This window comes from Lagenorhynchus albirostris, chromosome 2 (genome assembly GCF_949774975.1).
Source record: "Lagenorhynchus albirostris chromosome 2, mLagAlb1.1, whole genome shotgun sequence".
In the NCBI taxonomy this organism is placed as follows: Eukaryota; Metazoa; Chordata; class Mammalia; order Artiodactyla; family Delphinidae; genus Lagenorhynchus; species Lagenorhynchus albirostris.
In genome coordinates, this window is record NC_083096.1 from 35,846,123 (window position 1) to 35,908,799 (window position 62,677).

Consider the following 62,677-nt stretch of genomic DNA (forward strand, 5'->3'; position numbering starts at 1 on the left):
TTAAACTATTTCAAACATAGACTAGAATAGAAAATAGAATAATGAATAACTGTGAATCCAAAACCAAACTTTCTCAAATCTAACAATTTTGTACATTTGTTTCAGATATTTTGTAAAATTACAGATACGAATTTTAGTCCCCTATACACTCTTGTCCAATCCAATTTTCCTCCTTCTCTGCTTAGAGGTAACCATGATCGTTAAAGTGGTATTCATTATTTCTAAGCATATCCTTTTACCAAAAATGGATGCCTTTTTAAACGGATGCAAAAAACCAGAACTGCTTTGTGTACTTGTAATTTTTATATAAATGACATCATCCTTCATGTAGCCTGCAATTTTCAATATCGATTAAGAGTATGTTTTGGAGAATTATTTATTTTAATACATTTAACTTCATTTCAACCATTTTCACTGATGTATAAACTATATGAATTTATATAAATGTAGCTTCCATGCTAGAGTTTCTCTTGGGTATATATCTAGAAGTGGAATTACTGGGTCAATATATATATATATGCATATTTAACTTTCCTTGATGTAACTAAATTATTCTCCAAAGAAGTTCTAATTTAGTCACCCACCAGCAGGGTATGAAAGTTCCATTTGCGTCACAGCCTTATCAATGCTAGACATTGTTGCCAATACGAACTTTAAAATTTTGCCAGTCTAATGAGTGTAAAATAATATGGGTTTTAATTTGTAATTCCTTTATTACTAGTGAGATTGAGCATCTTTTCATATGTATTGGCTATACAGTTTTCCTTTGCTAGGAAACAAGAGTCAAATATTTTTATCCAGCATAGAAAAACTTAATGATCTTTTTTTTATTTGTTCTATATACAATGGAACTTGAAATGACTACTAATTACCAGTTAAAATTATATGTTAACTGGCAAGAATTTATAGACTTTCTGGGAGATTTACAGTTTGGGGGATGACAGATTGTCTAAGTTTCCTATTTGCTGTCACTGCTGATTTTGTGGATCTTTGCTCAATAAAAACCAGAATCAAAAGTGAGATTGTATACGTTGTGTGCTTTAGTATATTGACTCTATTGTCTTGTGATTACAAGTTGTAGACCCTTTATGAACTTTGACTTTTTCATCTACTTGCTATATGTGCAGATGTCAGCTATCTATTTCTACCAAATATGTATAAAAATACCATAATCCCAAATTGTTTTGTATTACCCAATGATCTAAGAACTTTAAAAAGGGATTTTTCATAATCTCTAGGTCCATGCCAATCACATTATTTCATTCTTTTTTATGGCTGAGTAATATTCCATTGATATACGTACCACATCTTCATTATACATTCCTCTGTTTATGGACATTTATGTTGCTTTCATGTCTCGGTTATTATAAATAGTGCTTCAGTGAACATTGGGATGCATGTATCTTTTTGAAATATGTTTTTTTTCTGGATATATGCCTAGTAGTGGGATTTCTGGATCATATGGTAGTTCTGTTTTTAGTTTTTTAAGGAACCTCCATACTGTTCTCCATAGTGGCTGTATCAAATTACATTCACCAACGGTGCAAGAAAGTTCCCTTTTCTCCACACCCTCTTCAGCATTTATTGTTTGTAGACTTTTTGATGATGACCATTCTGACTGGTGTGTGGTAATACCTCATTGTAGTTTTGATTTGCATTTCTCTAATAATTAGCAATGTTGAACATATTTTCATGTGCTTTTTGGCCATCTGTATGTCTTCCTTGGAAAAATGTCTATTTAGGTCTTCTGCCAATTTTCTAATTGGGTTGTTTGTTTTTTGATACTGAGCTGTATGAGCTGTTTGTATATTTTGGAGATTAATCTCTTGTCAGTTGCTTCATTTGCAAATGTTTTCTCCCATTCTGTGGGTTATCTTTCCATTTTGTTTATGGCTTCCTTTTCTATACAAAAGCTTTTAAGTTTAATTTGGTCCCATTTCTTTATTTTTCTTTTTATTTTCATTACTCTAGATGGTGGATCCAAAAAGATATTTCTGCAATTTTTGTCAAAGAGTATTCTGCCTATGTTTTCCTCTAAGAGTTTTATAGTATCCAGTCTTACATTTAGGTCTTTAATCTATATTGAGTTTATTTTTGTGTGTGGTGTTAGAGGATGTTTTAGTTTCATCCTTTTACATGTAGCTGTCTAGTTTTCCCAGCACCACTTATTGAAGGGACTGTCTTTTCTCCATTGTATATTCTTGCCTCCTTTGTTGTAGATTAATTGACCATAGGTGCAAAGGTTTATTTTTGGGCTTTCTATTCTGTTCCATTGATCTATATTTCTGTTTTTGTACCAGAACCATACTGTTTTGATTACTGTAGCTTTGCCATTTACAGCAACATGGATGGACCTAGAGATTATCATGCTAAGTGAAGTAAGTCAGACAGAGAAAGACAAATATCACATGATATCACTTATATGTGAAACCTAAAGAAATGATGCAAATGAACTTGTTTACAAAACAGAAACAGACTCACAGACTTCAAAAACAAACTTATGGTTACCAAAGGGGAAAGGTGGGAGGAGGGATAAATTAGGAGTTTTGGATTAACACATACACAGTACTACATATAAAATAGATAATCAACAAGGGCCTACTGTATAACACAGGGAACTCTACTCAATAATCTGTAATAACCTATATGGGAAATGAATCTGAAAAAGAATGGATATATGCATATGTATAACTGAATCACTTTGCTGTATACCTGAAACTAACACAACATTGTAAATCAAATTTACTCCAAAATAAAATAAAAATTAAATTAAAAAGGAGATCTTTCAAACTGTTTATAAAATTAAGGTTTTACCATGTTTTTTGCTGCTACTGCTTTTTATTGTTTTTGAGTTTAGAGGCATTGCTTTTATTTTAATTTTCAGATCCTATGAACTCAAGTGAACATACTGATTTAGAGCTTTTACAGAGGTGTTAAAATTGCTGTAATAAGCTTATCAACTTTTTATGTATATAAGTATTCTTGTCATGAACAAATTAAAATTTTCACTGGGTTAGTTATACTATTTGTCATATTAATTACTAATTTTACAGATTATAGATTTTGACAGAAATTCAAAACTACTTCACTTGATTACTCTTTGTCTTATTTCCGATGTTGAGAATAATTCTTTCTAATTCCTCTTAATACACAAACTGAACTCCATCTTATAAAAATTTGCTTCCTGTTAGAATACCAAATACTCTTGGGCTTATAAAGATGCCTTTATAAACTCATACTTTGTTCTTTGTAAGCTTGTATATATATTTCAACTAACTACTGATAAACTGTATAATTTGGCACTGTCTTTCCTCAATCTTCAAATCTTCAGCGAAAAGTTTTAAAAATATACGTGATTGCTGAGTGAATTAGGGAAAGTGATTTTTTGAAAAATAAAATTATGTCTTAAGTGTTTGGAATTTAAATTAGTGTTATCAGTAAATTAGTCTGTTAAAGTTATTTTTAAAGTGAACTCTCTGCAAGGAACATCAAATGAGGATTTCTTCACATGTCAGGCAGAAATGCAAGACAATGAGCTGTGAGAGTCCTTTGTCTTCTTGACACCAAAGATCTTTGTTTAAATGAAAATTTGGATAAACCCCAAGTAAGAGAAACAAAGGAACCATTAAGAAGATTGGAGAAGTCTGGAAGGAGTGTGAAAGGACACTTTCCTCCACTACTTATTGTCCCCTCACTGCTTTTCTTAATCAGGCCTCCTCAGGAGGCAAGATGGGATGACAAAAAGGACAGCAGTCAGTCTCCTTTCCCAGGGCCTTCACGAGGAACATTCAGGGGTTCTGCACTTCTGAAAACTGTAATTGGTCAAGCCTTTGCTTCAGTAACCTATAAACACAGGATCACAGGATATAAGTTAAATATAGAAAAATATGATATGTAAATTCATGAGTTTTGCAGGTAGGTAGATCCAAATGGTAGCAAATCTCTTCTGCCTTGACTTTAAAGGAATGAAAACAGAAATGGCGATGAAATGAATGTCTATAAAGAGTTAGGCAACCTGCAAAGCCCCTGTAAATGTCCCTGTCCCCTAGTCTCCTGACCACCCCACACCATTATCACCACTAGCACCACCACCTGGACTCAAGGCTCTGAATTAGAAATTGATGTTTCACCACTTTCGTGGACATTTCATTCATTGATTAACATTATGTGATAGAAGTATTCTAAGGCAACTTAGTATAGGAGGCGCTTGTTTTAAACTGGCCACTCACTGAAATAATCAAGCAGCTTGGGAGGGGGAAGGAATTGTCCTAGCCAGAATCTAGACACTGATTCTACTCAGTCTGAAACTACATTAAATCTGCTTTCCAAAAGAGAAAGAACATTCTTCCTTAGGTGACTCCTGTATGAACTTTTTAACTATTGAGGTCCAGCATTCCACACCCCCAAGCCAGTGTGGAAACTCCCCAAAGGAGCAGTTCCTCTTCTGCTTTTTAAATGAATTGACCATATCTTTTTTCCCCAAGAAATCCCTAGGGATTCTTTCCTTCTTTCTTTCACACACATTACTTTTGTTGTATTCAAGAGACCACATTCCAAGTAATGTTAATGTTAATTAATTAGATGGTAAAAATATTGCAGTTCTTTTAAAACTCCACATCAATGTCATGATAGGATTAGTGTCATGATAGATTTTTTTTAACACTATTTATTTTAAGTTGCGAAAAATTAAATTTCATGGAGAATGATTTTCCTCTCTTGTAGCTATCTGGGTGCTCTCTACCATGCCTATACACCCCCTATACATATGTGTTCTTGGCAATACCCCAGGAGGTTTGCGTCCCAGATCCTGTCACCACTGAACATCACACTATGCAGATGTGGTAGCCCCACTCTTATAATGGCAATTGCTCCATGCTGGAGCCATGTGCCCACCCACAACCTATGGTAACCTAAGCGTAAATATAATTTTGTCGTAGGAAAGGGGGACTGGGGATTATTTATGATGACTTGAAATCAATCTCCTTTATAATTCACCAGAAGTTTGGAAGTTCCAAAACTGCTCATAGTCATAGATAAATATCTTTGGGTAAATCATAGACTGGGAGGCATTTTGCGAGGGAGTTCTGGGTTGATTCATTCAACAAACTTAGCATGACTTTTTTTTTTTTTTTTTTTTTGTGGTACACGGGCCTCTCACTGTTGTGGCCTCTCCCGTTGCGGAGCACAGGCTCCGGACGCACAGGCTCAGCGGCCATGACTCACGGGCCCAGCCGCTCCGCGGCATGTGGAATCTTCCCGGACTGGGGCACAAACCCGTGTCCCCTGCATTGGCAGGCGGACTCTCAACCACTGCGCCACCAGGGAAGCCCTAGCATGACTTCTTGATCCATCTGCAGTAATGACCCTATAGATTTCCCTATTGTGGATTTTCATATGAATGGATCATATAATGTGTGAAATTTTGTGACTGGCTTCTTTTGCTTAGCATGTTTTCAAGGTTCATCCAACTGTAACATGTATCAGTACTTCATTCTTTTTATTGAAGAATAATATTCCATTGTATGGTTGCTTATCCTTTCATCAGTTGATTGACATTTGGATTATTCCCACCTTTTGGCTATTAAGAACAATGCTACTATAAACATTCGTTTACAAGTTTTATTATGAACACGTTTTTCATTCTCTAGGGTATTTACCAAGGAGTGGAATTGCTGGGCTTAATCATTTGAGAAATTCCCAAACTGTTTTCCAAATAACCTGCACAATTTTATATTCCCACCAGCAGTGTAAGAGAGTTCTGATTTCTCCATATTTTTAAAGCACTTTTGTTATCTGATTTTGTTATTTTAGTCATCCTTGTGAGCCTTGATTTCTGTTCTCCGTGGCTCAAGAAACTTTTAGAATCAAAGCTCAAATTCTCCCACACCCCCCAAAATACCTAACTGGCTTCCCTCTTTCTCTTTTATTTTGCCCTGATAATTTCACTTACATATTCTGGTTACATATACTTATATGGATATCTAAATAGATAAATAGATCCATACACACACACACACACACACACACACACACACACACACACACACACACTAGCACTTAGAATTGTTTTCAGTAGAATGATTTGTCTAATTTACCTAGGACATAATATAACTGAAAGTAGAAATTTGTTCTTTTGTCCATTTTTTATTGGGACCTTTTTATGATTGATAGTAGGAGTTCTTTACATATTCTGCATAATAATCTTAATTTTAGTTATATGTGTTGTAAATGTCTTATGTAGTTTATATTATTTTACTCTTTTTTTTTTAAATTTTTTTTTAAACATCTTTATTGGAGTATAATTGCTTTACAATGGTATGTTAGCTTCAGCTTCACAACAAAATGAATCAGTTATATACATACATATATTCCCATATCTCTTCCCGCTTGCGTCTCCCTCCCTCCCACCCTCCCTATATTTTACTCTTAATACTGTCTTTTAATGAACAAAATTCTTAATTTTAATATAGTTGAATTCATCAATCTTTTCCTTTAGGGTTTTCATTTGTATGTCTATTATAAGAAATATTTCTTTACCCCAAGGTCATAAAAATACTGCCATGTATTTTCTTTTAAATATTTTAATGTCTTTCACATTTAAGACTTTATCCATTCGGAATAGATTTAGTCTGTGAGGTTGGGATCCAATTTCATTATTTCATTATGTGTAACTGACTGTCCTAACAGTGTTTATTGAACAGTCCCATCTTTCACCAGTGATATACAGTGCCACCTGTGTCATGTAGCTCTCTTCTATATATGACGTCTTTTTCTTTTTTTCTCATTAATTTGTCTGTGTATTTATAAATACCACACTGTCCTAAATATTAAGAATTTATGTCTTGATACCTAATAGAACAAGTTTCACCAAGTGCCACATTAACTGTTTCTGTCATTTTGCTTTTCTTGTATATTTTAGAATTATATTACCAAATTCCTTGAAAGCTGTTATTAAATTTTGACTATAATTGCATTTAATCTATAGATCAGTTTGTAGAGAGCTGATATATTTTCTTTGTCAAGTTTTCCTACCCATGGGTGAGCTTACTTATCCACTTATTTAGGGCATATTCAACTTCTCTGAATAATATTCTATAATTTTCTTCATAAAGATTCTTCACATATTTTGCTAAATGTAGTAAGCGTCTTGTCTTCTTTGGATTTAAAATGGGATGCTTCTAATAGTTCACCATAAAAAATGGTATTAACTGTAGGGTTTTTTTTGCAAATACCTTTATCAGGCTAAGGGAGTTCCTCTAAATTCTGATTTATTTGAGAGGGTTTTTTTTTTAAAAAAAATGACTTAAATTTTATTAAATACTTTGATTGTGAGTTTATATTTGGTTGATATTAATCTCTGAAAAATCTGATAGCCTCCATCAAGTATGCTTCCTCTGAAGGAATGTGTTTCCTTCAGTCAGAAGCTGGAGAATCATAATAGCCCCCTTTTAGGTTACTCAGCTTAATTCAAGAATTTTAGATGGGGACTTCCCTGGTGGTCCAGTGGTTAAGAATCGACCTTCCAATGCAGGGGACATGGGTTGGATCCCTGGTCGGGGAAATAAGATCCCACATGCTGCGGGGCAACTAAGCTTGTGCACTGCAACCACTGAGCTCACACTCTCTGGAGCCCGTGTGCCACAACTAGAGAGGAAAGCATGCCACAACAAAAGATCCGGCATGCCACAGTGAAAATCCTTCATGCCACAACTAAGACCCATTGCAGCCAAATAAATAAATAAACATTAAAAAAAAGAATATTAGATCAAATTATCTACCTTTTGCAAATCCCTACATGCAAACCTTAGTCCCTTGATTGCAGTAAAACTTGACACTTGCTCTCAGGGAACCTGCCTTTTGTGAATACCTATAATTCACTGTTACAGTTTCAGTTCCATTTAGATTTTTTAAATTGGCCCCACAGGCAAAAACATATGTATTCTGGATTTTGTTTATTAATAATAATTAGAAAATCCTCCCAATGCATACCTAGTGTCTTAAGTGCAATAGAGGAAGAAAACCCTGTGCAGCATCCTCATTCCTCCATTGGATTTATATATTTTTTAAATTCAACAAATTTCTATTGAGAGTCCACTATGTACCAGACAATATTCTTGGAACTAGGGAGTTTGGTCATGGATAAACAAAGAGACAAAAAAAAAATTCTGCCTTCATGAGTCTTACATTATAAACACAGATAAACAAGATCATTGTAAAATATATAAAGCATTCAATAGGGTTAAGTACTAAGGAGAAAAAATAAATAAATCAAAGGGAATATGAATGGAAAAGTAGGTAAAAAAGTGAGATAGGCTATCCAGGGAAGACCAGACTGAGAAGGTGTCATAGAGTAAGACTAGAAAGAAATGAAAGAGCTGGACATTGGGATATTCAGGAGAAGAGTCTTCTGGGCAGAGCACACAAGAGCCTCTGTGGTCAAAGGAGCTTAGTTAGAGCATGAAGGGTCTACTCTAGAGCAGCAGAAGTCTTTGCGATCAGAGGGGGGAAAGAAAGGGAAGTTAGCAGAAGATATACTCAAAGAGGTTAAAGGGAACCAGATCATATAGGGCCATATAGTTCTTACTTTGAATGAGACAGGAAATTATTGGAGAGTTTGGAGCAGGAAGAAGTAATTATTTTTCTGCCAAAGGTTTAAATAGAATCACTGCAAAACACTAGACACTCAGCACACTTACCTGCTGAGAACTTGGGTTTTGGTGTTGGTGAGAGGTGTTTATTTGCAAAAGAATATACTTTGGAAATCCAGGAATGAGCACAGGAGTAAACACCAAATGTATCATGGATTTACCTGTAAAATCAAGAAAATGATACAAGTGCAAGAACACATGGATGAATTACTTTATAACCTGGGTGTATTGTACATAAAGCTTTCTCACTATGGCTCATAATCCAGATACAATAAAAGAAAAGATTGATCAACTTTTGATAAAAGTAAAAGAAAATGTTTACAAGGCAAAATCAACATAAATACACATCACTTGCATACCCCTCAGAAGGGCAAAAATTAGGAAGCTGGATAATGTCTAAGACTGGCAGGGATATGGAGGCAGAAGAAGCCTGATTCAGCTGTTGGTAGGACTGCAGACCGATGCAGGGGGGCCAATAGTAGCAGTGTGTATGGTCGAATAGTACAGGCACTCTGTAACCCAGTAACACTGCCCCAAAGTAAATTTCCCAATGAAATTCTTTTATAATTCCATATGGTACATATATAAGGATGTTCCTAATAGCATTGTAATAGCAGAGAGTTAAAGGCAATCTAGGTGCCCAACATCACAGGGAGTAGGTAAGTGAAATGTGGTACATGTAGCAGTCAGAAGTAACAGATTAGATGTACATTTAGCAAAATAGATGGATATTAAAAACATAGTGTTGATTGAAGAAAAGAAATAGAACAAGGCCTATATGATGATAGCATCTATGTAAATTAAAAGCAGATACCCATAAAACTATATATTTTGCAAGAACATATGCAAATAAAGGGATACACATCAAACACATTAGAATGGTTATTTATGGAGAGGAAGAAGAAGCATGAGAGTGAAGAAGGAAAATAAAAGTAAATGTCACAGAGTCTTCTGAGGCTCACCTATAGGTAATTCTCTTTTCCTCCTAAATGTATGAGAGGATAGCACTTCCCTTCCCCCCTCCACCCTTTACTTGGGCAATGTCATGGGGTTAGTTCTGTCTTAAGAGTTGTAGGTAGAATTCATGTGTGCCAGTTCTAGACCAGAGCATTTAATTTCTGGTGGGAGATCATCCAGTGCTCTAGTCCCCTACTGCAAATAATCATGAAAGCACACATTGAGAAGAAACTTCCATCAGCCTGGATCTCTGAGCGAATACAAGGAGCTGAGCACTCCTCCAGCTTCTAACCCACTAACAGTCATTGGACAGGTAGTTTTAGTGAAAGATATACTTTTGCTGTTTTAAAATTCTGGGATTTGGGGGTGTTTGTTAATACAGCATAGTCCTAGCCTATTCTGATTAATACAGGGAATAATCAGTTAAATAAAACCAGAGGGGGGTCTTTCAGGGACCAGTGATGCTGAAGAGAATGACTAACTCAAATGTATACACCTGAGCTTTCCCCTACCCCACCCCAAGTGAGATGGAGAAAGAAGACAAGGTAATTGCCTAAGATCACACTGCCTTGAATTAGGGCATGATAAAAACCCTCAAAAGAATGAACAAGAATAAATGCTTCACCAGCCTAGAATTCAATGAAGTTTTCACAGAGTTCCCTGTGCCATTTCCAGAGATAGGATGGAGACTTGTAGGCTGAGGAGTATGGCTACTGGTTTTCTCAAGGATGAAAATCCATCTTATCCTACAAGGGCTGAAGAGTGAATCCATGTTAGCCTGAAGTTTCACCCCATTCAACCTTAAAAAAATAAATAAACAAAGTCAAAATATAACTGACTAACTGGGAGAAAATATCTGCAAAAACTGATAGAAAAGTGGACAAAAGCATGAACAGAGAATTCACAAAAGAACAAAAAATTAAAATTGCTATTGAACCTATCAAAATATGTTCATACTCACTCATAATAAGAGAAATACAAATTCAGAGTACACTGAGATACAATTTCTCACCTATTAGTTTGGCTAAAATTAAAAACTATGATGACAACATATTTGTTTAATGAGACTGTGGAGAAATAGAGTGCTCGTATGTAACCCAGGTAGAAATGTAAATTGATACAACTCTTATTGAGAGAATTTGGCAATATCTAGCAAAACAAAATATTTGTTTACTTTTTAAACTAAGAATCCCACTTTGAGGAGTTTGCACTGAAGACAAACTTCCAATAGTAGAAAAATAAATACATACAAAGTTATCTTTTATAGCATTATAGAGAATTGCAAAACATTAACTACAACCTAAATGCCCATATATAGGAAAATGCTTGAATAAACTATGGTTATCTACATGAGGTCCTATAAGCTATAAAAGAATGAGGAATACCTCTGAACTTATGAATTCCAGCATATCTCTTAAGTGGGGGAAAAGTGCCTAAACTATGCTTTTTTTATGTAATAAAGAGAGATAAAAAGACATACGTGGTCTGCTCATTTGGGCAAAATTTAAAAGATATATAAGCCAGAAACTACTGAAATTGGGTACCCATAAAAAGTGGGTGGAAAGGAAGAGGACAGAGTAGAAGTGGTGGGCAAAAGGAACATGTCGCTGATCATATCTTTTTATATAGTTCTGACATTTGAAACTATATTAATGTTTACTGATACAAAAACTAAAAAATAAAAAAGGATGTGTAAAAAAACTAAAATGGAATACAAAGAAAAACAAATACATCTATCAGTATAACATACTCACACTGCAGGGAGGAGGTAATTAATCTAAGCAAATTTTGGACAAAGCAATGTTATTTTTATGCTCTCAGGCTAAAGGCAAAACAAAATAATTTTAAACTAATAGATTTGATTTTCACCATGGTATAAGATTAGCAATTCTAAAACTTCTTTCTGTGTATTCTAGGACTGAGTAAATAAGTTAATAGATTGTGGATAATGGGAACTAGGTATCTCACTGTTGAAAGGGAGTTACAAATAAGGAAAGAGGGAAGGTTAAAATAAAATCCATGGTATTGGCCTTGAGTTTGAAGAACTGATATAAATTCATGACTTATACATAAATATGAATAGAAATAGATTTAAATAGGTATAGGGATATATATACAAACATATATTTCCCAGCTCTGCTTTCTGAGAGAGTCTAGAAGCAATGTTACTCCAATGGCAATGAACACACTTAGTATCCAGATCTTGGTTTTCAAATACCTTTCTCTACTAAAGGAATCAGAATCCTTTGGAGAAATGACAAATTCTAGTGCTGGGTCTGGAAAAACACAAGGTGAGCCTGAGACATCTTGTTTTGCCAGAAAAGAAATGTTCAAAGAATGAGGACAACCAGTCAAAATGACACAGGAGCTACTTTGAGGGCTCCCACCAGCCATATCAAGGGCAATCAAAATAAATAATGATAGTAATAGATTATGACTCATTAAATAAATGAAGTCCATATTGATATAGATATTGAGTCTGTGTTGATATAAATAAATGAATAAACAAATGGGAGAGAAGGGAAATCTTTTCTTTATAGTGGAATATCAATAATAAATATAGAAGTAATGACTGAATGAGAAAAAAATACAGTTTGGCAACCATCATGGTAATAATCGATTTAGGCAAGAATCATAAAAATATTAAAACTAAAATTAGTGGGTAAAAATTTGATGAAAAATGAGATATCTACATAGTTTTAAAGAATCTCTTCATAAAATGCTTATTAATTACAAAAGGAAAATATTAACTTTACACTAGAACAACTGAGCAGACACCACTTTAACTAAGTGATCAAAATTAACACCATCCATAACAAGACAAATAGATAATATATGCCTCCTGATATAATGTACTGAAAAGGACATAATCTCCCTTCTGTGATGTTCCTGAAAAAAATGCATAATCAGAATCTAATCTGATGAAGAAACATCAGACAAAACCAAATTGAGGCAAGTGCTGGCCAGCCTCCAGGATGGCTGTGAGTGATCCCTGCTTCCTGTTATTCTCATCCATGTATAATGCCTTCTCACACTGAAAGGGGCTGATCTGTGTGTCTGTATTAGTCAAGGTTCTCTACAGAGAAAGAGATATAGAGACAGAGACACAGAGACTCATACACAGAGACAGAGAAAGAGAGAGACAGAAAAAGTGACAAAGAAAGAGAGACAGAGGAAGAAACAGAGATTTATAATAAATAACTGGCTCACACAATTATGGAGGCTCATAATCCCCAAGATCTGCAAGGTGAGTTGGCAAGCTAGAGACCCACATGAGCCAACAGTGTAGCTCTAGTCCAAAGGCCAGCAGTCTTGAACCTCTGGAAGAGCTGATCTTCAGTTCGAGTCTGAAGGCAACATAAAAGCCAATGTCCCAATCTGAGGGTAGTCACACAGGAGGAATTCTCTCTTACTCAAGGAATGTTCAGCCTTTTCTTCTATTCAAACCTTTAACTGATTAGATAAGGCACATTAGGCAGGACAATGTGCTTTACATAGTCTACTGATATTACATGTTAATTTCAAGGATTCCCATCCAATATGGTGACCTGGGAGGCTCCTGAACTTACCTCCTCCCATGGACACACCAAAACACCCATTCCCTGTCTTTCTCTGAAAGAGGCCTATTTCCATATCTTAGAAGATATAACCTGAAGGTCAAGCTTCTATTTTAACACATATCTCGAGGTGGATTGCAATCCTCTCCAGAGACCAGGGACACTTGCAGGCACTATCTTCATGTTCTCCCCGTGGCCAGCACAAGGTTGCTGGTGTCGCCCTGGAAAGAGCTTATGTACACATCTGGCATCCTGGCTTTTGCGACTGCCATCCAGGGGATGTACCCCTTGGATAGCCTGGTTCTGATGGCCAGCACTGCTTGAGGTCCAGTTCCACCAGACTGTAATGAACAAAGAAGCACTTCTTAATCAGCTATCCCTACCCCAACCCTCCAGGCTTAGTCCACAGGGAGCAGACAGAAATGGCCATCTCCTAGTCCTTCCCTAAAAGAGATCTATTTGCCTGCTTTAAAAGGTGCTGCCCAAGTGTCAGGCTTCTAATTTAGCAGACACCTAGCAGACTGTGATCCTCCCTGGAGACCAGGGATGTTAGCAAGTGTCATCTCCATGTTCTCCCTCTGGCTTGCTCCAGGTCACCAGTGTCTACCTGGAATGAGTTTGAACACATGTCTGTCACCCTGGCTTTTGTGGCTGTCACCCAGGGGCCTTTTATCACCTGCTTCTGGTGGAAAGCAGGGCTTGTGTTCATGTTACCACAGACTGTAGCAAACAAAGAAACAGTTTTTAACCATCTATCTCCCCAGGGCTCAGTGCAGGGGGAGCAGACAGACATGCTCAGCTCCCAGTCTTTACTTGAAAGAGGTCTACATACACACTTTAACAGCTGCTTCCTGAGGTTCCAGCTTCCAATCAGCATGCTTCTAGGTGATGACTGAGATCCTTCCCTTTGGGACACTGACAGATCTTGACACACCCACATCTATTGGGAGCCTCTGAGAACAAAGAGGTGGCTTGGGCAAAAAAGTTTGAGAAACAACGAAGAGCTAGGGCTGGCCTGAACAACATGATTCATTTTCTACATAAAACCACTCTGTCAAGACTGGAAGAGGTACCTGTTTTCTCTAATGCACAGAAATCAACAGAGAGAATAAAGAAGATGAAGGAACAGGAATATGTTATAAACAAAAGAATAAAATAAAGGTCCAGAAACAGACCTTAATGAAAGGGAGATAAGTGATTTACCGGGAAAAGAGTTAAAAATACTGATCATAAAGATGCTCGCTGAGATCAGGAGAACAATGCATGAACAAAGTGAGAATCTCAACAAGGAAATAGAAAATATATGAAAGAAGAAAACAAAAATCACAGAGCTGAAGAATACAATAACTGATATGAAAAATTCAACAGAGTGGTTCAACATCAGGCTAGATCAAGCAGAAGAAAGAATCAGTGAACTAAAAGCAATTCATGCAATGAGTAAAGAGAAAAAAGAATGGGAAAGAATGAAGGAAATTAAGGGATTTGTGGAACACCATCAAGTGGATCAATATTCACATTATAGGAGTCCCAGAAAGGAAAAAGTCGAGAAAGGGACAGAAAGCTTATTCAAAGAAATGATAGCTGAAAACTTCCCTAACCTGGGGAAGAAAACAGACATCCAGATCCAGGAATCCCAGAGAGTTCCAGTTAGATTAATCCAAAGAGACTTATACCAAAGTACATCATAACTGAATGGTCAAAAGTTAAAGACAAGGAGAAACACTTAAAAGCAGAAAGAGAAAAGCAATGTATTATGTATAAGGGAACCCTCATAAGACTAGCAGCAGATTTTTCAGCAGAAACTATGCAGGCCAAAATAGAGTGGCATGATATATTCAATGGCTGATCAAGAATATTGTAGCCAACAAAATTGTCCTTGAGAATTTAAGGAGAAATGAAAAGTTTTCCAGATAAGTAAAAGTGGAAGAAATTTATCACCACAAGAACAGCCTTATAAGAAATGTTAAAGGGACTTTCTCAACCTGAAATAAAAGGGTGCAAATTAGTAACAGAAAAACATATAAAAGTATCAATCTCACTGGAAAAGATAAATATATAATTAAATTCAGAATACTCTAATGTTGTAATGGTGGTGGATAAATCACTTATAAATCTAGTATGAAGTTTAAAAGATAAAAGTAGTATAAATAACTATAACTACAATAATTTGTTAATGGATATAATAAAGGTGTGAATTGTGATATCAAAAACAAAACATATGGGTGGAAGAGTGTGAAAATATAGAGCCTCAGTATGTGCTCAATCTTAAACTGTTATGAGTTTAAAATAGACTATTATAAGTACAAGATGTTTTATATAAGCCTTGTGATGACCACAGCACAAATACCTATAATAGATGTACAAAAAGTAAAGAGAAAGAAATCAAAGCATAACATTACAGAAAGCCATCAAATCACAAAGGAAGAGATACAGAGAAGAAAGGCACAAAGGAATTACAAAACAGTCAGAAAATAATTAAAATGACAATAGTAAGTCCATACTTAACAATAATTACTTTAAATGTAAATTGCTAAATTCTTCAATCAAAAGACATAGAATGTCTGAATGGGAAAAAAAAAGAGCCAATTCTATGCTGCCTACAAGAGACTCATATCAGCTTTAAGGGCACATACACAGTGAAGGAAATGAATGAAAAAAATATATTCCATGCAAATGGAAACTAAAAGAAAGCAGGGGTAAGTATACTTATATTAGACAAAATATATTTTTAGTCAGAGACTGTAAAAAGAGACAGATGGTCAATATATAATGATAAAGAGGTCAATCCAACAAGAGAACATAATATTTGTAAATATTTATGTCCCTAACATAGGAGCACCAGAATATATAAAGCAAAGATTAACAGAGCTGAATGGAGAAATAAACAATACAGTAATGGTAGGGGATTTCAAAACCGCACTTTCAGCAGTGTATAAATCATCCAGACAGAAAATCAGCAAAGAAACATTATACTTAAATGACGTTAGACCTGATGGTCTCAACGGAAATTTATATGTTCTATGTAACAGCAGCAGAATACACTTTCTTCTCAATATGGAACATCTCCCAGGATAGATCATATGTAAGCCAAGAACAAGTTAATAAATTTAAAAAGATTGAATTGATATCAAACATCTTTTCTGACCACAAAGACATGAAACCAGAAATCAATTACAAGAAGAAAAACTGAAAATTCCATAGGTATGTGGAAATTAAACATACTACTGAACAACCAGTGGGTCAAAGAAAAAAATCAAAATGGAAATTAAAAAATATCTTGAGACAAATGAAAATGGAAATAAAAATACCCAAACTTATAGGATGCAGTAAATGCAGTTCTGAGAGGGAAGTTCATAGTGATAAATGCCTATATCAAGAAGAAAGATCTCAAGTAAACAATCTAACCTACACCTCAACAAATTAGAAAAAGAACAAACACAGCCCAGAGTCAGCAGAAGGAAGGCAATAATAAATATCAGAGAGGAAATAAATAAAAGAGAGACCAAAAAAAAAAAAAGAGAAAAGATCATTGAAACCAATAACTGTTTTTTGAAAAGATAAAAAAAATTGATAAGCCTTTAGCCAGGCTCATAAGGAAAATAGAGAGAGGACCCAAATAAATAAAATAAGAAATGAAAGCAGAGAAATAACAACCAATACCACAGAGATACAAATATCATAAGAGAATACTACAAAGAATTATATGCCAATAAATTGGACAACCTAGAAGTTGACAAATTTTTAGAAACATACAACCTTCCAAAATTGAATCAGGAAGAAACAGACAATCTGAACATGCCAATCACTTGTGGTGAAATTGAATTTGTAATTTAAAATAACTTCCAGCAGACAGTTTCACAGGGGAATGCTACCAAATAGATAAATACCTACCCTCCTCAAACTATTCCAAAAAATTGCAGACTACAGGGCACTCCCAAGTTCATTCTATGAGGTCACCATGACCCTGATAAAAAAACCAGACAAAGACACCACAAAAAAGAAAATTACAGGCAATATATTTGATGAATATAGATGCAAAAGTCTCAGCAAAATATTAGCAAACCAAATTCAACAATATATAAAAAGGATCATACACCATTATCAAGTGGAATTTATTTCAGTGATGCAAGGATGCTTCAATATTCATAAATCAGTCAATTTGATACACCACATTAACACAAGGACGAATAACCACATTATCACCACAATAGATGCAGAAAAAGCATCTGACAAAATTTAACTTCCATTCATGACAAAAACTCTCATTAAAGTTGGTATAGAGGTATATATCTCACATATGTTGGTACATATTTCAACATAATAAAGGCCATTTATGGCAAACCCACAGCTAACTTCATACTCAATTGTGAAATTGAAAGTTTTTCCTCTAAAATCAGGAACAAGACAAGGATGCTCACTCTTGCCCCTTCTATTTAAACATAGTATTTATTTAGCAACAGCTACAGCAATCAGACAAGAAAAAGAAATAAAAGGCATCCAAATTGGAAGGGAAAAAGTAAAACTGTCACTATTTGCAGATGACATGATACTTTATATAGAAAACTCTAATATCTCCACCAAAAACTATTAGTGCTAATAAATGAATTTGGTAGAGTTTCAGAATACAAGATTTATATACAGAAATTTGTTGCTTTTCTATATACTAATAATAACCTATCAGAAAAAATAAGGAAACAATCCCATTTACAATTTTAAGAAAAAGAATAAAATAGCCAGGAATAATCTTAACCAAGGAGGAGGAAGACCCATACTCTAAGAATTATAAAACATTCATGAAGAAATTTGAAAATGATACAAGGAAATGGAAAGATGTCCCATGTTCTTGGATTAAAAGAATTAATATTATTAAAATGTCCATGCTACCCAGAATAATCTACAGATTGAATGTAATCCCTATCAAAATACCCATGATATTTTTCACAGAACTAGAAAAAAAATCTTAAAACAAATTATATGCCAAATCTTGAGAAAAAAGAACAAAGCTGGAGGTCTCATGCTCCCTGACTTCAGACTATACTAAAAATCTACAGTAATCAAAACTTCATGGTACTGGCACTAAAACAGACACATTGGTCAGTGGAACAGAATACAGTGTCCAGAAATAAACCCACACACATATGATCAATTAATCTACAGCAAAGGAAGCAATAATATGCAATGGGGGAAAGACAGTCTTTTCAATAAGTGTGTTGGGAAAATTGGACAGCTACCTATAAAACAATGAGAATAGAACATTTCCTGATCCCATATATGAAATAAACTCAAAGTGGGTTAAAGACCTAAATGTAAGACCTAAAACCATAAAACTAGAAGAAAACATAGGCAGAACACTCTTTGACATAAATTGGAGTGATATTTTTTTTGGATCTGTCTCCTAAGACAAAAGAAATAAAAGCATAAATAAACAAATGAGACCTAATTAAACCTTTTTCACAGCAACAAAATGAAAGGACAGCCTACTGAATGGGATAAAATATTTGCAAATGATATGACCAATAAGAAGTTAATATCCAAAATATATAAACAACTTATACAACACGATATTTAAAAAAAAAATCAAAAAATGGGCAGAAGACCTGAATAGACATTTTGCCAAAGAAGATGTACAGATGGCCAACAGGCACATGATAAGATGCTCAACATCACTAATCATCAGAGAAATGCACGTCAAAACCACAATGAGAAATCACCTCACGCCGTCAAAAAGTCTACAAGTAAAAAAGGTTGGCAATTATGTGGAGAAAAGGGAACCCTAGTAAACTGTTGAGATTGTAAATTGGTGCAGCCACTGTGGAAAACAGTATGGAGAATTCTCAAAAAACTAAAAATAGAATTGCCATATGATCTAGCAATTCCACTGTTGGGTATCAATGTGAGGAAAATGAACACACTAATTCAAAAAGATACATGTGCCCCAATGTTCAGAGCAGCATTATTTACAATAGCTAAGATATGGAAGTGCCCATCAACAGATTAATGGATATCATTTCAAACATTTAATGCCATAAATTTCTCTCTACATGCTGCTCTAGTTCCATCCTACAATTTTTTATATATTATGCTTTTATTATCATTCAGTTTGAAAATTTTAAATTTCTCTTGAGATATTTTTCTTTGACACATGGGTTATTTATAAGTATTTTTTATAGGTATCTAAACATTTGGTGATTTTCTGGGTATCTAATATTTATTGATTTCCAGTTTAATTTCATTGTGATCAGAGAATATATTTTCTAAGGTATCAATTATTTGACTTTTTTGAGACCTACTTTATGGATCAACATGTGGTTTATATTGGCAAGTGATACATGTGTGCTGAAAAAACTAATAGATTCGTTGCAGTTGGGTTATTTAGCAGTCATTTGGTGTTGTGTTCTTTGTTTTCACTTTTGTGCTTTTCATTAAATGCACATTTAGAATGTTTGTTTTCCTGATGATTGTTTCTTTTAATATTATGTATATTCCCTCTTATGCTCTTGTGAAATTCTTTGCCTTGAAGTCTACTTTGTCTGATATTAATGTAGACATGCCAGTTTTCTTGTTGTTACTGTTTGCATGTTATAACTTTTCAATTATTTTACCTATCTTTGTCTTTATAATGCATTTCTTGCAGAAAGCATATGGATTTGCAATAAACTGATTTTCTAAGAAAAAAAACAGATGAATGGATAAAGAAGCTGAGTAATATGCAACGGAATATTACTCAACCATAAAGAAGAATGAAATTCAGTCATTTGCAGCAATGTGGATGGACCTAGAGGGTATTATGCTTAGTGAAATAAGTCACACAGAGAAAGACAATTACTCTATGTTATCACTTATATGTGGAATCTAAAAAAATGAAACTAATGTATATAACAAAACAGAAACAGACTCATACATATACAGAACAAACTAGTGGTTACCAGTGGGGAGAGGGTGGGGGGAGGGGGAGATAAGAGTATGGGATTAAGAGACAAAAACTATCATGTACAAAATAAATAACCTACGAGGATATATTGTATAGCACAGGAAAATGTAGCCATTATTTTGTAATAACTTTAAATGGAATATAATCTATAAAAACATTGAATCACTATGTCATACACCTGAAACTAATATAATATTGTAAATCAACTATTCTTCAATAAAAATAAAATAGAATAAAGTAAAATGAAAAATAACTGTACAAGACACACATAAATGCAAAGATATTCTGTGCTTATGAATTAGAAGACTAAATGTAAGACCTAAAACCATAAAACCATTGCTACACTATCCATACTACCAAAAGTGATCCACAGATTCAATGCAATCCTAATTAAAATTCCAATGGTAGTTTCAACATAAATAGAAAAAATGATCCCAAAATTCATATGAAGCCACAAAATACCCCTAATAGCCAAAGCAATCTTGAGAAAGTATAACAAAGCTGGAGGCATCACACTTCCTAATTTCAAACTATAAAGACAAAAATTCAGCTTTTTACTTTCCGGTGTAGGGAAAACCCCAGTTCTTCCCCACTATGTTTTTCTTTCTTGTGTGTCTCCTTTTCTTTTAATAGAACACTCCTTCTGACACTTCTGGTGACCAAATGTGTGGAGGATTTTCCTCACATCAAGCAATTCTCTGCAACACCTGCTGAGGTCCTACACTACAATTCTGACACTACCTACACAGAGATTGCATTAGATCTCACAGGTTAGGGGCTCAGTTCCACAAAACTGCCCCCTCACCCCAATTCAGATGTCAGTCAGAAGCCCAGTTAATTTCCTGTGGCCGTGACCAACTGACTATAGATTGGAGGTTACAAATACCCCCTCCTTGAGTCTGATAAATTTGCTAGAGCAGCTCACAAAACTCAGGGAAACACTTCCTTACATTTACCAGTTTATTAAAGGATATAATAGAAAATACAGATAAACAGCCAGATGAAGAGATACATAGGGCAAGGTCTGGGAGGGTCCCAAGTGCAGGAGCTTCTGTCCACACGGAGTTGGAGTGTGTCACCCTCCTGGTGTGGATGTGTTCACCAGCCTGGAAGCTCTCTAAGGCCATGCTATTGGGATTTTATGAAGGCTTCCTCATGTAGCTATGGTCAATTATTAACTCCATGTCCATCCTCTCTGGAGGATGCGGAGGGGAGGCAAAACTTCCAAGCTTCTAATCATGGCTTGGTCTTTCTCATGACCAGCCTCAATCTGGATCCCATCCAGAGTCACGTCAAGGGAATAAAAGATGTTCCTCGTGCTCTTATCATGGGAATTTACAAGGGTTTTATGATTCCTATGTCAGGGGTGGGGTCAAAGACAAATATCAGAACAAGAGATCCTCCTAGTACTCTTAACAGTTAGACAATTTCAAGGGTTTTAGGAGGTCTGTGCCAGGAACAGGGGGCAGAGACCAACATATATATTTTATAGTATCTCCTATGAACTATATTACAAAGCTATAAAAATCAAAACAGTATAATATTTGCATAATAACAAACACAAAGATTAATGGAATAGAACAGAGCACTCAGAAATATACCCACACATATATGCTTAATTAATTTACAACAAAGGAGCCAAGAATATACAATGGGGAGAGGACAGTTTCTTCAATAAAGGGTGTTGGTAAAACTGAACAGCCACATGCAAAAGAATGCAACTGAACCCCTATCTTACACCATACACAAAAATCAACTCAAAATGGATTAAAGACATGAACATAAGACCTGAAACCATTAAATTCCTGGAAGAAAGCATAGGGCCTAAGCTCCTTGACATTGGTCTTGGTAATTTTTTTTTTATTTGACACGAAAAGCAAAGGCAACATAAGCAAAAAATAAACAACTATGACCACATCAAACTAAAAACTTCTGCATAGCAAACATGAAAAAATGCTCAATATCATTAATTGTCAAAGAAATGCAAACCCAAACCAAAATGAGATATCACCTCACACCTGTTAGGATGGCTACTATCAAAAAGATAAGGGAAAACAAATATTGGAGAGGATGTGGATAAAAAGGAACTCATATAAATTGTAAACTGGTGTACTTACTATGGAAAAAGAGTAGTTCCTCAAAAAATGAAAAATAGAACTGCTATATAATCCAACAATTCCACTTCTGGGTATATATCAGAAGGAAAAGAATCACTATCTTGAAGAGATGGATGAATAAGGAAAATGTGCCATATATATATATATATATATTCAGCCATAAAAGAGAATGAATCTTGCCATTTTTGATACCATGGATGAACTTTGAAGGCATTATACTAAGTGAAACAAGACAAGCAGGGAGAGACAAATACTGTATGATCTCATTTATATGTGGAATCTAAAATAACTGAACTCATAAAAAGAGAACAGACTGGTGGTTGCCAAAGGTGGGGGGTGGGAATCAGGGAAAATGGGTGAAGGTGATTAAAAGGCACAAAATTCCAGTTATAAGATAAGTAAGTTCTGGTTATACAATGTACAGCAGGATGACTATATTTAACAATACTGTATTGTATATTTGAAAGTTGCTGAGGGAATAGATCTTAAAAGTTATTATCAGAAAAAATTTGTAACTATGTGAGGAGATGGATGTTAACTCAACTTACTGCGCTAGTCATTTGCAATATGTACATATATCAAATCATTATGTTGTATACCTTAAACTAATACAATGTTATATATCAATTATATCTCAATAAAACTGGAAAGAATTAAAATAAATATATCAGTTACCCCCCAAAATTAATCTCATCCAAAAACATCCTTACAGAAACTCTCAGAATAATTTTTGACCATATATCTGGACACTCATAGCCCAGTCAAGTTGACATAAAATTAACCATCATAGTATCCAACAGGATATTGTGGAAGTAATACAGTGTGAATTCTGAGAATAGGTTTTAAATGACACTGAGGCTTCTGCCTTTCTCTCTTGTTCTACAGGAAGCCAGCTGCCATGTCACAAGACACTCAAATAGTCCTAGGGCAAGGTCCTCCTGGTGAGGATATCCGGCCTCCAGTCCACAACCATGACAGTGAGTCATCTTAGACTTGGATCCTCCAGTGTCAGTCAAACTTTCAGATGACTGTAATTCTGGCCAATGTCTGCACTGCAACCTCCTGAAAGATCCCAAGCCAGAACCACCTTGCTTAGCTTCTTTTAAATTCCTGACACCCAGAAACTGTGTGAGATAATACATGTTTATTCTTGCTTTAAATTAATAAGTTTAGGGTAATTTGTTCCTATGCAATAGATAACTGATTTAAAAGTCATTCTACAAAAATAATTGCTGTGTACTCTTCAAAAATGTCAAGGTCAGGAAAACAGAAAAGACTTAGGATCTTTACCAGATTAAATGAGAAAAAAGACAATCAAGTGCAATGCATGATCCTAGAATGATCCTGGACCAGAATAAAAGGGGGGGTGTGTGTTCGTGTGTGTGCACGTGCGGGCACCCGCCCGCCCGCACGTGTTTGCTATAATAAGGAATATTAGATGATTGGAGAAATCTGTACAATCTGTCCCTTATGTAATATGTTAATTTCCTCTTTTTGATCATTGTACTGAAATTGTGTAAGACTATGCTCTTGTTTTTAGGAAATACATACTAAAGTATTTAGAAGAGGGGTATCATGCTTGTAACTCATCTCGAAGAGTTCCAAAGTAAAAAATTATATAATTATACTTATGTACACATATAAATTATATGTGTATATATCTAGATCTCTCTATATATATAACTATACTATAGCTATTTATCTAGAAATAGAGATGGAGAATGATAAAGAAAATACAGTAAAATGTTAACATTTGGAGAATCGAGTGATGGGTGTATAGGGATTCTTTGTATTATTTTTGCAACTTTTCTGTAGTAATTACTTCAAAAGAAAAAGAAAAGAACAGCAGAGCTGGTTGCTGTTCCTAAGTTTCCTTTGTAAATAAACGGTTTTCAAACGGAGGGTTGGAAACATTAATAACTTTTGAAATGAATTTAGCGAATCCAAACCAGAATTTTCAAGAGAGAGGGGGAGGGGAGTGAAGGGGAAGGGAGGGAATGGGAGGAAAGGGGAGGAGTGGAAAGGAAAGGCGTTGATAATAGAATAGAACAGAATAGAATAGAATGGAAGCGAGCGTTGTACATTAGTAAAGCCAGTACTATTTTGTTTCAGTTCTCCAGAGAGACAAAAGTGGATGCACTGGGTGGCGTGGTCAAAAACGTTGGAAAGCCACTGCACTGACGAGTAGAGTCTGAGCCAAAGACTGAATCAGAGTTCTTCTGCCCGCCCGCCCCCGGCCAACCCCTCGCCCGCTCTGCAGCCCTCACCGCGTGGTCCCGCCCCCAGCAGCCAGCAGGTGCGCGCTCAAGCTAGCACGTGGTGCCAGACACTATTTAAGGGCCCACCTTCCCCTGCTTGCAGCTGCCCCCTTCTCCAGCCCTGTCATCCCGGAGCTGCGGGAGGCCTGCGGGTCTCAGACGCATCCAGCCGCTGGGGCTGCAGCCTTGGCATGGGCGCCTCGGGTCCGCTCTGGGTTTTCTTGGCTTTCGCCGTGCCAGGGGTCCTCGGTGAGCTGGGAATGGGAGCACGGAGGTAGGGACGCGTCTGGGGCTGGGACGGACTCTGTGCCGCGATGCAAAGGAGACAGGCAAAAGTTAGAAGGCGGGGAAGTCTTGCATGCCTCGCTCGCTTTGGGGGACCCCGAGATCTCTTGGTCCTGAACGTCCCCGCTCGCTCCTCCTGGGCTGGGACCACTAGAATTGCAGGCTGCATCAGAGACGCACTATGTGATCTGCACTATGTGATCTGCCCAGTGTGGCTTGTGGTGTGGCGTGCCGGCTCTCTGCCCTCCGGGCTCCCCGCCCCCGGGACTCAGCAGGTGCTCAGCGCTCTGGGTCTGGAGGTCTTTGAGCTCTAACGCCCGGACACGTATCCGAAGCCTACTCGTGCTGAGTGCATGCGAATCTGTTGCATGCTCCGCTAGGCGCGGGAGTTTCTGTGCACACTGAACTCCCTCCTGCCTGGTAAAAGCAGCACAGCCTCCTGCTGCCTTCCCAGAATAAGAATAATGTCTGATCCCCAGGCGTGGGTCTAAACGACGAACATCTGGAGTTATTTAGAAAAGTTGATACGTGAATAAAAACTGCAGTTCTTTGTGTTATTTACCTTCTGTAATGGTAAGAGCTCCAGAAGGTGTCATTAAATGTTTATTATAATTTTCTTCCTTCAGACTGGCTTAATTTTAAAGAAGTATTGTAATTTTTAAAGATTGGAGTCTCTAAGTGATAAGATAGGTATAACTTTTTAATAATTTTCAGAGTACATTGGATTCCCAGTTTATTAAGAAGTTTACTGTATACAGACCTCAATACTGTGTGACTTTTGGCAAGTCATTTTGCTCCCTCGCCTCAGTTTCTTCATCGGTAAAATGAAACTAGAGATAAGCAGCCCTACCCTTACTTGGCTGCCCTGAATATCAGATGAAATTAGGCAAATGAAAGTTAGATGTTGGATGTCACTACTAGATGCCAGTAATAAGACGACTGTCTGGACCTGTTTTGATGGAGTCAGCATTTAAGCTTGACCACGCCCAGCTTGTTAAGGGACAGTGCATACGTTTGTTCTATTACAGTTCACTTTGTCTGCTTCCTGACATTCAACTTTATCCTGACCCTTAACTGAACATTTCCCCAAACCATTATCTTCATCTCTCTCTCTCCTGTATGTTAACTCTTTGAACAAACACTTTCACAGCATTCTCTAACACCTCCGTGTGTCACAGTTCCCGACCTGACTTCTTACCAGAATTCCATTCCTTTTTCTAAATTTCAGAGAGGATGCTATCAATTGAAAATAACTTCTTTTCCAGTCCTGTCAATTCATTGTACCCTACAAGGATGCCAGAGCATCCCCTTCCAGTACCAGAGCAGGACCACCCTTTCGGTCATGTAACTCCAGATGCACGAAAGATCAGGTCTACCTTTCTGTCGACTGTCACAGCTAATGTGCTTCTGTTGTTTGTCTTATTCTTACACCAATATTCTAACCATATTCATTATGATTACCTTTGTAACAACCTCCTCTCTTACAGGTAATTCTGATACCCGTCTTTAACTTTTCCAATGGTGAAAACTAAAATTTAAAAACATTTTTTTTCATTATTCCACTCCCTTGCTCAAAAATCTAAAAGGGCTTCCTACTGCCTTTGGAATTAAAAAAAAAAAAATCTGTCTTCAGCCTTTCAGTCCTTTGGTAATTGGCTCTCACCTAAGCATGCCCCTCCTGATTCCCCACTGCTTCCTATCACAAATGCGCTGCTCATCTTCTTGCCTGACTGACACCCCAAAGTCCTTTGCTCATGCTATACCCACGCCCCCTCCTGACTTTTGCATGATGGTTTGATTTACATATATTGTGGAATGATTACCATAGTAAGTTTAGTTAACATCCATCATCTCATATAGATACAATAAAAAGAAAAGAAAAATTTTCTCCTTGTGATGAGAACTCTTAGGATCTACTCTATTAACAATTTTCCTATGTATCATAAAACCATGTTAACTATAATCATCGTGTTGGACATTGCATCACTAGTATTTATTTTTCTTATAACTGGAAGTTTGAACTTTTTGACCATCTTCCTCCAATTCTCTCTCCTCCCACTCCCTGCCTCCAATAACCACAAATCTGATCTTTTTTCCAAACTTTGTCTTTTTGTTTTTAGATTCCACATAAAAGTGAGATCATACATTATATGTATGTCTCTGTGTGACTTATTTCACTATTTCACTTAGTATAATGCTTCCAAGGTCCATCCATGTGGTTGCAAGTGGTAGGATTCCCTTGTTTTCTTAATGGCTGAATGATATTCCATTGTATATATTCATCCACAACTTCTTTATCCATTCATCTATTGATGGACACCTAGGCTGTTTCCATGAGTTGGCTATGTTTCCATTTGTAAATAATGCCACTGTGAACATGGGGGTGTAGTTACCTTTTCAAGTTAGTGTTTTCATTTCCTTTGTATATATCCCCAGAAGTGGAATTGCTGGATCGTATGGTAGTTCTGTTGTTAATTTTTTGAGGAATCGTGGAGGCTTTTAAAAATACAGGTTTCTGGGTTCCATCTCACCTTCCAGAGATTCATATGTTTGGGGTGGGGGTGGCCCAGGAAGCTGAGATTTAACAAGCACTCTGGAAAATTCTGAAGCAAGTGTCTTAAAGAGCAAATTTCCTTCTCAGAGTGTTTTCATTTTTCTCCTTTTATCTATTTGCATAAGCCAATTCAAATTTCCTGTGCTCTTAAATTTCACTCTTGCCTTGACTGACTGCCTCACCTTAACCAACACTAAGAAAATTAAATCATCAAGTAGGAATTCCCTTATTTTCCAATCATCTACCTCCATCTGAGATCAGATCTTTTTCTCTCCTCTGGTTAAAACCTGCCAAGGGCTACCCATCACATTAGGACAAAATCCATGCTCCTTAACCTCAACTCCAGGCCTCTGCTTCTCTGAAGTTCTCTGTACTCCTCCCTCACTGATTCTTCTCCAGCCACACTGGCCTTCTTTCTATTCCTTAAGTGGAGTCATGTTTGTTTAGCTATGCACTAGGTGTTCCTCTCTTAAAATGCTCTTCTATGGGTCATCCCTTACCTGTCTCCTCAACATTCAGATCTCAGCTCCACTGACACTTTTCTGTGACGCTCTGACTCTTACCTGAAGTAGTCTATTCCCCAGGTCACTCTCTATCACATAACCATGTTTTATTTTCCACAGAGCACCTATCATCATATAAAACCTTCTTATTCATTTACTTGCTTGTTCCCTCACTGGTATACAAGTTCTATGAGATCAAGACCTTTATCTGTCTTTATTGCCTGATGAATCTCAGTACATGGTATTACCATCAACCAAGTCGCTCAAGTCAAAAGCCTAAAAGTCATTACTGAATCCTCCCATTCCCTTAGCCCCACATTTAAGTACAACAGAGTCACCCATTTCTCACTGTCTCCTTGTGCTCAAGCTTCATTATTTTGGTCTAAGCTACTATAATAGCTTCCAGACTGCACTCCCTACTTCTGAAAGTAAAAGTCCAGTCCATTCTCCATCCAATTGCCAGACTATATATATTTATTTTTATTTTATTTATTTATTTTTTGCAGTACGTGGGCCTCTCGCTGCTGTGGCCTCTCCCACTGCGGAGCACAGGCTCCGGGCGCACGGGCTCAGCGGCCATGGCTCGCTCCGTGGCATGTGAGATCTTCCCGGACCGGGGAACGAACCCGTGTCCCCTGCATCGGCAGGCGGACTCTCAACCATTGCGCCACCAGGGAAGCCCCCAGACTATATCTTTAAAAAGTTAAATCAGGCCATGTGACTCTCTTGCTTGAACTCTCCAGTGTCTCCTACCCAGAATAAGATGGGGACATCCTCCTGTGGGCTAAGAAGCCCTGTGCAATCCTACCTTCTGGGCTTTTTAACTCGATTCCATTTCACTCTGATCACTAAGTTCCAGCCACACTTGCTTTCCGTTTATCCCTAAAGCATAGTAAATCCATCCCTGCTGTTAGGCTTCTGCCTAAAATGCTTTTACCCAGCACTTTACCTGTCTGGCACCTTCTTATCCTTCAGTCATAACTCAAATGTCTCCTCTTCATAAGCCTTCTTTAACCATCATAACTGAAGTCATATGCCATCCTGTCCCCTCCTTTTTCCAATGCATTACATTTTGTTACATCACCCTGTTTATTTCCTTTACCTACCATCTATTTATTTATTGGTATTTATTTATGGTCCCTCTCCCTCTATTGGAATATAAATTCCATGAATGTGAGAGCCTTGTGTCTAATGTTCACTGATGCATATTCTGTGCTTAAGACAGTATCTTGGTTCATATGCACACCCAACATTCAAAAATGATCAGATAGACAGGAAACCCAGTGTTATGTTATCTGATCATAATAATTCTCATTATCAATAATAATATTTCCTCCTACCTGCTATCTGACCTAAATTTCAGGGTTATTTTGATCATCTTGTATATTTGTTCTTCATTCATTTCAAATGGATTTCTAAGCCAGTCCAGGTAAATCCCCTTAGACACAAATAAAGAGTTAAATGTATTTCTGTTCTCTAGAAAGTCCTTTGCCTAGTTACTTTTAACATGGTTCAAGGGATGTGTATGTCAATGTTTTGTCACTATATTCTATTTTAGATCCAGTCATGATCTACACTGATGTTTACTCCTGATTTTAAAAAGATGTGAAGAGGGTCCAATGACTCTTAAGAAAATTAATGTTACTTAATGGTTCATAGGCTAACTTTCCCTTTTCTGATATGGAAGAGAACATGATTGCTGGAAATTCTGTCCTGTGACCTGGAATTTTGGCAATATCATTACTAATAAGAGCTGGTGTCCCCCGAGGGAGAGATGTCCCTAAGTCTCATTGAAGATGAAAATTTCCCATTGTTTCTCATCCAGAAAGTATGATTCTTATCTCCTTTCACCTTCTACTTTTTTTGCTTCAAGATCTTGGTTACTTCTCGGTCCATGTCATCACTATTGATTAAATCTTGTAAACCCAAATTGGTTTTCAGATTGTGGAAAATTATTTAGGATTGTTCTTATTCACATTGGATAATTACAGGTTAAATCATTTGATTAGGGTGAATTAGTACAAATAATGGCAGGGTCGTGAAGTTGGTCTTCATTGAGGTCAAACCCTGACTTTCCCTATAGAGTCTTGCTGTTTTGAGAAAGTATGCATTTGGAAACATTTGTAGGTGTTAATGGAGGAAACCAAAGGAGTTGAGGAAAGAAATAGGAGACCTACAGTGGGATCTGGGTCCCAACAGTAATGGCTATTCTTAGATCCTGTCCATATGACTTCTCCAACAGAAGTGTTGGGCCACAAAAAGGCTGGGTCTGGCCACAACTTTGGGAGTTCTGTGTTTACCTTTGTGTCAGTTAGTCCATGTTTGTTCTTTGACTTGCACCTGTATCAGTTTCAGATTTGTTTGAAAAAGGAGATTTATAAATTTGATATTCAAATATACCACCATTCTGGAGTTGAAACTTGAACTCTCTTTCATACCTAGAAAAATTCTTTTCCAGGTACATCCTCAAGTATCTGGGTGTTACAGTTTCTTACCCAACTCCTAGAATAAGATTTGTTTCATCTTCATCATCATCATCATAATTATTTTAAGTCACAGAGAAGTGTCTTGAAAAAACTGGCTCCTTTTATCTGGTACCCATCAGGAAGTATTAACTCTTTTGGGGGTATATTACTCTACTAGGTTAATGGAATAAAATAATAAAGAATAAAAAACAACCCTATTTTCTTCTTGCTAGGACCTAAAGGTTTAATGACTAAGATAGTAATGTTAATTCATTAAAGTAATTTTAGAGGATCATACATGTGATGAGCTTTCAAGGTCTGATATACTTGTTTCCTGTGCTTTTCCAGAAAAATTTTTACTTATAAGGTTTTAGTTTTTATTTATGAGGTTGTAAGAAGATAGAACAACTCCAGGGCCTTTATGGAATTTTACTAAAAAATGATTTTCTCCAGCTCTTCTTCTGAAGTCTATCCTAAAATGCCTTTGAACTCCCGAGCTTATTTCTCTTGCATTCAATATGCATTCATACCGCAATATCTTCTTTGACCCAGAAAATATTGACATCTTGGGTTTACTGTCTAAAGATCAAAGTTGTCATTGTAACTGGTGACAAAACAAGCCGAATAGAGATTTTAGTCTCTCTTAGTTTTGATATTCCTGTGGTCTTTGTCTCTAGGTCAGTGTAAGTTCCTGCCAAGGTATCCTTTTGCTAAGCCTAAAATTCAGAGTGATCAGTCTGAGTTTGCTGTTGGGACAACTTGGCAATATGAATGTCTTCCTGGGTATGTCAAGAGGTCATTCTTTATCACCTGCCTAGAAACCTCCAAGTGGTCAGATGCTCAGCCAGTCTGTAAACGTGAGTAATCAGTAATAGAAGAATCTTTGGGTCTATAGCATGTCTCTATGGGCTAACCTATTATTTTCAAGATAAAAGATGAGAAAGTTAGTAAGTAATCTCAAATGAAAAGGGCTCCTAGGTTCTCCATGTTTTCTTTTACTCCTAAGGGTATTAAGTATCAGGTATTGGGGTTAAGTCGCACAGCTGGCCAACCCTGTTTATCCTATAATCTTCATGACCTTGTTCTATGGTCTCTGCACTGTGTTACAGTGATCTTAGAAGTTAGTATACAAGGAATATTAGTTTCACCTCATGTTAGTTTTCACCCAACTCAATTCAAGAAATATTTTTGAGTAACCACTGGGTATGAAGCGTTAGGCTAGATGGTGGGGCTTGGAAGAGATATAAAAATTAATCTGCTAGTCTCTGTCATTGAGGAAGTCCTATGTTATTTGTAAAGACTGATTTTTAAACAAATACTGTACTATGGTGTAATTTCTTTTATTTATAGAGATAAAATTTTATGATATCATAGAGAAGTAAATAATAAGTACTATCTAGAAGGATAGAGAAATCTAGGCATTACAGACAGAGGAAACAGCATATGCCAACGCATAAAGGTATGGAAGAATATGATGTCTCTGGAAAACAGAAAAATTCAGAGTGGTTAGAATATAAGGTGCATGATGAGGAATAGTAGTTGATTAAGTGTATTGGAGTTTAAGTGTGGTGGGCCATGCATTCTTTTCCAATAAACAATGGTAATCATTGTAAGTTTTTGAAAGTGGGGAGTGGCGTGACCACATTTGTACTTCTGAAAGATAATGTGTGCAGCAGCATAGAAGATGTGCTGGACCAATGGCGACCAGCATTAGAAAGGTAAATTTTATTACTCGATGATCCAATGAGAGATTATAGTGGTGGCAAAATAGTTGGCTTGGAGAGAGATTTCTGGAATCCAGTCATGAAAACTTGGTGATCTATTGAATTAAGGACAGGGGGTAGAGAAAATGAGTTACAGATAGGAAATGATGACTGTGAGTTTTTTTTGTTTTAAGCCATAGGACTTGGTAGATGTTGCCATCAACTGACAGAATATAAAAAGGGGAAATAGAGATTATAAATTATGGCTGACTACAAATAATGTTTGCATCCATGCTCAGAAACATAGACTACATGCATTAAACAAATAGTGTTATGGTGTTGACTGATCCTTTGGAAGACAGAAGTTTTGTAAATGCCCCAAATTTCTTTGAATAAATATAAGTAGACTACTCAGCAAGTCCAGTCAGGTTGGAATTTAATGTAAAACACAAAACATCCCCCAAATCCCAGTCCCAAATCCTGTTTTGTCTTGTTCTCCCTTATAGGTAAATCATGTGTGAGTCCTAGAGAACTCCTCCATGGCTCTGTCCTTGCACCCAGGGGTATCGTGTTTGGGTCAACAATTACATATTCTTGTGATAAAGGGTGAGTCGCCAGGAGACATCTCCAGAGTACATGGATATTAGAACACTAGTTTCAACCCGAAATCACCCATCTTCCAAAAGAGAGCTGAGTAATTGCCACCCACCCTTAACCATAGATAAGTAAAAAGAGAATCACCTCTCTGATCTGCTCCAGAGGCAACTCTTCAGGATTACCTAGTAGAGAGGATCCCTAGAAGAGAAAAAGATTTGGGCTATTCTTCTTCCAATTTTAAATCTTCAGTGTTACTGACCAGGAGGTCAAGTTTCATTTGTCTTTAGGTTTTTGAATCTTTTGTATGAGTCCTTAATCTGTCACCATTATTTGTCATATATGATATTCTATTCTTTGCCATTCTTTCAGTGGGAAAAGAACTAAGCTTTCCTAAAATGTCCAGCTGGGAGATGATCACTCATCTCTTTGTCTTTAGATATCAACTCATTGGTGACTCCTCTGCCACATGTATTATCTCAGACAATATTGTAACCTGGGATAAGGAAATGCCTTTTTGTGAATGTGAGTAGAATTTTCCCTTTATTGCACCTAGGTAATTCCTCTTGTCCCCTTCCAAAGAGAAAGTGGGCATCTACACATCAAAATAAGTACCCAGGTGGGTTACACTTGGCTTGAGTAGTTCTGAACACAGATCTGTGGTTTATCTTCTTCCATGCCCCCAATCCCATTACACATTCCTTTGCTTATTGTCTTTTGATGATACATTATCTCATAGTGAATAAGTGCTCAAATCTAAAATATGCCACAAGATTACACACTGCCAACTTTAATCCATGCAAAACGTTCGCCAACCTAGGTGCCTTTTTATAACAGTTTATCTGTACTTTGGGGTTCAGGACTGGTGACCAGATCAGATTTTTGTGGGTTTTTATCAGGCCAGTTCTGTGTATCTTCCTACCTTGCTACTTCCCATTTAGAACCATCTTTGAGATGAGGATACAGAATTTCAATAATAGGGGTTAATTGTAGGCTAAGTGGAAGTTTGGTTTGCAAGAGTTAAGACAAAATTCCCAGAAGGTATAATATTTAAATGCCTTCTCTCTTTTCCTATGTACCCCATCCTCCCCAAGCTATTCCTTGTGAGTCACCCCCAGCCATCTCCAATGGAGGCTTTTACAGCAGCAGTAGCGAGGACTTTTACTATGGAATGGTGGTTACTTATAAGTGCCATGTTGGACAGAATGGGAAAAAGCTGTTTGACCTCGTGGGTGAAAAGTCAATATATTGCACCAGCAAAGACAATCGAATTGGCATCTGGAACAGCCCTCCCCCTCGGTGTATTCCTGTAGTCAAATGCCCAATTCCAGAAGTTGAAAATGGAATTATGGAATCTGGATTTAGACGCTCATTTTCCTTAAATGATTCTGTGATGTTTAAGTGTAAGCCCGGCTTTACCATGAAAGGCAGCAACACAGTATGGTGCCAACCAAACAGCAAATGGAACCCTCCACTGCCAAGGTGCTTCAAGGGTGAGTTGGGCTGAAACTTTGGGGACATAGAAATAAATTGAGACTTTGGGAGGAATAGATACATGGTATCTATGAGAAGAGGAGGATAAAGACAGTGTATGTAGTTGGGTATCCTGGTTAAAGAATTTAAAAGTAAACTTTGAAAGTAGTATCTAAATGTTGAAGAGTTGGGAAATTTACTATATTCTGGGACAGTGCTAGATATGCATTAATGTAGGGGAAATTAGAAGACATTTAAAAAAAATGCAGGTAGTACCAGAGCTAATGATCAGAGATTTTAATATGATTAAAATCATATGTGATTGCCAACAAACACATGAGATTGCCAACAAACACATGAAAGAATGCTCAACATCATTAATCACTAGAGAAATGCAAATAAAAACTACAATGAAATATCATCTCACACCCGTCAGAATGGCCATCATCAAGAAATCTACAAACAATAAATGCTGGAGAGGGTGTGGAGAAAAGGGAACCCTCTTGCACTGTTGGTGGGAATGTAAATTGATACAGCCACTATGGAGAACAGTATGGAGGTTCCTCAAAAAACTAAAAATAGAACTACCATACGACCCAGCATTCCCACTACTGGGCACATACCCTGAGAAAACCATAATTCAAAAAGAGTCATGTACCAAAATGTTCATTGCAGCACTATTTACAATAGCCAGGAGACAGAAGCAACCTAAGTGTCCAACAACAGATGAATGGATAAAGAAGATGTGGCACATATATATAATGGAATATTACCCAGCCATAAAAAGAAACGAAATTGAGTTATTTGTAGTGAGGTGGATGGACATAGAGTCTATCATACAGAATGAAGTAAGTCAGAAAGAGAAAAACAAATACCATATGCTAACACATATATATGGAATCTAAAAAAAAAAAAAGATCATGAAGAACCTAGGGGCAAGACGGGAATAAAGATGTAGACCTACTAGAGAATGGACTTGAGGATACAGGGAGGGGGAAGGGTAAGCTGGGACAAAGTGAGAGAGTGGCATGGACATATATACACTACCAAACGTAAAATAGATAGGTAGTGGGAGGCAGCCACATAGCACAGGGAGATCAGCTCAGTGCTTTGTGACCACCTAGAGGGGTGGGATAGGGAGGGTGGGAGGGAGGGAGATGCAAGAGGGAAGAGATATGGGGATATATGTATATGTATAACTGATTCACTTTGTTATAAAGCAGAAACTAACACACCATTGTAAAGCAATTATACTCCAATGCAGACGTTAAAAAAATCATATGTGATTAGATTTTATTTAAATGAGGATAAAATAAACTCTCAATCCTATTGGCCAGGCCAGTGGGGGAAATGGGCTGATCAGAATTTGATTCAAATTACTATAGGTATTATACATTCTCCTATTGAAAAATGTAGCCTTTATGGAATAAGGCTAGAGTTAAGATCAAGTCACTTCCCCCATTCCCCCTTTCTCCCCTACTCTTATTGAGAAGTGCCTGACTTACTAAAAACCTGGCAACATTGGGAGCGCCTCCCATAAGGCTCAGAAACTTCATCAGTGGTTTGGGAAGCAGGAAGAAAGAGGAGATTTTTGGTGGTAAAAATGCATTATAATAGTTTGATTCCCTTGGCTACAACATTAATGAGAGTATATCCATTTAAATGAAATGGGAAAATGATGAATGGGAATAATGTTTCCTGGCATAGATCAAGGTACAGAAGGAAGATAGATGCAAGGTTGATCGTGTCTAAAATATGTAACACATGTTAGCCCCACTGCACCTCACCCAAAATAGTGTCTGCCTTATACTTTGGAGAATTGACATGACCACCTTCATCCAACTCCTGCCAACCTCAAGTTGGCTTAGGTTGTAGAGAAGAAAGTTCTTATTTCAGAAATAAAAGGACTCTGGTCCTGTTCTTTTCTCAGGGTGTCTACCACCTCCACATATCTACCACGGTAATTATAACAGATTGGATGAGGAATTCTTTGCAGTTGGACAGGAAGTGTCCTACAGCTGTGAGCCTGGCTATACTCTCATTGGAACTAACCCTATGCAGTGTACCTCCTTGGGAACCTGGAGGCATCCAGCCCCCAACTGTGAAGGTGCCTAAAGGTCTATTCCATCTCAAGGAAACTTAGCTGTTTCCTGACTCTTCATGTGCCAGCCTTGTCTCTTTTTTCCTAGCGAAATCATGTGATGCCATTCCAGACCAACTTCTCAACGGTCATGTGGTAGCTCCTCCTAATCTCCAGCTTGGGGCAGAGGTTGCATTTGTTTGTGATAAGGGGTGAGTGCAAGGTGATGGGGCCTGACTTGGGGCCTATGATCCATAGCTAAGCATTGCAAAGTGTGACCTTTAAAGGTAGTTAAAATTCTTTTCTCTCCTTTTCTTTACCCTTTATGATTAAGAATTCTGTTATTAAGCAAATTCCATTGATTTTCTCCAAATGTGTATATTGTGCATGGCCAGCCAAAGCTGAGAATTATCCTTTCATCATGTGCAAAAGCAAAGTTTGGGCTCCGAAGTTAAGGCTTCTATTATGGAGTCTGAATAGATGTTGGGGGTTCAGTAAGAGGAGCTCTTTGAAGTGAGATTAGGGAACAAAGTCTTTGATGTTTTCTTTACTAGGAACTGAGGTTATGCTCTTCTAATGGTCAAGAAAATCTTGATATTTGGATGCCAAAGAGGAAAGAGAGAATTCAAGAAAAGAACAGATCATTAGGACTGTTTTCTCTGTGTTTTTAGCTGGTCTGAAGTCCTCACATAGCTTGGCTGATTCACAATCTTAGACATTTTCCTTAAGCCAGAAATGCTTATAAAAATAGAGGCCATTAATACCATATACTTGAGAGAAGTGATGAATTCCATGCAACCGAGAATTGTTTTGTTCTGGTGATGATTTGCTGCCCCTTATTGTTTAAGGTACCGGTTAAATGGCCAATCTTCTAGTCAGTGTGTCTCAGAAGGAATGAGAGTACTCTGGAATAATAAGTTTCCTGTCTGTGAACGTGAGTAGAAAGCAAAAATAATCGAGTATGGATCGTGCCTCTTGATTTTTGGTGTATTCTCATGCATTTATCAATTATAAAATCTTATCAATATGAACATATATATGCCACTTTTCTGTATGTTCTAGAATGCAGAACAAAGCTAAATTTATTCAGTTGACTACATATGGTATTGAGTATTCTATGTGTATAAGGATAAAGGCTCTCGAAAGTTACCCCTACTGAAAATGAATAACACTGATGTGCTGAAATGGTTTGGCTGTGTCTTCTTATGCCATTTCCTCATCTGATGAGCAATTCTTGGAGCTAAATGGAAATCAACCAGAAGTTTTGGAGGTTGGCAATTTTTCCTTTATTCTAAGACTCACTCAGGAAAGGTGTGCATATACCAACACAACTATAAACAATTTATATTCTTCATGCCTATTAGGACAAATAAATAAAAGGTATGAGGTCACTATTCCAAACCTCTGATCACTTCCTGTGGGTCTTTCAACTGGGACCAGCATCAAAGGATGACAAATGACTTGCAGTGAGGCTGCAGTATCTTTTGTAACGGGACAGAATGTGGTCTCATTACTTATAGCACCAGCTGTGTGTTTGAAACAGGCACTGCACAATTAGTATGTTCCAGGTACTGTACTTGCCCCTTTCAGGTAGTTTTATGTCACTGGATTCTCATTACAACATTGAATTATACTAGACTAGGAAACTGAGGCTTAAAGAGGGTGAGACTTGCCTAAGGTCACACAGCTATTGAATGACTGTGGGGATTTGAAACCAGGTCTAATGAGCCCAGATTTCATTAGTCCATGTGCCTCTCCACGTGTGATTAGTATGTCATTAACATATTATTTTCATGTACTGTTTGCCTTTTGTTTCATTATTAAAGTTGATTGGACACAGAACTATTTAATAAGTTCTGTTTCATTGTTATTGTTTGGTCAAGATGGCTTATAGTCCTATATTGCTTTGTTTGCTGAGGATCAAGAGAAAGGTAAGAATTTAGGAACTTGGGGACAGGCAGGGACTATGAGTAAGAAATAAATTATACAAATTTCTAAGTCTATTTCTGAAAAAGTGACATGACCTATATTTGGACTTTTATCTAAATTTGAATCTTATTGTCATGATCAGTATGACCACATATTTTCTTTTCTACTTTGCAGGGATTTTTTGTGACCCTCCTCCTCGTATCAAAAATGGGCGGAATAGTTATCATCCTAGTCCCATAGCTGTTAACGCTGTGGTGAGGTACAGCTGCTCGAGTGCCTTCCGCCTCATTGGAGAAAGTATTCTTTTTTGTATAACTAAAGACAATGTAAATGGAATCTGGGATAAAGCTGCTCCTATCTGTGAATATTACAATAAAAATTCTATTTGCTCTGAGCCCATAGTACCAGGTGGATACAGAAATAAAATGTCTAGACCACCATACAGACATGGTGATTCTGTGACATTTACCTGTAATGCCAACTTCACCATGAAAGGAAACAAAACTGTTTGGTGCCAAGCAAATAAAACATGGGGACCAACACCACTACCAACCTGTGAGAGTGGTGAGTAGAATGAAAATAAAACTGATTCAGGAGCTTGGAGCCTCGCATTTCTGTGCAGATTAAGTTTGGTATCATTCTGAAGGAAGAACAGTGTGGATGTATGAATGGTAAGGGTGGAGGGAGGAAACAACGGAAAGGGTGAAAATTACAGTTTCCTGGCTTTTTCTTGGTTGTAGAGGGATGTAAATGTTCATTCAACAAACATCAGTAGAGCAAAGAATTTTAAACTGTAATGGAAAAATCTAACTAAACACACCTAATAATTGAATGGAATAAGTCCCACAAGGATGGGGGCCAGAGTTTGTTTGGACTGCGGGAATTGGGTTTTACAGTTTTCAACTGCATATCTGGGTTATTGTTAAAATGAGAAGAAATGTGGGCTCTAATAGCAAAAACACAATGAATAGATTTAAAATTGATCTATAAAAGCTGTTAGTATAGTCTGGCAGAAATGATGTGCTGTTCTCTTTGGCCTCTATAAATACTTTCTGAGTGATCCACTATTTTTCAAACTCATGTCCTAAGCCATAACATTTCAAATCAAGTAACTTTGAAAATAAGAACTACTGTAAGCTCTTCCTTTCCTTATTATTTGGTGTGGTTTATGTTGCTGCTGAACTCTAAATCTGAATTTCAGTTATGTAATTATGGGAACCGGCAATATTTGACAAAAATTATACCATCAAAATAAGGTATTTATTTTCTTAATAAAGAACAATATTGATAAATTCTAAATTGATTAAAGGGTTGAAAAATTATTATTAGAAAAATATGGTTTTATCTGTCTGTAAACAGATATATAGTCTTGGAGGGAGGGAAAATCTGAAGATAGTCTCAAGTGGGGTGACCATGCAAAACAATTAAAGATTATAGATAGGATTAAAGATTATAAAGATTTAGATAGGCCTATATATATTGACATGGAAAGATATAGATTATTAAGCAAATAAAGCAGGGCCTAGAATAATATGTATTGAGTATACATACACACCCAAAATATGTGTATAGATATATCACATATAGGATCCAGAAACACTATATTACTAGTATCTGGCAGGATAACCCCATAAATAACAACATGCTACTTTTGGAGCAGAAAATAGGCTTAAGGGTAGAATGAGAGTATGAGTGAAAATGGACTTTTTTTTTGGTAATTGAAGTTTTTCACGCTGCAAATGTGATTCATAAAGTGTAACTAAAAATAAAAAATAATGTACTATTTGTGGTATAAAATGGATATAATTAAACCATACCTGTTTGATCTTTAAAAGACTGAGTTGAAAATTAATGACGACTGCTTAGCATAGACCATGTATCATTTATTTGGATGTATGTACTAAGTCAAAATACAGACTGTGAAGGAGCTATCTGATGACATTTTTCCTAATGTGTGTGTGTAAAGATATCTCCCTGGAGTGTCCATCACTTCCCACAATCGCCAATGGGTATCACACAGGGGAGAGCGTTGATTCCTTTGCCCCGGGATTGTCTGTGACCTACAGCTGTGAACCTGGTTACTTGCTTCTTGGAGAAAAGACCATTCGCTGTTTGTCTTCGGGAGACTGGAGTGCTGTCGCTCCCACATGTAAAGGTACCCTAAATTTACAATCAATGTTAAGAATTTGGGCTACTATGTTACTTGCCACACTTTGCTCATCTCTGGCTTGTTTTCTTAGAGGCAGAGTGTAAGCCTCCAGGACCATTTCTCAATGGGCAGTTAAAGAGGCCCACAAGTCTTCGGGTTGGTGCAACTGTGAACTTTTTCTGTAGTGAAGGGTGAGTGTCTAGAGGGCCTATGAGATTTAATTCATTTGACTTATGTGTGCATGGTGTGTACTGTGAAACCTGCAGAAGGTTTCTCTGTGACGGTCTATGGGCAGCTTAAGGTTGTGAGAGATAATGCCAATAAAAGGAGTTGGTGCCCACAAATTAAGTGAACTTGGATTTTAAATAGAGGGTTTTGTTCTGCCTAATAGTTCTGAATGACCTCCCTTTGTCTCCAGGTATCGATTACAAGGCCAACCTTCTAGCCAGTGTGTAATTGTTGGACAGCATACTTTTTGGACCAAATTTCCAGTATGTGAAGGTAGGTTAAGTGACTGTGGTTTGCAACTAGTTCCTTGGCCAGAGGTTCAACAGGACACCACATTCTCAGCTTAACTGAAAGTTTTCATGCATTTCTTACTATATAGGATCTTATAGAGCAAAGATCTCCCCCAGAGATCTTTAGATCTTTAAGGGATATGTTCTTCACTGAAACATCCTTGAATTACCTCTTTGTTCTTTGCTTACTCAAGTAAAACAGGGTTTCTAAGCTTTTCTTTCTCTGAAAACTATGTACAATTGCCAGCCAGGCCATGCACATAAAGGAGATTATATACTTGGTAAAAGAAATCAAAGGATCAGCAAAGTAGATATATTCAGGAATAAAGTTTTAAATCATACTTTCTGAATTATATTGCTATAGCCGCTTTGACAGATTCATTACAGATTCCAATATTACTGTCCCTGAACCCAGGATGTGAGAGTGGCATGTAGCAACACCCGAGACATTCTTTGTTTGTAGTACAGTCGGAATCTTGTCATCTCTCTCTGTAATTTCCTAGAAATTCTTTGCCCACCACCTCCTCCTATTCTCAATGGAAGACATACGGGCAGCTCTTCAATGAATGTTCGGTATGGAAGCACAGTCACTTACACCTGTGACCGGGGCCCAGAGCAAGGAGTGAACTTCATTCTCACTGGGGAGAGAACTATCCGTTGTACCACTGATAGTCAGAAGACTGGGACCTGGAGCGGCCCTGCCCCACGCTGTGAACTTTCTGTTTCTGAGGTTCGGTGTCCACCTCCCCAGATCCTAAGAGGCCAAATATCATCCGGGCAGAAAGATCAATATTCCTATAATGACACTGTGGTATTTGCTTGCGTATTTGGCTTCACCATGAAGGGCAGCAAGGGAATCCGATGTAATGCCCAAGGCACATGGGAACCATCGGTACCAGTCTGTGAAAAGGGTGGGTATTCCAATGCTCGGAACAGGTGCCACTGATTCATCCTTCTGAAGCGTTAGAGAAGGGGTTATGGACTTCAGCAGGGCCTTTTCCAACTTCCAGTCCCCTCAATTTTACAAAATATAGTGAAGATAAATTATAAAGAAGGCTTTTTAAACACTGTCTCTCATTCATTTTGTAGGATTATCCTTGGGGGAAAAAATCATTAGGGACCACTAAGTTGCCTATTTCTTTAAAGGGGAAACAACTGGGAAAAATGTTTGTCTTAACAGTGATTTCTTAAAAGAAAAGTGATTTTGACTTCAGCAAAATAACCCTACAGATAGGTCAGAATCTCCCATTAGAAATGTACAAGATGATTCCTTGTACAACAGAGGAATTGGAGCACCCAGTGGGAATGGAAAAAAAAAAATCTGCAGCTGCCTAAATGCAGAAAAAAAATTGACAACCACTGGTCTAAAATTACCCAAAATTGGGCTACAAGATTACTTCTGTACTGTACAACTGCCACCAGAGTGGAATTGTAGCATAAATGTCACTTTCTGTGGCTCAGTTTCTTTCTATCATTGTTTACATAAGAAAAATTCTCTGTCTTTCTTTTAGATTGTCAAGCTCCTCCTAAAATCCTCCATGGGCAAAAGGAAGATAGACACATGATTCGCTTTGACCCTGGAACATCCATAAAATATAGCTGCGACCCTGGCTATGTGCTGGTGGGAGAAGAATCCATACATTGTACCTCTGAGGGAGTGTGGATACCCACTGCCCCCACATGCAAAGGTTCCAGGCTTTGAATGTCGATGTTTTTTGGTTTTGAGATTGCCTTGAGTTGATTTCTCATCCTCCTCTCTTTTCTTAGTGGCAGAATGTGAACCTATAGGAAAGCAAGTCTTTAAAAAACCCAAGAACCAACTTATTAGACTAGATGTCAACTCTTCTTGTGATGAAGGGTGAGTGAGGACTGTCTCAGTCTGAACTAGGTCTGGTTTATCAGTTACACTGCAAGCTCTGTGTAGGAGTTTATCTCAAAGACCCCCCTGTCACGTGTTCATGGAAGTGTTGATCACTATGTTTCCATTAACGGAAACCATGCTGTGCAATGAGTGGGTCGTGCTGCTGCTGGCTACGTTTTTGTTCCTATTGATTCCTGTACCGAAAGTAATGTGTCTGCTATTGAGCCAATAGCTCTTGCTTAGGTTAGTGGTCACCAGATGGCAAAATGTCATGACTCTTTGTCCCTAGGTACCGGCTAAGCGAGAGTGTTTATCAGCAGTGCCAAGGCACAATTCCTTGGTTTATGGAGATTCGTCTCTGTAAAGGTGAGTAGAAAAATAACAAAGGATCTTGAATAATGTGAGATCTATAAATATGAATAACAGAGAGTCTAGAATCCTGTGAGATTTCTGTTTTAGGCATGTTATGGGATTAAGAATATTAGATTCCATTCTATTCACTGTGTCAACAGTTATAGTTGCACAGTTTTGCTTTCTTTTACTTCAAAGCCTAGCAATCACTTAATTTAAATGCATTTAGTTACTGATTCTCTTTTGTGATATGGGAGAATAAGAGTAGTGAGGTCAATGAGTATGTGAGCCACCATCCTTAATTTTGGGTACACTGTAGTTTAGTGGAGAGAAAGGGAACTGGTGTGGGATCTGAAGTCAGGTTCTATTTCTGCTGCTTATTGACCGGGGGCAATTTATGTAACTTCTCTGAACTCTAGCCTCTTATCTGTAACAGTAGCATCAGACTGCAGACCTCAAATTTATTATAATTAAATGGTACTATCCCTCCTTTGCAGATGAGACAATTGCCTGTCAAAAAGTAGATGTTCAATCAACAATAAATATTCTTGGCTAGCCTGTCATATCACCACAGCAAAAAAATGTACCATCTCAAAAAAGTTTAATTCTATCCCCCGTGCCTTTTATTGACCTGCTGGTTATTAAAAAAAGAATTCTTTTCTTAATTAATAATTTGCTATCAGACTTTACTGCCTCACAATATGATATTGATCTACATCTTCACTTTTAACACATTACAAAAATCTTTCCTATGAAATCTTTTAAACTGAATTTTGCGTCATAATGAGCTTTGATAGAATGCATATCATCACATCTCACCCATATCCTTCAAGAAACCTGATAACAAAAGATTCATACCAGCCTCATTTCTCTTCTTTGGTGTTTAATACTGGAACAGAATTGTACAGTAACTTTTCATCTCTCCAGATATCACCTGCCCACCACCCCCTGTTATCTACAATGGAGTACACACAGGGAGTTCCTCAGATGTCCTATATGGTACCACAGTCACTTACACATGTAACCCCGGGCCAGAGAGAGGAGTGAAGTTCAACCTCATTGGGGAGAGCACCATCCGTTGTACAAGTAACGATCAAGAGACGGGCATCTGGAGTGGCCCCGCTCCTGTCTGTAAACTTTCCCTCCCTGCTGTTCAGTGCTCACATGTCCACATTGCAAATGGATACAAGATATCTAGCAAGGAAGCCCCATATTTCTACAATGACAGTGTGATATTCAAGTGTAATAATGGATTCACTTTGAAGGGCAGCAGTCAGGTTCGTTGCAAAGCCAATAACACCTGGGATCCTGAAATACCAGTTTGTGAAAAAGGTAAAAACTCAGTGGAGAGGAAAATGAGGTATTTACTTGTTTATTCTTGTTTGTTATCTCCCACCCAAAGCTAGAGTTATGGAAAAAAGCAAGGGGGCACAGATTACTTTCCCATTTCTTCCATTCTGTAACAAAACAGTCTATGTGTGTTGTTGTATATATTCTTTATGCAAATGCTCCCTTGGATCTGGGATACAGTCAGGGTAGATAATTGAGAGGATCTTTTTTAAGGTTCCAGGTTCCTTCAAAAGAGCAGAAAGCATTCAGTAATGAATAAGAGCTTGATGATCTTTGGCTTAAAAGTTTCAGACTGTCTATTGTCAAACGTTGTATACGTAGTGTTCTTGAGTTTTTGTTGGTATTTATGTGGGAAGTTTTTTCTTTAGGCTGTCAGCCACCTTCTGAGCTCTACCATGGTCGGCATACAGGTGGAAATAGGGTCCTCTTTGTCTCTGGGATGACTGTAGACTACACCTGTGATCCTGGCTACTTGCTTGTGGGAAACAGATCCATTCACTGTATGCCTTCAGGAAATTGGAGTCCTTCTGCCCCTCGGTGTGAAGGTACTTTCAGTTCCTGAGTTGTCTTTCTCTTTTATATCAGGCATGTATAAGTAATTCCAACTTTGCTCCTCTAGAAGCACCATGCCAACCTTTGAAAGAAGGTCTTCAAGAGGTTCCAGTTGGTTCACCTGTGGTACCAGTTAATATGTCCTGCCAAGATGGGTAAGTATGATTCATTCTCAGAAAGGGTGTCCACCTTGCTTTGTGCATTAATTCTAGCCTCAGTTTGTCTTGATGACTCCCTCTAGAGGTTCCTCGTTGTCACACTAACAGAGATTGTGAGGTTCCAAAGGCCTAAGTAGCATCTCTGACTTTTCAGTCCTTTCTTGACATGGAAATGGCTTTGCTGGGAGTAACTCTTAAGTCTAAAGTAGTTTGCTTACTTGAAGGGCCAGGAGTTTTGACTCCTTTCTGCCAGATTTCTTATTTAGAAGTGCTTCTGTATTAGTGGTTTGAGGAGGCTAGGTTTCAGAGATGTGATTTTTAGGAAGAGAAAACGTATTATAATCTCTCTCTAGGTACCGGTTGACTGGACATGCTTATCGGAAATGTCAAGATGATAGGAATAGGGTTTGGTTCCAAAAGATTCTACTTTGTAAAGGTAAGTTAAAAAAAAAGTTGTCAGTGGGTTGTAGGGTGTTAAAGAGAACAGGTCACTACAGAACTAATCTATACCTTAACAGTCGATGTGTTCTAGCTCAGTGTACATAAGAAACATGTTTTAGTGTTTGTATGGTACTAGCATTGGGAAACAAAATTGTCAAGTAGGAAATGAGTACAGTTGGCCCTCTGTATCTGCAGGTTTCATATCCATGGAGTCAGTCGACTGCAGATCAAAAATATTTTTTTTTATCCTGAAAGCTTCCAAAAGCTAAACTTGAATTTGCTATGTTCTGGCTACTATTTACCTAGCATTTATATTTTATTTACAACTATTTACACAGTGTTTACATTGTATTAGGTATTATAAGTCATCTAGAGATGATTTAAAGTATATGGGAGGTTGTGCGTAGGTTATATGCAAACACTATGCTATTTTATATAAGGGGCTTGAGCATCCTCAGAATTTGGTATTGATGGGGGATTCTGGAACCAATCCCCTGTGGATACTGAGGAATGACTGTATTTGCCATATACCTGCTAATTGCTCAAAATTTTAAAAATAACAAATATAGACTATTTCTCTATTTCATGAGAACATAGCTGTATTTATTCCTTTCTTAATACTTTACTGTATTTTCTGAACTTTTTTTGGAATGAGTATGTGTTATTCATGTAGTCAAAAATTTAATAAAGCTTTTTAAAAGAAAGCATAATCTAGCATCTAAAATTTAAATAACTTAATAGCTACGTGCACTACATGCAGTTGCATAGTTTTATTATTTAGTTTTATAGTATCTGATTGAAGACTGTCCACCATGGTGTACTAGCTGAAGTAGAATTTCCTAATCTCTTCTGCAGTTATCCACTGTCAACCTCCACCAGTGATTAACAATGGGAGGCACAGGGGTGTAATGGCAGAACACTTTCTGTATGGAAATGAAGTCTCTTATGAATGTGACCAAGGATTCTATCTTCTGGGAGAGAAAAGTATACGGTGCATAAGTGATTCTGAAGGACGTGGATCTTGGCGTGGACCTCCCCCACAGTGCATAAAATCTCCTCCTGTGACTCACTGCCCTAATCCAGAAGTCACACATGGATACAAGCTGAATAAAACTCGTTCTTCATATTCCCACAATGACATAGTACATGTTGCCTGTGATCCTGGCTTCATCATGAATGGGAGTCACTTGATTAGGTGTCATACTGACAACAAATGGGTGCCAGGTGTACCAACTTGTATCAAAAAGGGTAAGATATTTTCAGGACTAAAATATGGGATGTTGCACAGAATAAAGAAAAAGGGTTTTGAACCTGCACTTGCCATGCCGCCTAAAGAAAAGCAAGTAAAAGCTAAGGCAGTCATATTATTTACAAAATACCTGCCTTGCCTTATCTTCTCAGCCCATTCTTTTTTTCCCTTTTCTTTCTAAGCTTGTTGAAAAAAGGTGCATGAAAGGATAATGGTTAACTTTGAAACTGATGGAGTCTCCCAAGTTTATTATTTTTATTACTTTAGAATGGGGAAAATGCACATACCATTTTGGGCAAATGTTTGGCAGTAATATTGCTTGATAATTTGATATTTAAGGCTGTGATACCAGCCAGAAAGGGATCTTTGAGTATTCTGGAGAATGGAGCTGGCCTTAAAACTCACTGAATTGTCTTGTAATTTTAGTTATTATCGGTAGTTTTATTCCTATCAGTGGCTATCTACAACAGAGGCTGCCACCTGGCGACCAAGAACTTAGTTCAAAACTGTTTTCTTTGGCTAGCACAGTATTATTTTAAATGAAACCCATCTCCACCATCCAAGGCAAACAGTGAACCTGTGATACAGTGAGGGCCCCCTCTGCTTTCCTGCAAGGTACCATTATCTTGAATTGGGCAGTGGCTGCCATTTTTAGAAGGACAGGTGCTCTGTGACTTACCATATCTGGTGGCTTCACTTCCTGTCTCCTGTAGATATTTGAGGGTGTGACACTTGACTACAGCCTTTTTACCATTTAAAGAGAAAAGAAAAGATTACTATTCTCTGATAGACTACAATTGTGGGCTGTAACCACTGATGTTTCATTATCTTACATTTGACATTTGTCTTCAGATCATATATGATATAGGTAGGAAATGCAAATCTCTGTCCTGTACTGTTTGGTTTGGGCTAAATGAATACTTTTGGATACTGACTATTTGGCTTGTTGCCTGCCTTCTTTCTGTATCTCTATCACCCATTTGCTGGCTATGCGTTCCTCTGTACTAAATTAAAGATCTTTTTAAATTGGTGTCTAAGCTTTCTTAGGATGTCAACGTCCGTTTAAGATCCCCCACGGAAATCATACCGGTGGAGACATAGCTCGATTTTCTCCCGGAATGTCAATCCTGTATAGCTGCAACCGAGGCTACCTGCTTGTAGGAGAGGCAGTCCTTCTTTGCACACATGAGGGAACCTGGAACGGACCTGTCCCTTATTGCAAAGGTGTGTTGTTTATTTGTTTTCTTATTTTTTAAATAAAATTTTTCCCAAATAGATATATTCAGTTAGGTACTTTCAACTTAAAGTAGCCAAATAAATGCATTAATTGGATCATTTAATTAAATGCATTTAATTGGATTAATTTAATTGGATTAATAGATGAAATCATCTAAATACTGCAAAATAAGAAAAGTGGCTGAGGCTCTATCTGAGCTATCACTTATGTAGTCATTTAAATATGGAAAGTTGAAGTCTTTATGTAAATCAAACAACTAAAGTACAGATTGAATTTACACTGTGGTTACAGTTATGGTAAGTGTGCATTTGACAAAATACTCATAAAAAGTAAAGTTATCTTTTGAATATGTTTCCTCTAAGTGGTGATCGGATTTGGGTATATTTTTATAAAAGTTTCAGAATGTCATTTTCATTAGCAGTGCATATGAAATATGAGTAATGAATTAATACTGAATATTAGTTGAGACTTCTTACCATATGCCAGATTCTGTGCACAGCACTTTGCATGCATTATCTCATTTAATCCTCCTGAGAACCATATCAGTGATTGGTGCCATTATCCCTGTATTATAGATGAGGTCCCAGTAGAATGGAGAGATTTGTAACTTACACAAAGTCCCACAGCTAGAAAATCCTAGAGTCAGGTTCAAATCCAAAATCTCACACTATTGGCCCCTACACTGAAAAGATGAAAGAAGAAATGAGGAAGCATTTACATGTAAGAAGAATTGGAGAATAAGAGTCAAAGTTGATGAAACAGAAATTCAGAAGTCTTAATGTTACCCATTCAGCCCTCATCATTTCTCTAAGAATCCATAAAATTTACTCAACATTATTGGTTTAGAAACTAAAGCACAAAGAAGGAAAGTAATCTAGTATGATTACCTGGACGTTCCTGAGGTAGATGGCTGACACTAAAAGGCTATGCCTAGGACATCATTTTGTGTTATTTCAGTGAAGTTTTACTAACTGAGAATAAACTAAATTGGTTCCATAAACCTTTCCATTAAGGGCAGTATCTACGTTCTTGGTAAAATGTCAAAATATGACTCAGCTTCAACTAGATTTCTTTAATTTCAGAGGTGAACTGTAGCTTCCCAGAGCATATAAATGGAATCCAGAGTGGTCTGGAGCCTGGAAAAATGTATCAGTATGGAGCTGTCATCACTTTAGAATGTGAAGATGGATATACCCTAGAAGGCAGTCCCCAGAGCCAGTGTCAGGAAGATCACGGATGGAACCCTCCCCTGGCTGTTTGCAAATCCCCAAGTAAGTGCAAAGGGCTTCACTGCAGCTCCTACTTGTTTCACTGGAAAGAAGAGAGTGAGCAGTATCCCTCAATGTTAGGGACTCCTGGGTTTTAAATTGACATAGGTCTGTGACCAGTGGTATAGTAACAGACGAATTTGAAGTCGGTGGTCTATTGTAGTAAAAGTGAGACTTTCTAAGAATGGGAGAAGGAAAGAAAGAAAATAAAGAGAGAAGAGCGCTAACTTAAAAGGTGCAAAACTAACAACCTTATAGAGTTGTCCTTTGGTATCCTCAGGGGGATTGGTTCCAGGACCCCCTTGGATACCAAAATCTGCAGATGCTCAAGTCCCTTATATAAAATGGCATAATACTTGCATATAACCTGTGCATATCCTCCCATATACTTTAAATCATTTCTAGATTACTTATTATACCTAAAACAATGTAAATGGTTGCTGGGCTTGCAGTGTGAGTTTTGCTTTTTGGAACTTTCTGAAATTTTTTGCTTTTTTGAATATTTTTGATCTGTGGTTGTTGAATCCACAGATACAGACTGTATTTTGAAAGGAGTTGCTGCTGAGACTTCTGTTATTGCTGAATCTTGATTTATAAGTGCTTAGCAATATGACAGGGGCCTCCAAAAATATGTTAACCAACCTGTTGTAACAGTTAATGTTTGCATTCTGACCTGAGAAATCCCTGATTATAAAGCTGATTTTATTGTTTTTTTTCATGGATGAACTACCCCAACTTAATTAAGGTGGAAAAAAAATGTAAAGGCGAAGGGAGTTGTTACATAAGAAATGAAGAAAAAGTGGGTAGGGACTTCCCTGGTGGCACAGTGGTTAAGAATCCGCCTGCCAATGCAGGGGACACAGGTTCGAACCCTGGTCCGGGAAGATCCCACACACCACGGAGCAACTATGCCCGTGCGCCACAACTACTGAGCCTGTGTTATGGAGCCCACGAGCCACAACTACTGAAGCCCGCGTGTGCCACAGCTACTGAAGCCCATGCGCCTAGAGCCCATGCTCTGCAACAAGAGAAGCCACTGCAATGAGAAACCCACACACCACAACAAAGAGTAGTCCCCTCTCGCCGCAGCTAGCGAAAACCTGCATGCAGCAACGAAGACCCAATACAGCCCTAAATAAATAAATAAATACATTTATTAAAAAAAAAAAAAGAAAGAGTGGGTATAATTCAGGGTTCCAATATCTCTTTTTAAGTAGACTTAGAGAGGAGGGGGCTGAGATTAATTTCTGGGACATTACAATGGGACTTCGAGATATGTGGAACCATGCAACTAGACTAATATTTTCATGATTTTGTATTCTCCTTAGGCTCACTTGTTCCTCTTATTTGTGGTAAGTTTTCTTAAATACTTGAAGAAAACTTCTAATGGTGATTTATAAAAATGTATGTAAAATGTGAGGCCCTATATCCTGACTGCTAATTTTTTTTTCACTTTAACCCATAAGAAGTTATCTTTTTTTTTAGTGTTTTAAGTATCTTTTAATGTGCACTTCACATCACAAACTGTCACTTTTGGATAGCATGGAATAAATGACTTGAACAGCTATTCCCAGTTTTTAAATTGAAAGTTAAAGTTTACCAAAAATTTAGTTTAACTCTTGATCTTTTGCATGATTTGGTTACTATCAAAATAGGCTGGCTTATTCTGCAGTAACAAAATATATTTCACAACCGAGAGTTAAATGTTGCTATGCAAAGTCATGGGATCCTGGTGTCCTGAGCTCCTAATTTCACCCCAGTGACAAGAATATTACTGATAAAACTGAAAAGAACAGAAAAGCTCAACAGAAACTTGACTGGAGCCCTGTGGTCAAATGGTTGGTCCTTTAGATTAAATATGGACTGGACTGAATCCAAAACTTTAGGCCCACATACGATGATCTAGGAATTCAGTATTTATATGGCTGAAGAAGAACAAGTAGAAAAGTCACGTAACATTTTCCCCACCACTAGGAATAGGCCCCACAGTCACTTCAAAACAAGGTAGGTCACATTTTTCTAGCATTTGATACTCTGATTTGTTTTCTAGGTTTTTCGGCAGGGGTAGTCACTCTTTTCTGCTTGGGTGCTATCACCTTACGCATGATATTAAAACACAGAGAACGGTAAGTTCAACGCATGCTTGATCAAAACGCACAAAAGATTTTGACTTCTTGCCTGAAACTAAACACAGAAGGACAAGTTAAATGAAATAAATACTGCAGTGGGATAACTGCAATAAGGTATCTTGTGTTAAATAGAAGGCCCTTTCTGTAAGAACTTAAAAGATAACAAACTAATTTTATTTGAATGGTGTTTATTCAGATCAGATTATGTTTATTTATACATAATAAAAAATCTGGAAAACAGAAAAAAATCCCAGTCATAACAACTGTAGGTATTTGGTACGTTCCTATACAGGTATGATCATTTTTCTTATTTATCTTTTTCCTTTTAAAACTGAAATTTTGGCCTTAGAGTCTCCTGCCTTAATTTTTTTTTTCATTTAGCCTCATGTACAGATTTTTTTTTATTAAATCATGTTTTCTTCTTACCTACTTAATTGCGTATTTTTTCTATTATATGTATCTATATTGTGGAAATTTTAGGTTGCTTCCACATTTATTTTGATAATAAATAAGATATGAGAAACACCTTTAAAGAAACTTTTTCTACATCTCCTTATTTCCTTAGCCTAGATTCCTAGAATTGCTAGGGATAAGTGTATGAACATTTAGATGCTTAGTAAATATAGCCAAATGACTTTCTAGAAGGTTAGTTCTAACTTGATCATATGTCAAATAATTAACATAGCTGGATGTATGGTGTTTCTGGATTCTTCTGTTGTTTTTGTTGTAGTGATCTGTCTATTCTATCACAAACCACTTTGTGTTTACATAGTATAGCTTTCTACTATTATAATATCTGATAAAGCAAGAACCCCGTCACTATAATTTTTTGAGCTTTTCCTCTCTCTTCTGTTTGTTTTTACAGGAGTATTAGATGATTTGTCATTTTCTAAAAACAGATATGTTGTGATTGCATTTAAGTTTATGGATTAACCGTTGAAAACTGGCACACTTTCTGTAATGCTTTCCCATTCAGAATTTACTAAGCCTTTCTATTTGTTCAAGTAATCTTTTCTCTCACTTGGTTGTTTTCATGACTCCTTAAATACACTACTAGGTTTCTATATTTTGCTATGTTTTATTAACCAGAAATTAGACATACTTTTACATTTTAACTTATTCTTTTTAGAAAACATTTGTATCCATAAAGTAATGTTGCCATAGTGGGTCATGTGATATTTGGTGAGGACACAATCAAATGGACAGTGCTTGGGAATGTTAATCAGAAAAGTTTCCATAGTGGAGGAGATATTTCAGATGCATCTCAAGAGAGTGTAAACAAGGGGAGAAAGGTATTCCAGGTAGAAGGAGCAGTTTGAGCAAAGACCCAGAGGCTTGTCATTCCATCACATATTACGAGAACTACATAAGCAGTTGACATGACTGGGAAAATAGTATGTGTGATGGTGATTGAAGGTGAAGGTAGCATAGGTTTATGTGGAGGAGTGGCATAAAAGACCCCCCTGACCATATAAACCTTGTGGAAATTACAGAATATTCTGATAGGTGCAAAGGATACATTTTTAGCAAATGATATCATCAGGTATCAGCCTGGAAATGTTGCACGTACTCAGGTTCTTAAGTCTCCATACATGCTAGTGTTAGGGAGGATAATTATGTGAAGTCTTACCAAATCTCAGGTAACTTCCAGTGGGGGATGACCAAGTCATGTCACCCTAAACATGTCACCCACAAACTCCAGCAAAATTACTTTAACATGCCCAGTCACTTGGATCTATCTAAATGATCTGATTACACTGTTCACAGTTCTATAATGCCTAGTGCAGGCATCAGACATGAAGGAGTTACATTGAAACTATGTAATAGTGGCATCTTTGAACCTGAATAGTTTGCTCTAAGCCTGGGAGGGTCTGAGCACAGTTGGTCTTGCAAGGGTCTACATTTGAGATGTACTTTTGGCAGTAGTGTTTATCAGAGTATGTATCACATTACCCTGGTTTTGTGAATGATTTCAGGAGAAACAGTGCTCTCTGATCAAAAAAGATTGGGAAATAATTCATACTACATTTTTCTCATGGTGATTCACAATGACCATGAGAATATTTAAAGTCCTACAATAAAGACGCCTGTTTAATTTTTTAAAAACTAATCTCTCAAACTAGTTGGACTGCAGAACTTTTTTTTTTCTCATATAATGAATGCTTTTAACATCCCATTGAACTAATGTTTAATTTAACAGTTTTGGGGAAATCTGGAAAGATGGTCAAGAGCTAGATCATCAAAAGCCTTGCATGTGATGACAAGGAATTGGTGTTTATCCTGTAGAATCTTAAGCAAAGAAACAATACGTTCAGATTTGCATTTTTAAAAGAAGGGGCGGTACTGGGCTGTCAACCAAAGCAGCAGTGGTGGGGCTCAAGAGGATGGAATAGATGTAAGAAATACTTTCACTATGAAGAAGATAGGCTTTCCAGGATTTAGTGAATTGATGAATGTGGGGAGAAGGGGACACAAAGAATGAGTCAAGCAGATGTCACTGGGTGGACCCAATGGTTCATCAAAAGAAGGGAGGGACATGTTTGTGGGGAAAGATGATGAGTTCAGTTCTGACCTACTACTTCCAGGCACCCATGACGTAGGAATCAAGAGAGAGGACTGGACTCAGGTAGATGACATTTAAATCACAATTGAAGCCTTGGTACTAAACAGAACATAGAAGATTAAAATAGGGATGAGAACAGATCTCAGAAGGACAGTAATGCTTAAGAGGCAGGAGGGGAAGGAACAGTCAGAAGTAAGATGAAAGGGGAAAATAGTTTCACAGAATTCAAGACAGAAAAATGTCTCAAGAAAACAAAACTAGGGATGTCATTTGCATGGCTTTCCTCACAGGAAGTTAGAAGATAATTTTAGCCAAGGGTAATTTAAATAGAAATTTAAGTAAAATAGAAAATGTGGTCTCTATCTCCTTCCTTCCTGCTTCTAAGTTTGCTATCAGAGCATTGCATGTGTAGGAAAATTTGCAAACTTCAGGAATGCCTACAAGCTCAAACAATTCATAATGTTCCAGTCTGATTATTAAGGTTATTAACATGTTTTTATCAAATACTATATTTAAGTGTCTCAGTTGATATGAACCAAATATATATGTTAAACTAAATTCTTAAGCATCACTCACTTGTTTTATTTCCATTTTTTAACTGACTTCAATTTAGTTTCTGATACTTGATGTAGACATTTGAGTTGCCTTAAATACTTTTTGTAAGTAAGATGAGTAACGAATCATTCGAAAATTGATGTCTAGTAACAAAATTAAATATTTTTAAAAGTCATCCTAACACGTGAAGAAGAGACTATGTTATTTTTTTCTTGTCTTCTAAGATATTTTAATAAAACCTAAATCTCACATTAACCTAAAAGTTACCATTTTGTAATAATTTTAATGTATATTCCCCTTAAATATGTAAGTTGACCTCTTAAATATGATAGTGAGTGACAGGCTGTAAGTACCCTCAACAGTAATCTTTCTTCCCCAATAATTTTGTATTACTTTATCTCAGAGTTCTACATGATAGTACAATCACATTTTGTTGTCCTTTGCTAATTTTGGCAAAGAGTTTTAGAAACACAGCAAAGTACATGTGCTTTCAAAGAATAAAAGTAAAAATGTCTTCAAAATAATTTAAAGCTTTTAGTACTGCATGACTATGTAAGGATTTTGAATTAAACATCAAATCTAAAAACTTTCTTTTTAAGTTAGATTGGAAGATTGGTTCCCCAAAGGTAAATTTATGATCATATTATAAAATGAAAGCTTATGACATTTTTTCAATCTGGGAGTCATAGTTATTAGTCATTAAGAGTCCTGCCTAATATCAACTTCTGTCTCGGATACTTAGCAGCTTAGCAAGTTGTTTTTATGGGTCTTTCCAAAAAACGGGGGTTACTTCATAGGATATTTAAGACAATAAAATGAAATCATCCATGAAAAGTACTTACCTGGTGTTGGGAATTATGGAAAGGAAACAACTTTTACACCTTTATAGTAATCATGGCCAATAAGTAAAGAATTTCTTTTTTCTTTTTTCTTCCATTTAGCAATTACTATACAAATACAAGCCGTAAAGAAGACGTTCGTTTAGAAACACTGGAAGTATATTCTGTTGATCCATACAACCTAGCAAACTAATCAGAAGACAAACGGGTATCTAATGAAATTTTAAATATTCTTATTAATTTATATGTCAAAATTTCCTTCCATTTAAATTTATCACTAAGCATAGTACTAAATATATATGGTTCTGTTGCACATCTTTACTAATCATGCACAAAAATTGTTAACATCTATTTCACATTGCCAACTATGTCCCTGTTTTTGTTAAAATTTATTCATCTATTCAACAAATATCTAAATAAATAGCAAAATAATTAAGAATAAGATAAATAAGAACATGATAAGTATTGTGGAGGAAAAGAAAGCAGGAAAGGGGATAGATAGGGCAGGGTAGTTGGAAGAGAAGTTCTCACTAAGAAAATGACATTTGAGGGGCTTCCCTGGTGGAGCAGTGGTTGGGAGTCCGCCTGCCGATGCAGGGGACACGGGTTCGTGCCCCCGGTCCGGGAGGATCCCACATGTCGCGGAGCGGCTGGGCCTGTGAGCCATGGCCGCTGGGCCTGCGCGTCTGGAGCCTGTGCTCCGCAACGGGAGAGGCCACAGCAGTGAGAGGCCCGCGTACCGCAAAAAAATAAAAATAAAAAAAAATGACATTTGAGCAAAGACTAATGTGAAGGAGCTAGCCTTGTAAAGGAAAGAGCATTCCAGGAAGAAAGAACAGTAAGTGCAAAGATCATAATAAGGTGGTGTGTTCCTGCTGCAGTGTGGCCTTGCATGGACTGACCAAGGGAGAGAGTGGCAGAGACGAAACCAGAGAGGTACAGGAGGAGGGTGAGGATGGTGGATCCTACAGAGTATGCTAGGTCATTGTAATGAGCGTAGTGTTTATTCTGAGATGGGAACCACTGGAGGGTTTTAAGCAGAGAAGCAAATGATCACTTTAACTGCTGTGTTAAGAAGAGAATGTAGGTAGCCATGGGTAGAAGATGGGGAATCCCTGTGGACCCTATCACAGAACTCCAATAAATTGTGAGTGGCTACCAACAAGCTGGTGAGAAGAGTTCAGATTCTGCATGCATTTTTGAGATAGTGACAGTAGAGTTTGCTGACAATTTGTATCAGGATATGAGAAAAAGGGAGGAGTCTATGATGATGCCTGGGTTTTTTGGCCTGAGTAACTGGAAGGACAGAATTGCCATTAATTACGACAACTGAGAATGAAAAGCAAGACTGGGGAGAAAAATGAGTTCCACTTTGGAGATGTTAAGTGTGAGATAATCTAATAGACATCCACATACAAGTGCCGGAAAGGTAGCTGGATGTACAGGTCAGCACTTTGGGAATAGGACCAGGCTTGGCATACAAATTTGGGCCTTGTCAGTATATGGATGTACAGAATAATGAAACCGAGTAAGATCATCAAGGGGGTGAAAGAGGCTAGCGAAGAGGAAATGTCCAAGTGCTGAGCCCTGGATCCTCCAACATTAGGAGTCATGGAGTGGGGAGGAGCCAAAACAGGGGTAAAGAAGCAGCTCTGATACAGGACAGAACCCCAGAGTGTGGTGCTCTAGAGTCAGGCAAAGAGAGAACTTTAATGAGGAGGGAGTGATAGACCCTGTCAAATGCTGCTGAGAGATCGGGAAAGATTAGTCGTGAAAACTGACCGTTGTGTTTAGCAGCACAAGATTTGCTGGTGAACTTGACAAGTGCAGTTTTGGTGTAGAGGAAAGAGGCAAATTAGAGCTGATTGAAGTGACCTTAAGAGAGAATGAAAGGAGAGAAATCGGAGATATTAACTCTTTCAAGGAGTTTTTCTATAAAGAGGAGCAGGTAAGTAGAGTAATGGCAAGAATAAGAAGTAAAGGGAAGTATTTTTAAGAGTGGAGGAATAGCTGTTATTCCTGTAAGCTGAAGAGAATATTTAGCAGGAAGGGGGAAAATGATGGCAGGAAATAAAAGGAAGAATTGCTGGAGCAACATCTGGGTAAGCTAGGAGTGGGATCTAGGACTTAAGCAGAGGAGTAGAGCTTAGATAGGAGCATGGCCTTAGTAACAGGAGGGAAGGTAGAATATATGGGTGCAGATGAAGGTAGGTGGGGAGATGTGATGATGAAAGCACATGTGGAAGTTCTCTTCTGTTGCTTCTGTTTTCTAGGTGAATAAAAAGAAAAATGATCAGCTGAGAGGGAGATTAGGAAAGGAGATGTTAGAGATTTAAGGAGAAATGAGAAGGTATTAAACAGTCACCATGAGAGTTGAAGCCTGAATGATAGGGAGTATAGAAAGGTTGACAGGCAACATGAAGAGTCCCCCTGAGGTTCCCAGGAGGAAAAGGGTGTGAACATTTGACAGTTTGCTAAGCCCAGGCCGTACGCTGAGGCTCTTTCATGCCTTATCTCATTTAGCCCTCATTATAGCTTTAAAAGGTGTGTATTATTCCAAGATAATACCTAGGTGAGCATATAATATCCCAGCTGAGAAAACCAAGGCGAAAAGGCTCTCTTGGCCAAAGACTTGGGGGTCAGTAATTAGCAAAGGTAGAATTCAAGCTCCAATCTGACTTCAAGCTGCTTTCTCCTACATAATCTATAAGATATAAAATAAAGATACCACCTCTGCCCTCTTGGAACTTATTTTAGTAACAAAAATAAGACATATACATATCATAGTGTAAGATTAAGTGCTAAAAACAAGATACAGAAAAACTGCTGTGGCAGTTGAGGAAGAAAAGCTTCCTTGTTGCTAGTGAGTCATAGCCAAAGAGAAGAAGAGAACAGGAGAGACTACCAGAGTGATCTCTAAATCCAAAGCCGTGGGAACCCAAAGTAAAGTTATTACCTAAGTGTTTGTTGAATGAATATTTGAATGAGTGAGAATGAAACCATTGCTTCAATTTCTCCCTCATTTATTTTTATTCATATTTATCAGTATAAAATTTAATTATTATTTGCTTTACTTCATGTTATATGAAGAAGGACCACTTAATTGAATGATACCTTCTCATAGGCTTGATGCTCCATTATTTATAGCACTTTTAATTGGTATATAGAGAGAGAATGTTAAAGCTCATATTTAAACTTTGAGTTATACCACTGCCTTTCATGCTGTCTCCTAAATAGAAATTCATCTATTTCAGTATGCCTTGTTGCTTGGAACCCAACTGAACATTGGTTGGAGAGAAACCTAATATCAGCAAGTCTGTTGGCATGGTCTCAACATCAGTGAGATTATTTCATAAGTTTTAGCTCCTATATGCACTTAGCCTCAAGCAGAACAAAGAAAATTTGCTTGATGATAAAGATGGAAGCCCAGTTTTACTGCTACGTGCTCTTCAAGGACTTTTGAAGCCTCACCTGTGACATACTTGGAGCCAGGCTATGGATATAAACAGTTAAATAGCTCTGAAAATTGTCACCTTTTTCAGGAAGGCACTAAAAAGAGCTGTCCTTGTGTCTAGACTCTTCTTTTTATAATCAGCCTACTCACTGTTACCATATACTTTTGGTTGTAGTGTGGTTTAAATTATTTAAGCAAAGTATGAAGCATATCCTGTGGCTATGATGGGCATACATTTTGGGGGAAGTCTGATTTTATTTTAATAGGAGTATCTTTCTCTGATATAGTTAAATGTTTCACTTTTATTTCCTCTTGGTTTGAGTTTTTCTCATCGTATGTACTTTACCTTTGCATAATCACTCAGTAATTCCAATTTGCACAATTTTTGTAAATTATGGGAGTCAAGTTTTAATTCTGAAGTTTAATTCTGAAGTAACTGTAGTTGCTTGTAAAATGTCATTTGATAATGTGTACATTCATCATTCAAATAAATGTTGTCTTTAAAGAAAAACACTTGCCTTATGTGATTTTTTTTTTTTCTGGAGTCAATGAACTCTTGAATAACGACATAGTCTTAGGGTTTTTAGAGTTCCTGATTTAACGTTGATGCATTCTGGATCCCACCACTTCGTCATGTTAGCCAAACTCTCAAACCCCAAACTCAGTTCCCTCATCCTCAAGGCTTAGCAAGCCAATACTTTCCCCCAGGGCACTCATTCTCTCCTTCCACACTCTAAATCCAGCTGTCAGTTTGCTCTGTTCCACCATTTCAATATTGAGAAAATAAGATCTTGCTCATTGGCTACCACAGATTTACTCTCCCCATTTTCTCTCAGACTGTGTATGCTGTTTGACATCTTTTTTTTTAAAGAAATTGTGGTTAAAAAAACATGTAACATAAAATTTACGATCTTAACCATTTTTAGTGTACAGTTCAGAAGTATAGAAGCGTTAAGTATATTCACATTGCTATGCAACAGATCTCCAGAACTTTTTCATCTTACAAAACTGAAGCTCTATATCCATTAAACAGTAACTCCACATTCTCTTCATCCTTCAGCCCCTGCCAACCACCATTCTACTTTTCCATTTCTATGAATTTGACTACTTTAGATACCTCATATAAATGCAACCATACAGTATTTGTCTTTTTGTGACAGGTTTATTTCACTTAGTATAGTGTCCTCAAGGTCCATCTATGTTGTAGCATGTGTCAGAATTTTTTTTCAGACTGAACAATATTTCACTGTATGTATAGACAATATTTTTTATTCCATTCATCCATCAGTGGACATTTAGGTTGTAATGCTGCTATGAACATGGGTGTATAGATATCTCTTCAAGACATTGCTTTCAGTTCTTTTGGATATATACCCAGAAGTAGTATGCTGTTTGGTATCTTATTCATTCACAGTCAGTACCATTTTCCTTTCTACAACTTGTCTGTTCTTGCACCTCAAGCCATCTGCTCTATTATACCTTCATCTCTACTCTATTCTCCTTCTTTATCATAGCAGAGGATGAAAACATCACAGGATAACTCTATTTCCTCTCCCTTTACCTTCAAGCTTATTTATACCCACTCATCCTTATTCTCATTTCCACCTACCACTTTTTACAGACTATACAGTTCTCTTCTCATTCCTTTCTGTTTCTTCCAGGATATTGTTCCCTCAGTAATACCATCTCTCATCACTGGCTTATTCTTTCCACCTACAAATATGTTCAAGCCAGTACCCATTCAGCTGCAAGTGACAGAAATCCATCTCACACTGGCTTAAACCAAAAAGGAATTTTATTATGCCACATGAGAGAAAAGGTCAAGCATGCAGCTGGCTTCAGTTAAAATGGGAATTAACTATTCAAATCATATCCTCAGGACTCTGTTCCATTCCCTGGTTCTGTTTTTTTCTTGCTGGACTCATTCTCTGATAGACACTCCCTAAAAACGGGCAAAATGTTTGTTCACGATGCCAAGTGCACGTCTCGTCAGCTTAGCATTCCAGCACAATGAACTTCTTTTGTCCAATAACTCCTGCAAAAGTGCCTTCATTACCTCTGATTTGTCCAACTAGGGTCACATGTCCCCATTTCAACCATTTACTAGGATGAGAGCAGTGAAATAAGCAGATGACAAGGCCTAGGCTGCTTGTCCAGGCTTAGAGCTAGGGATAGGATTGATCTACCTCAGTTGTTCTCAAGTGGGGCACTCACACCTCCTCCCTGCAGAGGACATTTGGCAATGTCTATAGACGTTTGTGATTGTTACAGCTGGAGGAGGGGAGTGCTACTGGCATCTAGTGGGTAGAAGTCAGAGATGCTGCTAAACATCTTATAGTGCACAGGACAGCCCCCCAAACAGAGAATTGTCTGCTCAACGTGTCAATAGTGTTGTATTTGAGAAACCTTGGTCCACCTGAACCACATGGAACTGTGGAAAAGAGGAAAAATCAGGGGCCCAATTCCAGAAGAAGGGGCCCAGTTAAAGCAACAAATTTCCACCCTCAAGCCTGAAAACAAATCCTCCCCAAACCATCCATGCTTTCTCTCTTAAACTATCTCCCTTCTCTTGACCACCAAATTTTCTGAAAAAGGGGTTGACCTTAGCTGATTTACTCATTTCATTTATTCACTTAACAAACAATAGTAGAAATCATTCTTGTGTGCTAAGCAGTGTTTTAGGTTGTGGGATATAGCAGTGATAAATGGACATGTTCTCTCATGTAGCTTTTATTCTAGTGAAGAGAGGCAGACAACAAGCAGATTGTCAGATGGAAATAAAATGAAAACATAAGTAAAATTTTAAAAATTATATGAAGCAGAGAAAGAGGAAAGGAAGTTCCGAATGGACGTGCAATTGTAAATAGTGGCCAGAGAAGGCTTCACTGAGAACATCACATTTGAGCAAAAAAACTCAAGGAGATGATGGAGGTAGCCATGCAGATAGATATCTGGTCAGAAAGTGTTCCAAGCAAAAGAAACATTAGATGAAAAAAAACCAAAACAAAACACAATAGAACAAACAAAAACAAACAAACCAAAAAAAATCAAAGAGGGACTATGTCTGCTGCATTTGGAGAAATTTTTTTGCATGCTTATGGTAAAATCCAGTAGAAAGGGGGAAAATAATGATTCTGGAGAAAGAGGGGAATTCCTGGAGTGATGTCTTTGAGCAAGTAAGAACAAATTGAATCTAGTGCACCAGTGGAGAAGTTAGCCTTCGATAAGGGTGTGAACAGTATAACCATACTAAGAGGAGATAAGGAAACTATATAAACCAGATAGAGGTATTGGTGTTAAGTAATGAGAGAAGTTTGTGGAAGTTTTCTTTGATTTTTTTTCTGGAAAAAAAAAAAGAAGTGAAGCTATAAACAGAGACTAAGAATGATGGAGGAGAAATCAGAGTTCAATGTCAAAATAAAAAATTTGAAATAGTCTCTTGGAAGAATGAGAGAGTAAATGGACTAGGTAACTATAGTAAGAACACCAGGCAGCATTACAAAGGTCCATTTGAAATGAGTTGTCATTAAACAGACTAGTTCCCATGGATATGTGTTTTTCTCCAACCATGTTCAATTTCATGGGTACAGGGGCAAAATTATGGAGAAATGAATCTAACCAAGATTGTTCATTTAATAAATATGATAAAGTGGGAGAAGGGCAAAGAAGCCGAGGTTGTATGCAAGATAGTGATTATAATGATCGACCATGGAATTTAACCTGGTAAGGATGAAAGTGAGGACACTAAGGGGGTTTGAGATTGAAAGATGGCGGTAAGATCAATGGACTGTAGGTACTGAGAGATACAAAGATTGTTGGGATCAGGGTACTAGAGGTGAAATAGAAGGATAGGACTGGTGGTTGGACAGTGGGATGGCCAAAATTATGAAGGGATTATAGTAATTGAGGATGACAGGGTCTAAAGTATGGCCATGGGCATAAGTGGCAG

At 37.3% G+C, this 62,677-nt stretch overlaps 1 protein-coding gene across 2 annotated transcripts; it reads left to right on the forward strand.

Annotated features, from left to right (window-relative positions):
* The first annotated feature begins 24,602 nt into the window (after positions 1-24,602).
* On the forward strand, positions 24,603-59,142 carry CR2 (complement C3d receptor 2). 2 transcript variants are annotated; one of them, XM_060130341.1, is made up of 27 exons: positions 24,660-24,717; positions 30,953-31,132; positions 32,485-32,584; positions 33,012-33,097; positions 33,667-34,065; positions 35,976-36,152; positions 36,235-36,337; positions 36,974-37,059; positions 38,229-38,618; positions 40,021-40,209; positions 40,295-40,394; positions 40,622-40,704; positions 41,225-41,632; positions 42,233-42,409; positions 42,489-42,579; positions 42,872-42,948; positions 43,861-44,265; positions 44,652-44,828; positions 44,903-44,990; positions 45,347-45,429; positions 46,290-46,682; positions 47,722-47,907; positions 49,003-49,191; positions 50,517-50,540; positions 51,239-51,314; positions 55,377-55,482; positions 58,529-59,142. In XM_060130341.1, the coding sequence occupies exons 1-26, from the start codon at positions 24,660-24,662 to the stop codon at positions 55,465-55,467; spliced, it is 4,416 nt and encodes a 1,471-aa protein (XP_059986324.1). In that variant the 3' UTR covers positions 55,468-55,482; positions 58,529-59,142. The 2 variants fall into 2 exon arrangements, with proteins under 2 accessions (XP_059986321.1, XP_059986324.1); XM_060130338.1 differs by lacking the exons at positions 30,953-31,132; positions 32,485-32,584; positions 33,012-33,097; ... (2 more) ...; positions 36,235-36,337; positions 36,974-37,059 and having other exon boundaries at positions 24,603-24,717.
* Positions 59,143-62,677: the final 3,535 nt, after the last annotated feature.

Excerpts from the sequence above, each read along its gene's own strand:
- CR2 (XM_060130341.1), top strand. The coding sequence starts at position 24,660 with ATGGGCGCCTCGGGTCCGCTCTGGGTTTTCTTGGCTTTCGCCGTGCCA. Across the intron at positions 38,619-40,020 it reads ACTACCAACCTGTGAGAGTG|ATATCTCCCTGGAGTGTCCA; the intron begins GTGAGTAGAATG and ends GTGTGTGTAAAG. Across the intron at positions 44,991-45,346 it reads AATATGTCCTGCCAAGATGG|GTACCGGTTGACTGGACATG; the intron begins GTAAGTATGATT and ends ATCTCTCTCTAG.